The following is a 51,105-nucleotide window of genomic DNA, read 5'->3' as shown; positions in this document are numbered from 1 at the left end:
TTAACCTCTCTGAGCTTCTGATTCCTTGGCCGTAATGTGGGATTCATTCTTATCTTCTGGGGTTGTTGGGGGGATTAAGTGGATAATATACAAGAATGTGCTTTGGGGACCAAAAGGGTCTGTATAAAGGAAAGGGACTCTTGCTTCCTATCAGAAACTCCCCTGCCACCCCCTGCATCCCCCCACCCAGCAGAGAGTGGGCCTGCTCCTTGCCCCGTCCACAGGCTTCACCTCCTCTGCAGATTTATGATTTCATTATCCTTTCAAGGTTGCTTTTAATGTTTTCTTTAACCTGATCTCACTAGTGTACAAATTTGGGGTGGAGTCTGGGGTGGAGAGAGGAGGCTATACTGGGGAGCACGGGGGATGGTTTCCCAGCCCCCACCCCTCCAGTGGGGCCCTGTGGGCCTGGATCCAGGGATGGATTCTTGAGCCTCGGACAGTGAGCTCACTGACTGACGGTGGTGTAGACCTGGATGGTGTGTTGTGGCCAAGAGGGATTCGGACCCTTTGAAAGTGAGGAGGGTGGGGCCTGAGCATGGGAGGTGGAGGAGGCACGGGCCCTCCGCTCTGCCAGCCTGGAAATCCCATAAAACCTCATCCGCTTCTCAACTCCTGTGAGCCTCTGCTCTTCTTCAGCTGATTGAAGAGGATGGAAAACCCATGTCTGCCTCTTGGTAGCAGGAGGGAGCGGAGGCTTAGCCCCAGAGGGAGGTTCTTGTGTCAGCTGTCCCCTCAGGCCCCCAGCACACACACACACACACACACACACACACACACACACACCCCGCAAGCCTCCACCTCAAATTGGGCCTAGGCACTGAGGATGGGGAAGGAGAGCCAGGGGGCTCAGGAGACCGGGAGATACCCCACTGCCTTCAGAAATGAAAGACCCATCCAGGACCAGCAGGACTATTCAGAACCAGGGTGTGAGCCCCTGGGCGGGTCTGCCGGGAGTGAGGGCAGGCCCCACCCAGCACAGGGATGTGCTCGTGGGTGCTGGGTGAAGTTTGCATCACTGCAGGTGGCAGCAGAGCCCAGGGCCAGTGGGGAAGGCTCAGGAAGACCATCCACATGGTGCTTCGGATTGAAGGGGCTGGGCTGGAGCGGGAGGCTGAGTCCTTGTGGGGCTGTTCCCAGTCATCCTGGGCAAGTGAGAAACTCACAGATCAGGCCAATCTGGCACAACGCCCTGGGGGGTTTGTGTAGACCTATGGGACCTGGGTCTTTGCCATCTGGTTCTACCCAAGGGAGGCACAGAGAACCCATAGAGCCATGCCCCTCTCTACCCATCACCCAAGCACACTGCTTAGTGAGACCAGATCCTTGTCTGGGTGCTGGGGTGGGAGCTGGATCTCTCTTCACTGGCCTTCTCCTCATTTACTGCCCACATGTGCCCTGTGGGTTCTCCGGCCCCCTCTCCCTATCCCCAAGGCTTCTCCCTGGTCACACCTTTGCCTGGAATGTCCCGGAAGAGCCGGCCACCTCTTCCAGGAAGTCTTTTTGGACTAGTCAGAGGAAGGCTGTGATTTCTCCTCCTCTGGCTCAGCAGGCAGCTCACTAAATGCCCTTTCCAGGGCTGCCCGGTTAACTCCAATTAGCCTCCTCCACACCCGCTTGTCCTGGGTGCTGGCATTCATCATGCTCTTTGGTCCTGTCCCATTGTGCTCCCCCCACCTTTTAAAAGCCACACCCAGTGTCAGAATGTCCACTCGAAAACCCATGGCCCTCCCATAATTTAAAATACTCCCGAGAGGCCACTTTTTCCAGGAAGTCTTCAAGCACTAATTGGCTGAGAGAGGTTTCCTACTCCACCCTGGCAGCTTCCATGACTCCCTTTGAATCTGCTCCATTCCTGGAGTCCCTCTCCTGCGGCTCCCCAGAGGCCTCACCGCTCATACTCACACCCACGGCTGATGCTCCATCCTCCTCCCGCATGTTGCCTAAGCTGGGATGCCTGCTGGGGGCACACGTGCTCTTCCACCCACCAGGCACTCACTACCTGCCTTCACTTCTGCTCTCTCTACTGTGCTTAAAATCCCCCTGCCCCTAGGAGGGCTTCCTGGATTTGTCCAAAGATGGGAGAGCGCTGATACCTTCTCGCCTTGCCCTACGTGTCCTTAGAGCTGCCTGTTGACCCGGCTGCCTAGTTCTCTGGGACTGACCCTGAGAGCTCCCGTGGGCCTGTCCTGATCAGGGCCTTGGTAGCTGCCCACACAGTTCATTCAAGTTGGGCATCTCCCCTCATCTCTGCCGGTCTTTTCCACAATTTTATTATGCGTCCAGATCTACGCCACCTCCTGATGCTGGGACACAGTTCTTGAAGGGTCTTTTAGCCCCGTGACACTTCCTCTGGCTTTTGCAAGACTTGGGTGTGACTCAGAGACCCTATGTGAGAGGAGTGAGGTCAGAGCCGCAGAGAGGCGTTGGATGAACACCGGACCCTCCCAAGCGCGTCTGGGGCTGCGCCCCTCATCCAGCTGGCAAAGCCGCTCCCTGGGCCACCCCATCTTGCCTCTCATGGGCTTCCCTGCCAGGAACTCTAGACTCTCCTCCCGAACCCTGTCCACATGCCTTCCTGCAGGCAGCTTTCTCTCATGGCTTTGCTGTTTCCTGTGGCTATTCTGGGCCAGAGCAGATGCTCAGTAAATACAGAGCCTCAAATTTCAAAATTGGACCATACTAATGGTTTTGAAATTTTCTTCCTCTCCTCCTCCTCTACCTCCTCCTCCTCCCTTCCCCTCCCTCGTCTTCTTCTCTTCCTTCATCTCCTTCTCTTCTTCTTTAGCAGTAGAACCATTTCCCTAAATCTTAGGAGGAAAACAGCTATATAAACCTGCCTGTCTATCTGTCTATCTGTCTGTCTGTCTGTCTATCTATCCAGCTATACAAACAGATAAGATGGACATGATGGGGCTTCTCTGGTGGCGCAGTGGTTGGGAGCCCATCTGCCGGTGCAGGGGACACGGGTTCGGGCCCTGGTCTGGGAGGATCCCACGTGCTGCGGAGCGGCTGGGCCCGTGCGCCACAACTACTGACCCTGCGCTCTAGAACCCGCGAGCCACAACTACTGAGCCTGAGCTCTGGAGCCCACGAGCCACAGCTGCTGAGCCGGCGTGCCTACAGCCCGTGCTCTGCAGTGGGAGGGGCCCCCACAATGAGAGGCTCGCGCGCAGCAAGGAAAAGTAGTCCCTGCTTGCCACAACTAGAGAGGGCCTGCGCACAGCAATTAAGACCCAACAGCAGCCAAAAATAAATAAATAAATTTATTTTAAAAAAAAAGATGGACATGCTGGTCTCTGCTTGCCCTGCCCACCCCCACTCCAGTGATCCCCTTAAGACACTGAGCTGTGTCACTCCTCTGCTCAAATGCCCCGATAATTCTCCATTTCACTCAAGGTAAAAAAAGAAAGAAAAAAAAAAGTCCTAATGATGCACCGCCTGTCCCTGTTGTTACAGTTCTTACCTTATCCCCTTGCTCTCGTCACCCACACCGGCCTCCCTCTGCTCCTCAGACACACCTGGCCCACTCCTGACTCAGGGCCTTTGCACTGACTGGCCCTTCTGCCCTGAATGCTGTTCCCTCCGCCACATGGCCCGCTCCGTTGCCACCTGTGGCTCTTTGCCCAAACGTCACTACTCAAACAGGCTTCTCTGGCATTTCTTTTAAAAATGGCAACCTGCCTTCTCCCTCCCAGAGCGTTCTCCATCCAGCTTATCCTGCTCTGATCTATTTCTTTGTTCCATAACACTTAACACCTTCTAGCACACCCTATAATTGGCCTGTCTGTTCTATTTCTTGATGATTATCAGTTTTTCCTCTCACCCCAAAATAAACTCCATGGAAGCAGGATTTTTGTCCATCTTGTTCATTGATGGTTCCCAAGCACTTGGAACAGTGTTGGGGATAGAGTAAGTGCCCAGTAAATACTTGCTGACTGAATGACTGTGTAAATGAATGGATGTCTTGGATACTTTAAATGTTTTATGTGTGGCATTAAATGCCACTGATGGGAAACTCTGGCCTTTGAGTCCTGAGAAGCGCACTTAGTTTGAGAACCATGGCGCTCAGAGCCCTCCATGGCTCTTTCCTGATTCAAGCCTGTGGTTTTCTGAGCATCTGTGGGAACCCAGGCTGACAGAGACACAGGATGGTGAAAACAGTGCTGTGCTGGGCTGGTGAGTGAGGGGGTGGATTTCTTTTCCTAAAGTTGCTATTCAGTGTTGCAATGTTTGTGTCCTAAACACAGTTTTGGAGAAAACAATTTGTTTTTAAAAGACTCCCCTCTCATAGCACAGGGAACTGTACTCAATATTTTGTAATAAACTATAAGGGAAAATAATCTGAAAAGGAATATTTATATATATATATTTGTATATAGAAATGAGTCTCTGTGCTGTACACCTGAAACTAACACGATATTGTAAATCAACTATACGTCAATTAAAAAAAAAACTTAGGGAAATTGATTTAAAAAAAAAAAAGGAAAAAAAACGAAACAAAAAACTCCCCTCTCCCTCCGCAAAATCCTATTGCGGGAGTGCTTTGAAAATGCCTTGGTGCGGTGTCTCCAGGGAAGTTGGTGGCCAGCAGAGGGCAGCAAAGCCCCACAGGCAGCCCCGCAGAGGCTCAGTCCTGGTTGCCGGAGCTGGAAAGGCTAGGGAGTCGCCTGCCTGCGGATCAGAGCTGGGACTTCAGTGCAGACGCAGGAAACAGTCCGCTGACACTTCGGTATCCACCCTTGTTTGGTCCTGGAGTGGCTGAGCAGCTGAACACAGCTCTTCTCCATTAGTAGTAAAACTAGAACCACCACCACCATCACCATCAAAACAGTAGCAACCGTTTGTTGTGCATCACTGTGGAGGCAAGCTCCCCCGTCCCCAGTGTGATTGGGAAGGAAAGGCCAGAGTCCTAGTGATGCTAGCTTGGCAAGTTTATTGAAATCCCAGCAACACAAAGAGCAGTACAGACAGGCACCCACCCCAGCCCAGGCCTCCCTGGAGCACGCAGACATAAACCCCCCTGCAGTGAACAGAGCTGGGCCTCCCTCACACCACCAGCAGGGGCGTGGAGTGTTGCAGGGTCCATCTCTCTACCAGCACTCACCCACCTCGTGGACTCGCATGCCAGGGTTACACCAACACCCCAGGAAGAGAAGCAGCTAGGACCTATGCCGCTCAGAGAAGAACCATCTCTGGGATCGCTTGGCCCACCAAAAACGGTGGATCCTTCTGGGTCAGGAAGAGAAGGAAAGGAACTTCTCCTGCCAGGGAAAGGAAGGGGAGGGAAGCAGAGGACGGTGGCTTGAGGACACCTGCTGTGTGGACAGCCAGCTCTCCATTCTCTAAGTTAATCCAAAGCTAGGACCAACATGCTGATTTTTGTAATTGTATTGAATCTGCATTTCTTGAGGTCTTTGGGCTGGGTGGTGAGGAGTGACCCAAAGGAAGGAAATTGGGAGTCAGGGAGAGGCCAGTCCGCTGGGGCTGTGGATGGAGCGTTTAGGTGGTGAAAAAAAATCCCCCCAGAGGACACAGGCCAGGCAGAGCAGCCCTCGGCTTCTTGGCAGGATGGGTACCTAGAGCGCCCTCGGCCCAGAGTCCGGGCACTTTGGGGACAGAAGCAGAAGCCGTGGAGATGGTTCTTCCTGGTTGGTGGCTGGTCGGCGCTCGGCTCGAGGTGGTGGTGGACACGAAGCGGACGCTGCAACCGCGGCTGCTGAAGCCGCCCTCGGTGGGCAGCGGGCAGGGGACGCTGGGGGCGCAGGTCTCGCCCACAAGCACGGAGCTCCCCTCCCTGGAAGCCCGCGCTCAGCGGGTCCCCACCGCCCACGACCTGGGCCCCGCCCACGTTCGAGCTGCAGAAGCCGCTGGACCGGTTGCTGCTGCGGCCCGAGATGGTGACCCCGCCGCCGGAGAGGCTGCAGGTGGTGACCAGAGGCTCGGGCCCGCACACCGGGCCGCCCCGGGAGCTGCTCACCGCTGTGGGAGGATGAAACCCTCAGTGAGGCTGCCTCATCCTCCCCCTCCCACTGGGGGTGGGGGGAGGGACGGGTGGTGGCATCAGGGGAAGTGGCCTGGGTCCGAGTAGTTCCTACTGTCTACATAGTCAGTACCCACTTTTCCCTTCTCTTGTCTGGGTGTCTCAAAGGCTGTGACTCCACTGAAGTCAAACATTCCGACTAAAATGGAAGAATTCAGCCAGTTCCCCAGGTGTTGGCCTATAGCCATAAGTCCACCACCATTTATATACGGCCAAAGTCAGGTTGGGTTGAGTGAGGCGGGTAGCGATCTGGATTACCCAGCAGCTGCGTCAGTAGCTTGCATGAAGCCACAGGGCTTCTCTCTTCCAATGATATCATGCTCCTTGGCGGTCCCCACATTGCCCATCAAAAAGGTAGTCCTGGGCTCCCCTGGTGGCGCAGTGGTTGAGAGTCCCCCTGCCAATGCAGGGGACACGGGTTCGTGCCCCGGTCCGGGAGGATCCCGCATGCCGCGGAGCGGCTGGGCCCGTGAGCCGTGGCCGCTGGGCCTGCGCGTCCGGAGCCTGTGCTCCACAGCGGGAGATGCCACAACAGTGAGAGGCCCGCCTACCGCAAAAAAAAAAAAAAAAAAAAAAGGTAGTCCTTCGTTCCTCCTGACCCACTCCCACCTGCTGCACTGAGAGCACTTAGTGGCTCTCCTCGCCTTCCAGCAGGCGCTTATAGGTGGCGACCTCGATGTCCAGGGCCAGCTTGACATTCGTCTCCTCCTGGTACTCCTTCAGCTGCCGTGCCATGTCCTGCTTGGCCTGCTGCAGGGCAGCCTCCAGCTCCGCCAGCTTGCACTTGACGTCGCTGAGGGCTGCCTCGCCCCACTGCTCTGCCTCGGCCACAGTGGCCTCCAGCTTGCAGTGCTGGGGGGAGGGCAGTTTGCAGGTGGGCTTTGGCAGGGACTAGGGGATCCTCAGGTCAGACTAGAAACTCTGCCCCCTGTGAGTGGGCACATGGCATGGTGCTAAGCCAGGGGTGGAGCCTGTGGAGGATGCTTCCCCAGGGATTGTCATCCTGTAGTTTGACGTCAGCAGGGAGCAGAACATTGCTTATCTTCCATTTCTATCCTCACTGATTTTGCACTTACTGATTTCTGCTGCTCTAAGACCAATGGGGTCCAGAGAGTAAAGCCGTTCTTTCTGCCTCACCTGCCCCTCTAAGTCAGCCCCAGGTCTTTCCTTCTACATGGGAGACTCTTTCCATGGTTCCACATTTTCCTCCCCCAGGAAGTCTTCCTGGACTAATTCTTTTATTCCTCTGTTTCTGGGTCCTGGTGGCCTCCCCCACATCTTCAGACTTGGGCTCCCCAAAGCTTGGGGCCCTGCCTGTCCTCCCTGTGGGGCTTTCTCTCCTTTCTTTCGCCCACCTGAGCCTTGGCGTGCTCGATCTCTGCCTTCAGCCTCTGGATCAGGTGGGTCAGCTCATTGATCTCATCCCGAGTGTTACACAGGTTGTCACAGTGTTGGCCAGCTGTCACCCGCATCTCCTCATACTGGCGGGTGGGGGAGAAAGGGGTATTCCGAGGGCTTGAAGATTGGGTCAAGATCACAGCCCACTTTGTCATCCATGAGTCTGACCCCAGGGCTGCCTACACCCTTTCCCCAGTGCCCTCCTGCCCACCTTGGTCTGGTACCAGGCCTCTGCATCAGCCCGACTGCGCCTGGCAGTCTCTTCATACTGGGCCTTGATATCGGCGATGATCCCATCAAAGTTCAGGTCCCGGCTGTTGTCTATCTTCACGATGACTGAGGTCTCAGAGATGTGTGACTGCAGCAACTGGATTTCCTGTGTTGTAGGATCAGCGAGACAGATGGGTTCAGAGTCCCGTCAGTGGCCGGGGCTCTGCCACAGGGTCCCCAGGATGCGGAGTCGGGGGAGAGAGCATTGCTTGTTTGTTCAGAGCACAGCAATGGGGCAGATCATCCAAACCAAAAGCAAAGAAAAAGAGGTGGCCCAGAACCGTTTCAGTTTGACTTTAAACCCTTGTTATACACTAGGAGACATTCCTTTAACATCTTAACTTCTTAGGTGACTATTAAAACCATGGGAGCCTAAGGACTTGGAGGAGAGGAGACCATGCTAAAGCTTAAACTTTCTTTGGTTTATCCACACAGTGGCTGTGCCAGTCTGGATCACTGAGAGCTGACAATATTTTAGAACATGGTGGTCTAGGAATTCCTATATCCCAAGTCCTTAATAGAACCAGGGGTGGGGCTGGGGGAGGGCTGGGAACTGGCCTGCAAGGTGAGGGCCCCAGGGGGAGCTTTCTTCAGCCTTTCCACTCAGAGCCAGCCGTTTAGCTCTGATTGGGATCGTTCCAGACCAAACAGAAGCAAAAGATCGCTAGTTCATTTGACTAATTAGGTAACACAATTTTTCTTACATCTCCTAGAAAATCAGTTTTCCAGGGTCTTCTCATCAGTAGATAGGAAGTGACATTCCTAGACCCCAGTCTTTAGATTGGTCAACAGAAGTTGGGTCATGGATCCAAGGAGCTGATTCACAGACCTGAGTCAGGCTGCCGAGAAGCCTGCTCCCCTTACCTTCTCCGCTTGTACATGCATCAACTATAGAGGATATAGATTTGATGGGAGGAAAGAGGTATGATACCAAAGGTTAGAAAATACACTAGTCCAGTGAATCCCCCAGGGAGTCCAGACCACACACTGAGCTCCTTGGATAGCTCAGAGGGGATGACCCCTTACCGCCATGTGTAGGGTTTTCAGGAAGTTGATATCCTGAGTTAAGGTATCCACGTTGGCCTCTAGATCAGACTTATTTGAGAAAGCTGTATCCACATCCTGTATCAAAGAGAGAAGGATAAAATGCTCATTACTTGCGCACTGTTTAACCTCCCCGCCTTGGCAGGTTCTGGAGGTGGGTGGGAAGACCAGGCCAGTTCCCACAGGGCCAGGCCAAGTGGGACAGATGGGAAAGTCATTGGGTGGAAATACAGCTTAGTGACTCTTGTTCTTCTCCCTTATATAGCATGAAACCCCCAGGGATGCTGGACATTTTCTGATGCTTATTTAGAGGCAAGAAGAGTCTAGATAATCCAAGACTCTTCAAATGTCATCCCTTCAGACCTCTGCTCTCATGAAGACCCAATCCTAAGTCACTGGAGGCCAAATCAGAACTTCGAAGGGAAGCGGTTGTGACCTTAGGGGGTCCACTGTGTGCGAGTATTCACAGGTCTGTCCGGGCAGTGTCCTGGAGTTGCGAGAACATTTGTCTGTCTGGAGGAGAAGTTTGCCTGGGCCTGTTGCTCTCCTTACCTTCTTCAGAGCCACAGACTCATTCTCAGCGTTGGCCAGGAGTTCCACCTCCTCTTCATATGTGGATGATAAGGATGAAGAGGGTGAGTTCTCACTCTGAACTGAGAGCCGATTACTCCCAGCTCCCCAGTTATCACCTCTTGTGACCTCTCTGCTCCGTCCAGGAGCCTGGCTCCCTGCATGTTTTCATCCACTCTGTCCCATCTTTAAGACCTTTTATGAGTCCACAGCCCTTGGTTTCTCCGAATCCCTTTTACTTTCTCAAATTGGATGTGGGGTCTGAAAATCTGGACCTTTGCTGTGCTCCTCTGCTGGAAAAGCCTTAGGGTCATTGCACTTAGAGGAAGTAGGACCTTATTTGTGGCTGGACTTAGGCACTGTTCTCAAAATCAGAGAGTTTCTTTTCCTGGGGTCAACTCACCCATGCTCACAGGCAGGATTAGGGACAACCATGCCCAATTCCAAGTCTCCTTTCTCCTCAGGACCCATGGAGGGCCTCCTCCTCCCATACATATCACATCCCCACCCCTGTCTTCAGGCTGGGAATTGAAACCAGCATTCAACCCTGATCCTTCCGGCAGCTCTCACCCAAGCTTGGCCGCTGCTCTGGGGACCAGCCCGTGCCCATCCTAGGTCAGTGCAGTCCAGCAGCCACTCACTTCTTCTTGAAACCCTCAGGGACATCCTGCACGTTGTTCCTCTCAGCCTCCAGCCGGGCCCGTTCGCTGTTCACTACGTCCAGCTGTCTCTGCAGGTTGGTGATGTAGTTCTTGAAGAGGGGCTCCAGGTTGCTCCTGGCATATTTCTGATCTTGGAGGAAGTTCCACTTGGTCTCTAGGAGCTTATTCTGCTGTTCCAGGAACCACACCTAAATCCACAGGGGCAAAGACATGGCAATTGAAGTGCTTGATATAGTCACCTGTATGTCAACGTTGCTCAGATGGCCAGAGGTGACTTAAACCTGTGGTGACATCGTTCCCCCCTCTGTTGAATTTAGCTCCTCCTCTAACTCAGTAGAATCTGCAGAGCAGGTCTGCGACCCCTCCTTGTGCTCAACCAGGCTTATCTACAAACAGAAGCTTTGGAACCAAAGCTCTTCAACCATTTCCCTTTCAACCCTCTGAGAAAGGTGAGGGCTGATTCACTGGGAAGTTGGAGATCGATTCAACCTGAGCTGGGGTTTGCCTGTATCTGAAAACTGATTTCAGCCATCCCTAGCAGGGAAGGAGGAACAGAGTAAAGTACATTGGGCTGGGATGTGGTATTAGGAGGTGGGAATTCTCAGGTCATAATTCATACCCATCACCTCAGAAATTCCATCAGCTGAGACTTATAGAGCTGGAGGGGAACATAGAGGCCATTTGCTCCAACCCCTCATTTTGGAGTGAAATGAAGCTCACAGAGGTGAGTTTCCAATCTCAGACACAATAGAGCATCCCCACTTCATGGAGACACGGTCTGGGGTTTGGGGCTGTGTCAGTTCCACCTCTCTGTTCCTCTCATCAGCCTGAAGACCAGTGACCACCAGTGGTCATTCCCTACTGTTTCCCTCAATCTAGGTGACTCAGCTGAATCTGGATAACCCAGGTGGGGGAGGGGTATGAATTCTTTGCTTTGTACAAAAATTACTCAACTCCATTCTCCATTTCTTTAAGCCTGAATAGGTGTGGCCACTCAGCCTCAGAAACCATGGAAACTTCAAAGAGAGCATGAGGATCTCAAAGGATAAAACCTCTTAAACCTGTACCAGCCAACACCTGGTGGAGGTGTTAGTGTTTCTAGCCTGTTTGGGAGATATTTCTAAGCGACTAGGTGGTAGGTCTTAGTTTGTTCAGATGCCTTCAGATTTGGCTGGATGTTCCTCCTTCCCCCAGAAGACACCACCACTGTCTTAATCTATCCCTCTATGCAGTGCTTCCTCGGGCTCGTCCTGGCTCCGCAGCAGAGTGACCCGGAAATCATACCGCCATGCCTTTGGCTGGTGCCTGAAGGATCTGGGGTCAAGGTCGATGCCCTAGGTCTGGACCTGTTCTTCTTAAGGGAAAGAACATCTCAGTGCATTTAGCTCGCATCATCCCAGACCCAGAGGTTGAGCTGTCGTAAGTACCTTGTCGATGAAGGAGGCAAATTTGTTGTTGAGGGTCTCAATTTGCTCCTTCTCATCCCTCTTCACCCTCTGGGCATTAGGGTCAATCTCCAGGCTGAGGTGGGTCAGCAGTCACTGGTTAACAGTCACTGCTGTGATGGACGGGGCTGCTGGCACTCCAGCTCCTCCAACTTGGTAGCCAAAGCCAGGGCCGCCGAGGCCACTGCCAGCTCCAAACCCCAGACCAGCACCACTCCCATCACCAAAGCCAAAGGCCATCCCACTGCCAGAACCAAGGCCAACTCCGTAGCGGATGGGCCGAGGGCACACAGCTACTATCCGGGGTGAGCACGATCCAAACCTGATGACACTGCCGAAGCTGCTAAGACCCTGGAAGCGGGGCCCACTCCTGCAGGAGACAGAGCTGGCCCGGAAGTGGTTCAGGTTCTGGGGGGGCATTGCTGAGCAAGAGCTGAAGCTGCCCACACGGCGACCAGAGCTGACTGTGTCGGAGCGGCAAGGTGTGACGGTGTCCTGGGTGAGAGGCTAGCAGCGACTGCAGAGCAGGGGGAGCCGGAGCTGGGAGGCCCTCTGAGGCCGGTGGAGCCCTCTAAGCACTTTTATGTGTGTGGGGATTTGAGGATTGGCCCCCTAAAAATGGAAAAAGCCCTTTGGAAGCATTTATGAGCTTGGGTAGTTAGCAGAAAATCTTCCAGCCTGTAACCTCCTTCACAATGAGCTAATCTCAGACACACCTATTTTCCTCAGAATCAGGGCCATAACATCGAACCTATAAACATTAAAAACATATAAACACGTAAACATTATGGTCCTACTTTTTCCACAAGTCCACCACTGTTGCCATTATGGGGACCTTAATTTGCTTTGGTCATAAATCCAATAGACTTTCCACAGTAAGTGTGGCTAGCCACCAGAATGTTAGGATGGTAACTGCTCCAGCAAGAGGCTGCAAGGGATGCAGCTATACAGATAACCCCCTCAACAGATGGGGGTGTGCAGAAGATAGGCAGGGTTTTCATAGCTCTAAGTAAGAAATGATATGGTGAGAATACAGTTGGTTGCATTCCTGGAGATGGATTAAACAGTCCAAAAACATTTTGCAGTGTTTTATCTAACCTTTATGATCTGATTTGACTGTTTACATAAAAATTGAATCGTCACTAAAGCTCATTTGGGGTAGTGTAGATACATGTCTGATCTGAGACACTCAAAGGAGATCCATTCATTCATACGTTCATTTATTCATTTGACAATTACCAGTTACTCTCTCTCAGGTAATGTGCTTGGTGCCGAGGGTACAGAGATAAAAAGATGGTCTCTATCCTCCTGGTGTTGGGGGGAGATTAATCTTGAGGACTTCTACCAACCAATACTTTTGTGGCATAGTTTGAGGCCAAAATTTTGTATGATTTGGCCGTGTATCTGTGTGGAAAGTTAACCACATGATTTTGAGCCCCCAGAATACACATTAGGGCTGATCTATAGTCCTGCCTATGCAGGTTCCTTGCATTATTGATGAATCCTTGGTTAGGAGGGAGAGAAACCAAGCAATAAGCATCTGGGTAGGAAATGAAAAGTTCTAAGTCACTGGCTATCATTATCATTGTTAATCAATATCGCAAGTATTTCAGGACCCAGAGACAGATGTTTGCCTTTTCTATTCTAGAGAGTGACATGATTTGTCCTACTCGTCTGTGCCTGGGGGAACTTGTGCTCACTTGGGATTCTACTTGGAAGGGGATATGTGCTTTTCTCTGGAGCTAACCATCTCAGGTCTTCACTATTTTCTTCCTTCCCAATCTCTATATCTTTGATTTCTTTTTCTTGTCTTACTGCATTAGCTAGGACTTCCAGTTTGATGTTGAAAAGCAGTGGTGAGAGGGGGCATCTTTGCCTTATTCCTGATTTTTGGTGGGAAATCTTCAAATTTCTTACCATTAAGTACAATGTTAGCTGTAGTTTTTTTGTAGCTATATATATTTTTTGTCAAGTTGAGGAAGTTTTCCTCTGTTCCTAGTTTACTACTGTTTTATACAGCCCCAGCTATCAGGTGTATGTCTAAAGGGAGAAGCAGAAAAATAATAATAACACAATACTTCTTGTGAAGGTTGCAAGTGACCTCCAGGTTGCTAAAATCACTGGTCCATTCCCAGCTCTCATTTAACTTAGCAGGATTTGACATAGTTGATCATTCCCTTTTCCTTAAAACAATTTCTTCTTTTGGTTTCCAGACACCACATTCTCCTGATTTTCTATACATATTACTGACTGCTTCTTTTCAGTTTTCTCAACCAGTTTACCCTCATATCCCCGACCTCTACACACCACAGCATCATTGGGCTCAGCCCTTGTACCTGTTCATGTCTTTATCTATACTTGTTCACTTCATGACAGCATACAGCCTCATGCCTTAAATACCATCTTTGCACTGATGACTGCCAAGGTGTATCTCTATCCCGGGCATCCCTTCTGTGCCCCACATGTATATATATATATATATATACACACACACATATATATATATACATATATATATGTATATATATATATATATATACACACACACATATATATATATATTTATGGTACGCGGGCCTCTCACTGTTGTGGCCTCTACCTTTGCGGAGCACAGACTCCGGATGCGCAGGCTCAGCGGCCATGGCTCACAGGCCCAGCCGCTCCACGGCATGTGGGATCCTCCCGGACCGGGGCACGAACCCACGTCCCCTGCATCGGCAGGCGGACCCTCAACCACTGCGCCACCAGGGAAGCCCCCACATCTCTACTTGGATATCGATTAGTATCTCAGCCTTCATCTATCCAAAGCTGTTCTCCCTATTGATTGTTCCTATGAAATATATTCCACTTGCCAGGCTCACTATCCCTGTAGTGGCTCAGGCCAAAAATCTGGGAGTCATCCTTTATTCCTCAGCTTGTTCCATATCGCACATTCAATCCATTGGCAAGTCCTACCTGCAAAATATACCTGGACTCCTACTACTTCTCATCACCCCACTGCTACCATATTTGTCCGAGCCCATCACTCCTCACAGGGTCTATTGAAGTCTCCTTCCAGCTAGTCACCCTGCTTCCTCCTTTGCCCATCTGACTTTCCTTAACACCATAGTCAGAAGGGTCCTTTAAAAACATGTCAGATCATGCCATTTCTAAGCTCATATGCCTCTGGTGGTTTCCCATCCCACTCAGAGTAAATGCCATACAGGACTCTACCTAGTCTGCTCTCCTCTTTCACTGACCTCACGTCCCTCTATCCGTCTTACTGCTCACCCTGCTCCAGCCACCCTGGCCTCCTGTGTGTCCATCAGACAGGCAGGAAAACTCCTACTCAGAGGCCTTCCCATTTGCTGTTGTTGTTGTTGTTGTTTTTCTGCTGGGAACTCTTTTCCTGCAAATGGCTACATGGCCGGGTCCCTCAACTCTTCCAGTTCTTTGCTCATGGGTCGCCCCCTCCTTAAAGCCCCCTCCCCTGTGTACTCTCTATTCCCCCTCCCCGCTTCCTCTTCTCCTTAGCAGTGCTTACAGTCTGAGGTCCTTTCCTGCACGGGTTTGCCTGTTTATCACCTGTCTTCCCAGGCTGGAATATAAGCTCCAGGAGGCAGGCACTGTTGTGTGTTTTTTTCCTCCTCTGTGTCTCCTGCTTAGGATAACGGGGACATGGGGGAGGCATGCTATATGGTTTTGTTGAATGAATGAAGACACCGCAAAGATTAAAAGCAGGAGGAAAAAGGGAGAAAGGACAGGGGGTGAAAGAAGAGGAATTTGGGCATTTGGCTTTGTAAGTATTTCAGGAAGAGGAGACTCTAGTCTCCAAAATGGACAGGAATGACCCTGAGGAGGATGGTGCAGAAATCCAAGAGCTCAGTTTGCCTTCCAGCTCCAGCCTCTTGGGGTGTGAGCCTGGCTGCTTGGAGGAAAGGGCATCCCCCTCCACTGAGGCCAGGCAAGGGGATCCAGGTGACTGGGAAGGGGATGGGGGACCCCTGTGGAGGAGAAAAGGGGAGGGGAGCAGGAGGGATGGCATAGAGGACACCAGTGAGTGTGCCAGGCCGGGAACAGAAGACTTGACACAGCCCTTGGAGTCAAATGGAACTGGGTTCAGTCCCAATTTTGCCATCAGTCAGCAGTGTGACCTTGGGCAGTGGCATGGGAAGGGCACGGTAGTGGCACACCCTGGATGCAGGCAGTCAGGGGTGCGTGTCTGTAGAGAACTTAAAAACAACAATACACCCAACTAAAAGTCTGCTTGCCTTTTATTATCACTGTGCAACATTCGCCCTCCATGGTATACAAATGAGCTGGGGAAATTGTTTAACCTCTCTAAGCCTCAGGTTCTTCATCTGTAAAATGGAATTATACCTACTGCACAGTATGTGCGGGTTACATGTGAAAATGTTTGGGGTGTATGCTGTGTGGAGCCTGGTGTGGTTATTGTCATCCATTTCTTTCCCCCCTCCATCCCCTTCTTTTTCTCTCTGCCCCCTTCCCCTCTCTTTTGCACAATCCTCCTTTCACTGGTAAGCCGTCATTTCTGTTCCCGTCCAGCACCCCACCTGCTTCCCACTCCAGTGGCTGTGGCATCATTACCCCACCAGCCATTCCCGGGGCTGTCCTGTGGTTCAGCTTCCTTCAACCTTAACAGCCCAGGCGGGGTGGCGGTAATTGAGACCAGTCACGCATAACCCCTTTTCTGAGATGGGCTGTTGCCATCAGCAGTTTATACTTCTGAGGCATTATTTCATCAGACAATGCAAAACACAGTCCTCAGCAGGTGGGGAGAGGGGAGTTGTCCTGGAAACTCCGGGCTGGGGCTTTTGCTGCTCTGACAGTTTCTGCTTCCTGTTGGGAGCTGGTCTGGATGTAATCCTGAGATCTGCTGGCTGAGCTAGTGTAGGCAGTTTGCTGGCTCATCTCGATGCTAACTGCCTGGGGCGGAGGGGGAACTGCTGATGAGGGCTTGGCAGGGAGGAGGGAATGGGAGGGGAAGGGGCCATCCTGATTGGCTGAGCAGAGCCTGTGAACCCTGGGTGCACAGTGACTGCACTGTGTGTGTGTGTGTGTGTGTGTGTGTGTGTGCGCGCGCGCGCGCGCGCGCATGCCTGTGGGAGGGGAGGAGGGTGACAGGGAAATCCAGATGGTGAGAAGGCTTTGCTAAAGCCACCTTCTTCAGATGTTTCCGTTTTGCCTAGGGACAAGTTTGCACAGGAGAGAGGCACTCACCGGGAGGTGTTCATGCTGAGACCTGCCCTGGTGGGAAGGGAAGCTCAGGGGTCCCCCAGCAGAAGGAGGGGGGCGATGAGGAGAGAGCCCTCTGCCCTGTCAGACTAGTGATGCTAGGATAGAATCCTAACACCTCCGAGGAGAGTCAAAGCACCCCACTTGCTTGAGCCCGTCCCCACCCTTTCAGGCAGAATGACTTTTTTCAGGTTTAGCCCAAATTCTTCACTTGCCCACAGTTATCACCTGTCAGGGTGAAATGTGACAGGTGACCTGCTCGCAGGCGTGCAGGTCGGTTTGCTTCAACAAACCTTTATTGGGTGTGATGTAAGCCGACATCAAGATTAGGTGCTGGGATGCTTGCTGGGTGCAGCCCTCTTCCTTTTACCAGACTCAGTGATCCTAAGTTCCCCTTCTCTGCCCCCAGTTCCATTTCTGCAGCCATTTCCCCCAATCCGAGCCCCAAGGGGAGAGAGGCGGTAGTGGGTCCACCTGGGGCCGCTGATGGGACTTGGATGAGCAAGGGATCCTGGGGGACCCAGGGGAAGGGCAGAGGGCATCTGAGGGAGGGCACAGTGGGGCAAGGAAGGCTCTCCTAGAGAGAAGAGGGACAAGAAATGGGAGACATTCGGGGGGACAGACACAAAAACAAGGGGCTTCATTCAGGGTCCTTCCACCTGCCCCAGGCCTCTTTGGGCTGTTCCCCACCTGTCCTCACGGGGGCGCTCTGGGAAGGGCTGGGATTTGGATTCCCGAGGCCGAGTGGAATGCAGGGAGGCTCTGGCTTCCAGCAGTCAGCTCCCCCTTCCTTCCGAGGGCAGGGCGGGGCCTGATCCTCCCTATAGGTGCAGGGTAGGTCCTGGAGAAACTCAGATGTTTGCCCAGGTAATGGAGGTGAACCGCCCAGGGAACTACCGGGAGGCACTTTTGTCCTGCCTGCCTAGAGTCACCTCCTCCCTGGAGAGAGGGGGAGAATGGGGGCATGGCTGCACAGCACTGAGGGGGATGCGCCGGGGCCTGTAGCTCATGTCCAGGACTGAGCTGGGGTACCCTCACTACTGGGATGAGTCTGCCTAGTGGACGGTTCCAGACAAGTCTCCCTTCCCCTGGGGCCTGGGCCACTCTAGGATGGGAATTCCCAAAGGGATGGTCGCCAGGCTCAAGCCCACCTCATTGTGAGGGTGGGGGAATCTTCTCTCCTCCTCCTCCTTTACTCCACTGGGGTGCATCCTGGGCCTTGGGTAGTCATCTTTGGGACAGAGGTGGGTGGCCTGTTGTCATCTCTGTTTCTGCTGACTGCAGGCCGAGCATTCCTGTAGTTTTCAGAGCTTTGAGTGCTTAATCAGCAAGGAGCTCAGCTGGCTCTAGGGCCAGATCCAGAGTGACAGGGCTTCAAGTGGGAATGGAGGCCATGAGGCCCCCGTTGTCCCATCCCCTCCTTCCCGGGTGTGGATGTGCATCCCTAAAGCCACCGGCCCTCACCCGTCTGACGCTGCACACTCTGGTTCACAGCTGCTGATCCCTCAGCGTGGAGCCCCTGCTGGGCTTCCTTGCTTCCCCTCAGTCCTGCTGGCCTTTGGGATCCAGCTTGCCTGCCCCCTCCTCTGGGGATCTTTCCGAGGCCCGTGACCAGGGTAGGACCCTCAGTTACGTCCTCCTTCACAACAAGCCTGACATCTGTAATTTCCTGTTCCAGGTCTGTACCCTCAGGGAGGCTGTAAGCCCCAGGGGCATGGATTGGGGCCAGGGCCCCATTTTTTAAAAACAGCTTTATTAAGATATAATTCACATATCATATAATTCGCTCATTGAAAATTACAGTTCAGTGGTTTTAGTATATTCCCAGATAAGTGCACCCGTCACCCCAGTCCCTTTTAGAATGTTCTCATCGCCTCAAAAGAAACCTTTGGCTGTCCCCGCCACCCCATCTCCTCTTCCCTCCAGCCCACCAGGCAGCCACAGATCTGCTTTCTGTCTCTGTAGATTGCCCTAATCTGGAATTTCATATGAATGGAATCATAGAATGTGTGGTCTCTGTGTCTGGCTTCTTTTATCTCCCTCATGTTTTCAAGGTTCATCCATGTTGGAGCACGTATTAGTACTTCACTCCTTTTTATGGCCAAATAACATTTCATTGTATGGAGAGACCAAATTTTGATTATCCATTCATCCAACTGATGGACATTTTGGTTGTTTCCACCTCTTGGCTCTTGTGCATAGTGATGCTATGAACATTCACGTACGAGTTTTTGTGTGGACATGTTTTCATTTCTCTTGGGTATCTACCTAGGAGTGGAATTGCTGGGTCACATGGTAACTCTGTGTTTAACATTTTGAAGAACTGCTGGACTGTTTTCCAAAGTGGCTGCACCAGTTTATGGTCCCTACCATGGGCTCTAGGAACTGTGTCTACTGTCCCTACTGGTAGGTCAGCCCTGACTGGGGCTGCCTTGTTCACCACAGAGACACCAGCCCCTGGGTGGTCTGACCCATGACAGGTGCTTGATAAATATTATATTGAGTGAATGAAAAAGCAAGTGGGTGGGTTCTTTTTAATATGCTGCCCATAAGTCAGTAACCCTTGTCCGTTCAGACCCTGTCCTTGTAATCTTCTCTGTGAGCTTCTCTCTGATCTCCTTGCCTGGCATAATCACAAGTTGCTTCTCCTTGTCGTTTCCATTCTCTCTGGCTGTCACTGCTTATGACTCCTCTGTGAGGCTGAGTCACTCTAGGGTTCCGAGCATGTTGTAGTCACCTCTGTATCCCCAGCTTCTAATGCGGGGCTTGGCACAGAAGAGATGCCCTACGCGGGGCTGTGGGGGAAGAGGAGATGCACCCCAGCGCTCAGGAGAGGGGAGCCACATGGGGGCATCTGTAGTGGGGGGATTGTTACAGGGGATCAGTGAGGCAACGGGGAGGGTATCAGGGTCAGGCAGAGGGTGGAACCGCTGCCACCAAGTCTCATTTCCAGGTCTTGGGGCTCCCGAGAGGGAGAGGAGGCTAGGGGGTGCCCCGCCCTAGCCAGTCTGCTGCCTATCTTCCCTGCTTTCCCCAGGTCTGCACCTGCCCTGCGTGGGGACCTGGCTGGGGAGGCAGAGCCCAGGCTTTGAGGCTGCCGAGTACAGACATGACAGACTTTCTCTAGGACATATGCAGGGGACCATGTGGTGAGGAGGTCTGTGGGGAATAGGGCTGTGGTTTTTAACGTGGCAGGTGACTTGCAAACTATTGGGGTGTGATGTGCAGGTTTTAAGGGGAATTTGTATGGCTCCCCACTCACTCCACAGGCCACTTGCCAATCATTCATATGTAGTTTTCCCTTTTGTATAATAACCTCTCTTTCCACTCCCAACCCTGCACTCCGCACCAGCCCCCAGTTCCCCAAAGCTGCCCATCAGTTCCCCTTCAGCCTCATTGCCCTCCACAGAGCAGGGCCAATACTCCTGATTCCCATAGCCTGGGAACAGTCAGTTGATTGGCAATAGACAAGCCCAGAGGCTCATGGCAGAGACGTGGATCCCTGGGTGGGCAGGGCTTCTGCAGATGCAGCACAATGCGGGAGGAGGGGCTGTGCTCTGGGGAGGTGGGGTCAGCTCAGCACCTCCCCTCCCCTCGCAGCCCCTGAGTCAGGGCCTCCAAGTGTGCTGAGGCAGCCCCGTATCGCTGCAGCCAGGAGAGCACATTCATATCTGACCCAAAGCAAGAGGAACTCAAAGGAGAGGGAGCAGGGCAGGGCTGGCTACGTGCAGAGGGTAGGGGTGGGGCTGATTCCATTGTCCCTTTGTTCAGTAAACACTTCATGTCCCCTTGCCTTTGTGCTAGGCATTTCTTAGCCGTCAGCTGCCACTGTGAGCTCAGGAAAAAATGTATTTTTATAGCGCCAGTTCAACACACCTGAGCAGGTAACTTTACTGCCCAAAGACCACCTCTTGATTCTGTGTGCTAACTGAGAGGAGCATGGACAGGTCCCGAGCGAAGCTGAAATCCTGGCACTTGGCTTGGGAATTTGGAATGGGATTTGGGGGTATTTTGATATTTGTAATAGTGCGTGGATTAGGTGGGTGTTAAAAGTTCACTTTTTAGGCGCATGACAGACCGAGGTAAGAGAGGAGGGGAATGTCCCGGGGTCGGGGGAGGCTGGCTTTGCGGGGGAAGTTCCATGGGACGATCCACAAAGCAGAGCTGTGATGTGCCCATTTGGCCTTCTCATGGGGAAGAGAAGTGTTTGGGGGCCATTGCCATTCTCTTGGCCGCACTAGAGCCTGACTGTCAGTGGTCCAGATATACGGTGGATGCATTTTCGTTCTTTGCATCCCACCCCCACCCCAGGACCTAGCGCAGAGTCTGCACGCAGCTAAGTGAAAGGTGACTCTTGAAGATACCTGATGGGCGGCTCACGGAGAAAACCCAAGGGAAAACTTCGATCAGTATAGGAAGGTGGGATTTTGGAACAGCCTTGTCTTCAACCCTGGGGGACAACATCCAGGCTGGGGGCTGGTGCCCCGTCCCCTGGGCTTCTAGCCTCTGGGGCTGTACTAACACTTGTGGCAGGAGGAGCCACCCCCAGCCCCTAGCTTCGTGCCGAAGCTCCACCTGCTTCCACAGCCCAGTAGCCCCCGGGGCTCACAGGGGATGTAGATTTCACCGTACCCATGATGCTGCAGCCCCCGCTGCTCTTGAGGACGCTGGTGTCCCCTGGACAGTACACGGGTGTGCTGACCACACTTGGCTCGTAGAGGATGTGCCTTTGGAGCTGTTCACAGCTGCGGGAACAGGAAAGGATACTCAGGGCCCTGCCCTGAAACATCTCGGTCAGGCCAGGCCCCCACCTGCTGCAGCTCCCTTCTAAGGACATTCCCATCCCAGCTACCAACTTCCATGTCTCTCACTCTGGCCACATAAAGTGCTTAGCAGTTCCCCATGTGTCTCTCCTCTTGCCCCAGAGCCCTATCTTCTGCTTCACCCTCTCTGTTTCTATTTGTCTGAGCCTGCTTCAAATCGTCTTTCTCCAGAAAAACATCCCCTTGTCTATATGGTTCCTTGCAGCTTCTGGGCCCTGAAGCACTGGGACCACGCTGCATGTCTGCCCCTGATTCTCACTCCCATAGACTTGGGTAGCTCTGAGGGAGAGCCTTTCCATCTTCCAGGAGCTCCAGGCAAACAGAACTCTTCCTTTGGGGTGGGGGAAGCACGCGGAGGTTTGGGCAGGGGCCAGCGTGGTCTATTATGGGTTGATCAGCTCCCAAGATCCCAGAACCGCTGGGGAGGGCTCTTCTACTCACAGATATTCACGGGCCCAACGCCTTCATGCAGCCTGGGGGTGGGAGGCAAAGGAGACACAAGGGAACTGCATCAGAGAATGAGGCCAAGAAGCACGTGGCACCCCACCACTTCTGCCTGCTCCATGGACCCTGTCAGCGAGGAGGGCCTGTGGTCTGCGTGCTGTTTTAGATTTTCCACGACTGTGGGATGGGCAATGGCAGCAACAGCAAGCAGAGGGCAGGAGAACAGACATACCTGGTGCCCATCCTTGACTGACCCGTGCTCCTCGCCCTCCAGCAGGCGCCTGTAGGTGGCGATCTCGATGTCCAGGCCCAGCTTGGAGTTCATCACCTGCTGGAACTCCTTGAGCAGGCAGGCCATATCCTGCCTGGTCTTCTGCAGGGCCTCCTCCAGCCCAGCCAGCTTGCACTTGGCGTCGTTGAGGGCCGCCTCCCCCTGCTGCTCCGCCTCGGGCATGGCGCACCCTCCAGTTTGCAGCGCTGGGAGGAGAGGGCACAGAAAGGCATTACGGGGCGCCCTGGAGAACAGAGAACACGGTCGTTGTGAGGCAATTAGAAACAATATATATTGGTCTCTTCCCCCAGTTTCTGGACAGAACGCCCCCAAACCTTGCAATTTCCTAAATGATAAGCACACTAAGATCATCCTTTGTTCTAACGTTTGGTCTTTGACCCTGGTTTCTGACACAGAGTCCCTAAACCCCTTAGAATTTCCTGGGTATTGGCAATGTCTTTTGTTTAATTAAGGTGACTCTAGGTAGGCTCCTGGATGGGGGCTGGTCACCAGAAAGACCAAGCCATGATTAGAAGCTGGGAATTTTCAGCCCACCCTGCAAATCTCCCGAGAGGGGAGAGAGGCTGGGAACGGAGGTAATAATTGATCGTGCCTAGGAGAGGAAGCCTCCATAAAATCCCAACAGTAGAGGATTCAGAGAGCCTCCAGGCTGGTGACCAGGCGGAGGTGTGGAGAGAATGGCACGCCTGGAGAGGGCATGGAAGCTCCACGCCCCTCCCACATACCTTGCCTTATCCATCTCTTCCACCTGGGTGTTCATCCGTATCCCTTATCATATGCTTTTATAATAAAGCAGTAGATATAAAGGAATCTATTTTCCTGAGTTCTGTGAGCAACTCCAGCAAATTAATCAAACCTGAGGAGGGGGGTCATGGAGACCTCCAATATATAGCCGATTGCTCAGAAACACAACCTGGACTTGTGATTAGCATCTGAACTGGAGGCAGCCTTGTGGGACTTGGGGGGCAGTCCCTAACCTGTGGGATCTGATGCTATCTCCAGGTAGGTAGTGTCAGAAGTGCGTTAAGTTGTAGAACACCCAGCTGGTGTTGCAGAACTGGTTAGTATGGAAACACCCTTCCCCCATATCTGGTATCAGAAAGTGCTGTGAATGTGATAGTGGGAGGGTAAAGGAGGGACACAGGAGGAAGAGTGAGTTTTTCCTACAGTCATGGTTATGTGTCAGATTCAAATCTGCTGTGGGTTTCATCCTAGGATTGCGACATCTGGTTCCTCTGGGGGATGGGGACCAGTTCTCTTGTCTATAACACCTCAAGGAGATCTGTGAGTTTCCTCTAGATAAGCCAAACAATTTCTTTGTGACTAATAGATTTTAAGTGTCTGCCTGGTCTTCACTAGCCTAGGAGAAGAGAGTGAGTCTGAGTTTATGAACTCTGCGGGGTCACCTTGAATTTCAGGATCATAGAATTAGAGTCTTTGGTTGGAAGGGGCCTTGGAGAACATCTTTTCTATACTCCCATCTAGTGAAGAATCCTTGCTATTCCATCTTGATGCAGTAGGTTGCCTAGCTTCTGTTGGGGGCCTCACTGTTTCCTGAGCCTGCTCATCCTGCTGTGGGTCAGCTCTTCTGTAGAAAGGGCTCGCTCCCTCTCGTGGGAAACAGCGCAAGTTTATTCCCTCCTCGACTGGGCCCCCAGGGAGGATGGACTCCCCCATCACGACCAAGACCAGATGGCGGGTTACCCTGTGATGGCCTCATCTGGGCTTTGACATTCTCAATGTCTTGCTGCAACCACTGAATCAGCTTGTTTATTTCCAGAATCTCGTTCTTGCCGTTGTGGAGGTTGTCACAGCGGGTCCCGGCTGTCAGCCGCAGCTCCTCATACTACCACACAGGGAGGTCAGAACCTGGGCACCCACACTGTTGTCCCTCCCAGCCCCCTTCCCCACTGTCCCCCGTGTCTCCTCTCCTAACTTCCTGGGTCAGGTGCTTTTGGATTCTTATACTTGTTCTGTTCCCCATCCCCTATCCATTTCTGGTCCTTTTCTGGGCTATTCCTTATTCCTTTCTCATATTCCAGCCCTGAATCTTTAGGCTTATTAAATTCTCCTCTAAGCTCCAAACTCGCCTCCTCTCTGTTCAGTGATTCTGTGTCTTGTCCTTTTCTCTCCGCCCTGGGATTTCCCTCCTTTTTTCTCCATCCCTGCTCTGGACCTTGGAAAGAGATTCTGTGCTCAGCCTGGGGTACCTAACCGACCAAGGCCTGAGGACACAGCACATCTGCCCCCGCCAGGGTGAATATGTTTGTATATTCTCCTTCAAAACAATTGAAAACAAAATGCAATATTATTTCCTATCTTGGTTTAACACTTTTTTATTAAACTTTTGTACATTGAATCTGATTTCTGAATAGTGTGTTATAGATTACATTAATAGATTAAACATTTAGCCAACTTTGTATTTTCTGCATATAATGGATGGGAGCGTTTTGCATAGAAAATGCAAAACAAGATAAGCACAAGTCAGTCTCTTTGGTTATTGTGAAAAAGCTTGTAGTTGCCCAATCAATACCCATTCTCCTCTTCTTCAAACAGAAGCCCAGATAAGAGAATATTTCTCAGCTTTCTCATCAACGAGGTGCACGGCCATTGCTGGGTAGGGCTTCTAGGAAAGCTGTTTAAAGTCAGAGATGATTCAGTTGTCATGTTCCTTTTGCCCTCTCTTCTTCTGCCTGCTTGGAATGAACATGTGAGATTGGTGGTATCGCAGCCATCTTGGGACATGGGGCAACCATGAGGATTAAAGCACTATGCTAAGAATGACAGAAAAGAAAGCTAGAAGGAGCCTGTGTTCCTGATGGTGACACAGAACCCCAGAGTCATCTGTGGGCAGTCTACTTCTTTACTTTCAAATTATTTGAGAAAAAAGTAAAAATCAAATTTGTTTCAACTGTCATTATTATTATTGATTTCTGATCCTCACGGCTAAATACAATTTTTAAATAATAGAGTTATCTTTCTGGTTCTAACTTAGGAGGATGGGAAACTGTGGTTATCTTTCCTGAGCCCACCTGACTGATGAATGGCCCGGGAGAGAAACTGGAGGAGGGGCCGGCCAGAGCAAAACCTGGCCGTGGGTGAGCCACAGACTGAGTCACAGGGAGCTGACGCCAGGCCGGGGTTTGATACCTTGATCACCATGATCTCCAGAAAAAGGGTAGAGCATTGCTTGGGACACTCCCTGGAGATTGGTGCCCATTGCCTTCAGAAAAAAGTCCAAAGGCCTCAGTGCAGCTCTGCAGATCTGCTGTGATCTGGCCCTGTGTCTCCAGCTGCATTTCTTTCATGGTGCTTCCTTTCATGCCTCACCTCAGCCAGACGTCCTTTCCCCCATGCTTATGGAAATCATACTTGGCCTTCGAGATCCAGACCACACCCCAGCGCCTCCGCCTTTCCAGACACAATTTGTTACTTGCATCATCATCCTATTCCCTTGGCCTGCAGCTTGACCTTAGCGGTCACTTCATGCTACCTCGTATCTCAGTTTGGCTGGTTACACGTTTCTCTCCCGTGGACTGTAATTTCCTTGAGGATGGGGATGCTGTGACTCTTAGTATCCTCATGGTTCCACACACCCCAGTAAGGCCCTCCTTCCCTGGCCACCCTGTTGCAAACCGTATTCACACCACACTCCCTACGCTTCACCCTGATTTATTTTCTCCATAACACGTGTCCATCTAACATACATCCACTGTACTTATTCGTCTTGCCTGTCCCGCCCCTGCCCCTGCCTCCGGAATGAAAGTGACACGAAGGCAGGGATTGTTTGTGCTGTTCCCTGCTGGACCTCCAGCACCTAGAACGGTGCTTGGCAAACGACGGATGCTCAATAAATGAATGAATGAATGAGTGAATAATAATGGTGCCTTTCACAGATAGGGTGGGCAAGACTGAGATGATAATATTTGTCAAATCAAATTGCCCTCAGGGACACCAACTGCCCTCCCAGCAAGGCCCTAATTACCTAAGTCTGGGGCCACCTGAATCACGGTTTCTGCTCCACTATTAGTAACCACCCCATGCCATTAGCCTCTTCCCATGCCCGGAAGCCCAGAGTCCTCTTTGTCATCATTGCCAATTAGCATTCCTTGCCAGTTAGCATTCCTTGCCACACCAGGGCCTGGGTGTGGCATGGCCCTCAGTCTCTCCTCACCCGCTTCCTGGGGGATAGTGGGCCTGGGGTCCCCCGGGCCCCGCCTGGGCCTCCCCCGGCTCTGGTACCAGGCCTCTGCTTGTGCTTTGCTGCGGCTGGAGATTTTGTCGTACTGGGCTTCGATCTGGGAAACGATGCCGCCCGCCTGCAGCTCCTGGCTTTTGTCCACCTTCACAATGATGGAGGTCTCTGAGATCTGAGACTGCAGCAGGCTGATCTCCTGGGTGTGGGGACCCTGGGAGATTGGCCCCTGGCTGACCACCTGTGGGCAGCATGGCTGCAGGTATCTCCTCATATAAGCTTTTCAGGAAGTCGATCTCCTGGACCAGACCTCCACATTGGTCTCCAGGTCAGCCTTTATCAGGAAGGCTGTGTCCACATCCTGCAGCCAGAGAAATGACAGTCGTAACCTGGGGCCACCCCTCTGCCAGCTGGGCCACGAGGCAAGGTGGTAGCAGGTGGCGGGTGTGGGACCCACCTTTCCTCACTTAGGCCTATGTGGAAGGGAAGGGGTGACAAAGCCAAGGATGGAGTGAGGGGTCCCCAGCCCCAGGACCCCATGCCTGGGCCTGGCATTCTGATGGGGAAGCATCTGAAGACAATGGGGTTAAAGGAGCCTTGAATGCATTCCTCAGAGCTCCCTATGGACCTCAGGCCAGAAAATACATCGCTATCTATGTGAGGGATCAACAAGATGATTTTCATCTCTGGGAGTTTGAGTCAGAGTCTTTGTTTTGGCTTTGATTTGGCATTTGCAACATCTCCAGCTTCTTGGGCAGGTGTAAATACAACCCTTAACATGAGTTGGGAGGTGGAGGCCAGGTCAGTCCCTGTCCTTCTGCAAGGGGCGGGGGAGGCTGGCCTTCCTCTCTCCCAGGGTCTGCGGGGTGGGCGGGCTGCAGGCACATTCGGACACGGTCCAGGGGCTGAGTGTCCCCAGGCCCAGTGGGCCAGCTCAGGGGGCCTTCTCCTTCCCTGGGCCATCCTCCCTCACCTTCTTCAAGGCAACAAACTCATTCTCAGCAGAGGGCTGCAGGGAGAGCTCCTCTTCATATCTGGCGGAATGGGCAGGGGAAAATGTTTTAGTTGGGCTTGTGGGGTTTGAAAGGGAGTTGGTATCAGGCCTGAGGGTAGGAACCTCTGGGGGCAAATCCGTGTCTCACCGACTGAATGCCCTAGGGAGGCACCAGGTCCAGCCCCATCTCTGGACACGTCTGGCTCCTCCATCCACTCAACACAGATGACTTTTATCATTGCTTCTCATTAGCAAGTTTACCTTCCATGCCACTGCCCAGTAGCCTGTTCCTGTGTCGAATCATTCTCTGGGAAGTCCTTCTTAAAGCTACCTTTATTCTATCTTGCTGCTGAGGAAGCTTACGTCATCTAGGCGTTCCCTCTTGGAGGGCAGTGAAGAGTTGGCTGCCTGCTGCTGGCGCAGCTGTCTTTTCTGAGTTGTTCTGAGAGTTGACTGTAGTCACTGAAATCCCAGCTGACCCCGAGCCCCTCCTCACCAAGAGAGTTCTGAGCCTGGCCTCTGCCTGCAGCTCACTTGCAGAGACAGCAATTACTCACTCTACCAGATCCTCAGAGACAGCCCGCCTATTTCCTCTAGGCCCCCAAGGAGCTCCTCACCCACTCACTGCCCCCGAAGGCAACGGAATCAGGGTCAGGGATTTAGTCTGGCCGAATGACTCACTTTGATGAGTGACATCGATGCATTTAAAGCTTCCCCATGCTTCCTAATGCCTGTCCTTCCGTTTTCCAGCATAACTCTGGCGCTGCGCAGGCTCAGGACACTGAGCCTGCCACCTGGGTTTCAACCCCAGCTCTGTCCTGTGCTAGTCATGTGACTTTGGGTAAGTGACTGGGCCTCTCTGGGCCTCAGTTTCATCATCTGTAGAATGAGGATAACACTGGTCCTGCCTCACAGAGCTGCTGTGTTACAAATATCACACTAGTTAACGTCTGCAAAGCACCACGCCTATGCCTGGCACAGGGTACTGTGTATTTGCTATTATTGTTAAAATACCATCTGGTCTCATCCTTCTCCCATTGCCCCACTTTTAAAATCAAAAGTCCTGGGCTTCCCTGGTGGCGCAGTGGTTGAGAGTCCGCCTGCCGATGCAGGGGACACGGGTTCACGCCCCGATCTGGGAAGATCCCACATGCTGCGGAGCGGCTGGACCCGTGAGCCATGGCCGCTGAGCCTGCGCGTCCGGAGCCTGTGCTCCGCAAAGGGAGAGGCCACAACAGTGAGAGGCCCGTGTACCGCAAAAAAAAAAAAAAACAAAGAGTCATGTACCCCAATGTTCACTGCAGCTCTATTTACAATGGCCAGAACATGGAAGGAAACTAAGTGTCCATCGACAGATGAATGGATAAAGAAGATGTGGCACATATATGTAATGGAACATTACTCAGCCATAAAAAGAAATGAAACTGAGTTATTTATAGTGAGGTGGATAGACTTAGAGTCTGTCATACAGAGTGAAGTAAGTCAGAAAGAGAAAACAAATACCATATGCTAACACATATATATGGAATCTAAAAAAAAAAAGTTTCTGACAAACCTAGGGGCAGGACAGGAATAAAGACGCAGACATAGAGAATGGACTTGAGGACAAGGGGAGGGGGAAGGGTAAGCTGGAACGAAATGAGAGAGTAGCAATGACATATATACGCTACCAAATGTAAAACAGATAGCTAGTGGGAAGCAGCTGCATCTCACAGGGAGATCAGCTCAGTGGTTTGTGACCACTTAGAAGGGTGGGATAGGGAGGCTGGGAGGGAAACGCAAGAGGGATGGGATATGGGGATATATGTGTACATATAGCTGATTCACTTTTTTGTACAGCAGAAACTAACACAACATTGTAAAGCATTTATACTCTAATAAAGATGTTAAAAAAAAAGAAAGGTGTGGAATTCGGGGAGGTGGGAGGTGCAGCCGATGGCTCTTCCAAACCCATGCAGAAGGATTACATCAAACCTCCCATTGCCCCCTCTGTGGCCCCTCTCTCACTTGCAAAGAGGTAAGAATGGTGACTTTAAAGACCCTCCTAATACAGCTCTTTTTAACGAACTCAGAACCTCAAACCTTCTCAAAATGAACCCCCTATAGATGGGATCCCCTCCAATGCCCCCCCTATAGATGGGATCCCCTCCAATGCCCCCTGTATCCCTGCCACCCTCCAGCATGCCCACCAGCTCCCCAGACCCCAGCCACATACACTCCAAACGATACAAGAAGATGTCATACTCACAGATGTTAACTGGAGAAACACCCTCTCCGCTCGGCCTGATTGGGGGGGAGGGGGGAGAAGGAAGGTTACTGTGGTGTCCAGCAGCTTACAGCCATTGGAAGCGACGTTTTTGCAATTGTTTTAAATGTATTTAGAAAAACCTGAATTATTTTTTATTGCAGAAGTAATGGAGGTTGAAATTATTTAAATACTAGTAGTATTAAAAATAATAATCTAATGAATGAAATAATGCAGAGTTTGGGGTTCATAGGAGTCAAACCTGTAATCTCAGAAACACATTTTTTGGTGTAAATGAGGTAGACACCTTAAGAAAATTAAAGCTAATCATATGCTACTGTCAGCTGGAAAGGTAGGGGTATCATAGAACAAGAAGAGCTCTCTTTCAATAATGGACTCTTGTCAGGCACTGAGGCTATTACAGGTGTGGAGAGGAGTCTGAGTCGTAAGTGTAACGATAACAATAGTAAGTCTATCATTGTAGCAAGCAGAGTAGTTTCGCTTTAGCATCTTGAGGGCAGAAGTGGCATTCATTATAAACACAGACAGAACACTAAAAAGGGCTACCTACCTACTGCCTACATTATGCCACTTAATTCTCTCAACACCCCATTAAGTAGGTTTTATTATCTCAGTTTTACAGATGGCGAAATTGAAGATCAGAGAGGTTAACTAACTTGCCCATGATCACAAAGCTGGATTTGAGGTCAGATTCATTTGACTCCAGAGCGCATATCTTTGGCCATTAAACTGAAAGATAGCTAACATTTATTGACCATTTGCTGTGTCCCATGCATTGTTCTAAGAGCTTCATATATAGTCCCTCACTTTGGCCCCCTTAATAACATATAAGATAGAAACTGTGGTTATCCCCATTTTACAGGTGAGGACTGGAGAGATGAAGTAATTGGCCCTTGGTCACACAGCTGGTAACTGGCGAGCACAAAACTCCCATGGGGCTTTGGGGATCATGTGACCTGGCCTCTTTATTCCATCACTAATGAAATTGAAGGCTGGGGTTGGGCAGGGGAGGGGATACTGAGTTTCCTAAGCTTACATAGCTAGTTAGTGGTAGACCTGTCAGCCCAAATCCTAGGACAATTTATTCTCAGTTCATACCACATATCCAGACCCACCGTGTAACCAACTTTCTCCTTTGATAGAAGTTGATTACGGAGATCCAATCAGCTCCTAAATTTCTATCGGGTGCTAAAAGTAGTTACACCTCAAATGTGGGAATCTGCTCATGATTTCCCTGGAAAGAAATTGCACCTGTATTCTTTGTCATAGTCCAATTCCACGTGCGTTTTGCTCCCTTTTCCAGGCAAGGAGGGGCCTGCAGCACCTGGGCCCCTAGGAATGCCCAGGCAGCTGGGATGGAGTTGGTGCATCTGCCCTCACTTGCACTCCTCGCCCTCCAGCAGCTTCCTGTAAGTGGCGACCTCCATGTCCAAGGCCAGCTTGATGTTCATGAGCTCCTGTACTCACGCAGCAGCTGTGCCATGTCCCGCTTGGCCTTCTGCAGGGCCTCCTCCAGGTCCACCAGCTTGGCCCGTGCATCCTTGAGGGCCAGTTCTCCGTGCTGTTCCGCGTCGGCGATGGCTGTGTGCAGGCTGGCACACTGTAAGGAAAGGAGGAAGCCGTGAGCCTTACTGCTAACCTCTGGAGATCTGGTGCTTCTTGGGTAGGAGTCCTGTAAGAGTGGCAGAATGACCCAGAAGAATTGAGTGTGTGGGGAGCTCTGGGCCCTGCCAGAATGTACCTGCATCTTGACGTTGTCGATCCCGGCTCTCAGCCTCTGGATCATCCGGTCCGTCTCAGAGATCTCTCGTTTGGTGTTGTGGAGATCATCGCCGGGCCGGCCTGCCGTGACCTGCAGCTCCTCGTACTGATGCCACCAGAGTAGAGTCAGTCACTCCATCAAACACTGGCAAGGGCACTACCTGTGCACCCAGCCTGACCCTCGGTGCCATGAGCGGGCCCATCCATTCACTGATCGTTCGCACATTCCCTCGCTTGTTTCTTGAGCACATCTACTCGCCAGGTGTGTCCTGGGCTCTGGGAATATCATGAAGAGCATAATCAGAGCCCTGCCTACAGTTTTCTGGCAACAATCAAACCAGCATATTATCGAGTTTATGGTTCCAAACTGAGATGAGTCCCTTAGGAATTGAACAGTGGCTTATGGGGGTGTGATAAAGGAATCTGACCTAGGTATGGGAGTGGCTGGGGGGATGGGCAGGGAAGTCCTTCAAGAGATGGAGATATTTGAGCCGGGCGCTGAAGGCTGGGAAGGATTGACTTAAGTGACCGGCTTGCGGGAGAATATTCCAGACCGGGAAACAGCCTGTGTGCGAACACCCTGGATAGGAAAGCGCACGCAGAGCTCTAGGAGTAACAGGTGACTTGGCATTGTCCTTGGGGGGGTGGTTCTTGGTCACGGGGCATACGTCCAGACCAACTGTGACCATGAATTTTGGTGGCCCTCCTGACACAGGTGTTGGGGAAACAGGGAGGAGATGCAGGGGAACGGTGTTGGACGGTGTCCAGAATGTAGAGTACCCCGTTCTGAAGACTTTGTAACAGAATCCTCCATCTCAGGTGGCTCTCTGTCTAATAGTGCGTATCCAGGACACACTCATTTAGGAGAAATAAATGCACCCTATGTCCTCCAGCAGCCTGAAGAAAACCCACGCCCTTGCCCAACAGAAGAAGAGCCCCTGCCTGAGTGAAGATCTGTCCAGTTTTGAAAGTGCTGAATAGTTCACCTTCTTCGTTTCTAGACACACACAGTTAAAGGGAACAGCAGCCTTGCCAGCAAAGGGAATCGTTCACTATACATTTCAACCATCCCACCTGGAGTTAAGTGCATCCCACCTCCACTTACCACCAAGGGGCTGCCTCGCCCTTGCACCCCTGGCACCTGACACCCTGCTTCCTTTCTACCACATTGCAGTGGTACGGACTAAGTCCATGCCCAGATCAGGGCAAGGGATGGGAGCCAGTTTGTAGGTGAGCAGCTGCCCCAGAAAAGCACCTGCATTTGGCAGAGAACTGATCTCATGGGTTGGACCATCCACGCTACTACACCCCTCCAAAGCCAAACCTTCTGGCCATCTGCGTCTTTGGATAGTAGCTCTCCGTGGTTATTCCAACCTCCCTCTTCCCAGTACAAACTCTTTTGTTCAGCAGTGTTCATTTCTGCCTTGCAGCCCCATGGGACCGCTTGCTCAGCCTTGAACCCCTCCCTGCTCCTTGGCAATCTTTTCCTCTCATTGCTTCCAACACAGACTGAAAACCCACCCTTCTTGGAAGTGTTTTATTAGTGCTTTTTCCTTTCTGTGACTGTTCATTCACTTCATGGCCTCCCAGACCTTGGATTCCTTTTGTAGCTCATTCATTTACAGCTTTGTAACCCTGCTTGTCATATAGTAGGAGCTCCGTAAATAAACAAGCCCTTTAGAAATAGTTTTATGACCGTTTCTTGGTTGGTTGAGTCTCATCCAACCCCCAACCAGTTGTAAGTGGTGTGGGGACTGTGACTGTCCTTTTGAGCACCCAGCATTTCTTGACCACATATCAGTGTGTGTGTATTAGGGTTTCCGCATGCATTTCAGGCTTAGTTTTCATAGTTTTCAACTTGGCTCCTGCCAAGTTGAAAGAAACAGGAATGCTCACATGATTCCTGAGGCTTGTGGCTAGCAGTTAAACAATGATTTGGGGCTTCAGAGAACACTAGCCCTGGAGCCTATCACGGAGGTGCCCACGCTCACCTTGGTCTGGTACCAGGACACAGCATCAGCCCGGCTGCGGTTGGCGATGTCCTCGTACTGGGCTTTGACCTCGGCGATGATGCCATCCAGGTCCAGGCTGCAGTTGTGGTCCATGGACAGGACCACCGATGTGTCGCTGACCCGGGTCTGCATCTGGGACAGCTCCTGCAGAGCCAGTTAACTCAGCATCACTACAGCAAAAAAAGAAGGGGTCTCGAAATCATGCAGTTGACCTCCCATCTAAGTCAGGAATCCTTTGGCAACCCCGGCAGGGATTTCCCAGCTCTTCTTATGCCAGTCATTTGATGGAGGGGGAGGTCCCATGTCAACCTCTGAGGAGTTTCTGGGTCATAGATCAGTGTGATGGGAGTGTGTCCTCAGCATCTCTTCTCAGGGCTTCCTTCTGTGTATTTTCCCTGAGTATGAAGGATGAGTAAGTGTTCTCTGAATCCAAATTATATCAGGTTGAATACGACTTATGTGATTCATATGCCAACATTAAAGGTTTCTTCGGGATTGGGTGATTTTTCGGACCCTGCTCTCCTCCCCCTGCACAGTGTGAATTCATCACTCTCTACCCCTCTCTCCCCTTCCACAGACCCAGGTCTCTGCCATCAGAGTGGCAGTGCCCAGAAAGAGGCATCTTCAGGGGCCAAGAAACACCCTGACCGAAGGGCTGAGGGGCAGCTTGCCTTATGAACTTTCTGGGATGGGGAAGGGAGAGGTGGGTCTTAATTCCTTGGAAATGTTACCCAACGACATGGGATTTTAGGAATCAGCACTCCCTCCTTGCTAGGCCATGGGGTTGGGGGCAGAAGCCTCAGAGGTGGGGTGGGGTTGAACGTGGCAGGATTTCAAGCAGTTCTTCCCAATACCCATGACCTCCTAAGCCCTCCATCCCGGGTAGAGGCACTATATGGATAACACCCTGCCACATCCTATTCTTTTCAGGGTCCAGACATAGGAGGGACAAACACACTTGCAGGCTCTTACTGCCTCAAAGAGCACCCGGAGGAAATTGGTCCCTTTGGTCAGAGAGTTGACCTTGGCCTCCAGGTCCACCTTGTCCATGTAGGGGGCATCCAAGTCCTGGAAAGACAGCACAGAATGCTCCTCTGAAACCCTGGCACCAGGCAGCAAGTCCAAAAGAAGCTGGGCAGACTCTTCCTCCATGGCCCTTACAGTTTGGATTTTAGCAAACTCTGTATCTGGAGTTTGGGGTTGGGGGTGGGTGATTGCTGGGAACTGCAGGCTCGAATCTCCTGGGCTAACCGAAACCCAAGCAGGGTCATTGGGGCCATAAATACAGAGGGAGGATTTTGGCAGGTTTGAGCTATCCAGATATTCTCAAGGTTGAAGTCACTTTTCTTGGGCGGCCTAAGGGTCCATCACCCCACACTCCAGGATTCGGTTTTGAATTTTCTCCTTTGAGAGACATTCCCAACCACTTTCTTCAGAGCCGCAAACTCATTCTCAGCAGCCGTGTGCTTGTTAACTTCATCCTCGTCCCCGTAAGCACAGAGGAGAGAGGGCGTGCTTGTGAGTAAGGGTTATTTTTTGTTTTATTTTTTAACATCTTTATTGGAGTATAATTGCTTTACAATGGTGTGTTAGTTTCTGCTTTATAACAAAGTGAATCAGTTATACATATACATATGTTCCCATATCTCTTCCCTCTTGCATCTCCCTCCCTCCCACCCTCCCTATCCCACCCCTCTAGGTGGTCACAAAGCACCGAGTTGATCTCCCTGTTCTATGTGGCTGCTTCCCACTAGCTATCTATTTTACGTTTGGTACTGTATATATGTCCATGCCACTCTCTCACTCTGTCACAGCTTACCCTTCCCCCTCCCCATATCCTCAAGTCCATTCTCTAGTAGGTCTGTGTCTTTATTCCCGTGTTACCCCTAGGTTCTTCATAACCTTTTTTTTTCTTAGATTCCATATACCTGTGTTAGCATACGGTATTTTTTCCCTCTTTCTGACTTACTTCCCTCTGTATGACAGACTCTAGGTCTACCCACCTCACTACAAATAACTCAATTTCATTTCTTCTTATGACTGAGTAATATTCCATTATATATATGTGCCACATCTTCTTTATCCATTCATCTGTTGATGGACACTTAGGTTGCTTCCATGTCCTGGCTATTGTAAATAGAGCTGCAATGAACATTGTGATACATGACTCCTTTTGAATTATGGTTTTCTCAGGTTTTATGCCCAGTAGTGGGGTTGCTGGGTCATATGGTAATTCTATTTTTAGTTTTTTAAGGACCCTCCATACTGTTCTCCATAGTGGCTGTATCAATTTACATTCCCACCAACAGTGCAAGGGTGTTCCCTTTTCTCCACACCCTCTCCAGCATTTATGAGTGAGTGTTTGATTGAACTCTTCCCAGACCGAGGAGGACTGTACTGGTGCAACAGGAGCTAAGAAACCTTAAGTTCTTCCCAGCTCTTCCGCTGACCTGTGTGTGACTTTGGGTAATTCACTTAACCTCTATTTCTCCCCCTGTAAAAGGGGAATAATTTCTTCTGCCAGAGTTTCTTTTTCCCTTTTTTCTTTTGTAAGACTAGAAGGTGAGCATGCAACTGATAGGAATAGAAATACACATTTATGCAACTCCATCCTCTTAGAGATGCACAATTCCAATCTTTAAAAAATTTTGCTGGGCTTCCCTGGTGGCACAGTGGTTGAGAATCTGCCTGCCAATGCAGGGGATACGGGTTCGAGCCCTGATCTGGGAAGATCCCACATGCCGCGGAGCAACTAGGCCCATGAGCCACAACTACTGAGCCTGCGTGTCTGGAGCCTGTGCTCTGCAACAAGAAAGGCTGCGACAGTGAGAGGCCCGCGCACCGCGATGAAGAGTGGCCCCCGCTCGCCACAACTAGAGAAAGCCCTCACACAGAAACGAAGACCCAACACAGCCAAAAATAAAAATAAAATAATAAAAAAAAAGCAGATGCTTGCTTTACAAAAAAGAAAAAAAATTTTTGCTGCCTCAAGTGCCTGCTGGAACTGTGGGGTAAACTTTGTTCAGGACACTGTTCCGGTCGATTTTGATATATTTTCACTGAACCTCAGGGCAGTCATTTAAGTAGTGTGCTTTTAGTGAGTAGGTGTTGCTCTAACTCAGAAACCAAGGGTGAGCCAGCTAAGGGATTGGCGAGGACCGTCCTTTCTGTTAGATACCTCACCTACTGTAGCCTGGGTGATGGCAAGTCAAAATTGCCTCCCCTGAGGAGGATCAGATGGACTGGTTTATACTCTAGTGTGCATCTGGGAAATGCAGGTGTCTCAATAACAGAGCCCATGTCCAGCAGAGTTAAATAATAAGCCGATTATAAAATAATATATTGCTTTCCAGAGTCGGAATCTTTTGTGAGATGACGCAGATGTCCCTTGGCAGTCACGGAGACAGACAGAGTAGGCTTCTTGTTAATAGTGATGCATGAGATGAGGGTCCCTTGGTTACCCCATACTTTGCTGTCTTCTTCTCATGAGATAATGACTGCAAGTCCAAACCTCCCTGACACGGGCATCTGCTCCTTCGCACCCCTCTGGTCCTCATAAAGCGGAGTTCTGGGATGACTGCATGTGATCTAAGGGTCTCCCACTCTCACCTGACTTTGAGATCTTCCACGACATCCTGCATGGTTCTCAGCTCAGCACCCAGCCTGCCCCTCTTGGTGGTGACGCTGTCCAACTGCCACTGGAGGTTGATGTAGGTGTTGAAGATGGGCTCCAGGCTCTGCCTCACGGTCTTGGTGCCCTGCTCCTGCAGCAGGCTCCATTTGGTCTCCAGGACCTCGTTCTGCTGCTCCAGGAACGGCATCTGGATGGGGGAAGAAGAGAGTGAAGTCTGGAGAAACTGGGGAGACAGAGCCAGACACCTCAATTAATACGGGAGAGAGGAAAAGTATGCCCATCTGCCAGTGATATAACTGACAACTCCACGTCAAAATGGAAAAGCCCATCATGCCACCCCGATGTTCTCTGGGGCTCCACAGAACTAGTGAAGTGGGCCTTGGAGGCCTCCATTCCTGGGGTAAGTGTCTCTACAACACCTGCTCTGGGTTAAGTTAGTTTGCCCAGGGAATTTAACAGCTTCACCCTTCCCTCTGTGTTGACTGAACCAGCTGGCATGGCTCCCAAGGAGGATGAGGGGGAATTCCCACAGGTCCTGCGGGGCCCCACCTGCAAATACCTCTGCCCCCGGGATTGCCGAGTGGATGCGCTTTCCCACAGGGAGGTCGTTGGGTGACTGCTGCGCTCTGGCCGGGGCCTCTCCAAAACTTCCTGCCAACCCAACCGCATGGACGAGATGCAGCCCCCGGCTCACCTTGTCAATGAAAGAGGCAAACTTGTCATTGAGGGTCTGGATCTGCTCCCGCTCTTCTTTCCGTACCCGCTGGATGGTGGGGTCAATTTGCAGGTTGAGGGGAGTCAGGAGACTGGTTGATGGTGACCTCTTGGATGCCTCCAGGGGGACAGACGGAGAAGCCAGGGCCCCCATAGCCCCCTCCAGTTCTGCCCCCATAGCCGAACCCACCACTGACCTCAATCTCTCTGCTCGCCCTGCCATCAAAGCCACTTCGGAAGCTGCTGCACCCACTGATGGAGACCCGCTTGGTCCCCCCCAGGTTGTAGAGGCTGAGGCTTCCACAGCTGGTCCCAGCACCGCTGATCCTTCCCATCCCTCCCCTGCCCACCCCGGGGAGTGGGCCACAGAGACGGAGCTGAAGCGAGAGCGGCTGGTGGCTAGGGTGGTGGCTGAGGCCATGCTGAAGCCCCTGCGGCTGCCTGTCTGGAAGGTGAGAGTGGACTGCCTGGACATGGTGGCTGGGAGAGGCTGGCGAGGAGAGCTCCTGATGTGGGTACGTGTGGAGGGGGATGGAGGAGACAGGGCAGCTGGGGCGCCCTGCCCCCTGGGCTTTTATGGGCCTCTGGGAGGGGCGGGGTGTGCTCAGGCAGGCCTCTGATGGCATCTCCTTGGCATCCACCAACCTTGAGCCCACACTCAGCTCCCCTCTGGAAACAGTGTAAAAGCCACTGGTTGGTTCCCTGACATCCCTCCCACATGTGGAAACTCCTTTCTAGTCGCAACTTGATCAGCAGATGAATGAGAAGCACGTAAATAGCTTTCAGTCACGTCCTAATCATGATCTTATAATGGACTCAGAAAACACTGCCTCATTTCTAAACCGCTCTCTTAGGCCTGGGACCAACTCCCTCTTGTCCAAACATCTTGTGTCAACCCCAGTGACTGCGGTTCACTGTTTCCCGTTCCTTCCTATCCCTTAGGTGTGCATCTTATTCCTGAGCACTTTCTGGGCAATTATCCCCCCTCCCGACCCCGTCCCCAGCTCAAGCAGTCCCTGCAGATCTTGAAAATCCTGCTCTACACTCACCTTTATCAGGAATCCAGCCATTTTGATTGCCTCTTTATTTTACTCCGAAGCTGCCAACTCTATTGCATGGGTCGCACACGACATTCTGGGGCGTCAGTGTGTGCGTCCGTGCACGCATGTATGTCCTGTCCATTCCTGTATAACGTGACCCTCAAGGCCAGGTCTTCTGCCTGCGTGGAGAGCAGTTGAGAGAGTGGGAAGATGGGTTTGAATCCCGGCCCTGCCGCTTCCTAGTGGTGAGACATGGGACCAGTCATGAAACTTCTCTGGGCCTCGGTGTGGGTGTCTGTAAAGTGGGGTTTGTGATGATTATTCACGGCAAAACAGCTTCTGCAACACTGAGGACATGTAAATGCTGAGCCAATGTTTGTTGTGTCTTCTTTCCTGATATAATCACGCATGTGTGAAGGAAGTGCTATCAAGGCGTCTGTCCTGAGCAAGTCTTGTGGGGATTCGAGAGAAGCAGAATGCACGTTCTTTTTCCTTAATAACAGGCTTGTGGTCCTGTTGGGAAGACAAAATGAAAACACACTGAGTAACTTATGAAAAGGTGGTACGCAGTAAAACACCACCTCTTGGCTCTGTTTCAGGTCGCCTTATTCCAGAAGTCTCCCTGACTGGCCGCTTTTCCTATAGATGGCCAAGGATCCTGACCCTTTAATCCTTCATCAAAAAGCCCCAGTGGCTACACTGAGTAGAGGACTTGCTTTTTGTTTTTTTCCCTGTTAGTCTTAAAAAAATTTTTTAAAATATTTTATACAATTTTAAAAGGTTACCTTCCATTTACAGTTATTACAAAATATTGGCTATATTCTTCATGCTGTAAAATACATCCTTGTGGCCTATCTTACACTCAATAATAGTTTGGACCTCCCACTCCCCTACTCCTATATTGACCCTCCTCACTGGTAACCAGTTTTTGTTCTCTATAACTGTGAGTCTGCTTCTTCTTTTGTTATAGTCACTAGTTTGTTGTATTTTTTAGATTCCATGTATAAGTAATATCATACAGTATTTGTCTTTCTCTCTCTGACTTATTTCACTTAGCATAATGCCCTCCAAGTCTATCCGTGTTGCTGCAAATGGCAAAATTTCAGTCTTTTTTATGGCTGAGTAGTATTCCAGTGCATATATGTACCATATCTTCTTTATCCATTCATCTGTTGATGGACACTCAGGTTGCTTCCATATTTTGGCAATTGTAAATAATGCTGCAATGAACATAAACACATGGAGGTTAAACAATATGCTACTAAGCAATCAATGGATCATGGAAAAAATTAAAGAGGAAATCAAAAATTCCTTAGAGACATGGGACTTCCCTGGTGGCGCAGTGGTTAAGAATCTGCCTGCCAATGCAGGGGACATGGGTTTGAGCCCTGGTCCAGGAAGATCCCACATGCCACGGAGCAACTAAGCCCGTGCACCACAACTACTGAGCCTGAGCTCTAGAGCCCAGGAGCCACAACTCCTGAGCCTGTGTGCCACAACTACTGAAGCTGGCACACCTAGAACCCATGCTCCACACCAACAGAAGCCACTGCAATGAGAAGCCTGCACACCGCAAGGAAGAGTAGCTCCCGCTCGCTGCAACTAGAGAAAGCTCACATGCAGCACCGAAGACCCAATGCAGCCAAAAATTAAAAATAAATTTATATTTAAAATATACCTAAAGACAAATGAAAATGAAAACATGATGATCCAAAACCTGTGAGATGCAGTAAAAGCAGTTCTCTTTTCTTTTTTTTTTATTCTTTAAAAATCAAAGTATAGTTGATTTACAATATTTCAGATATAGAGCGAAATGATTCAGTTTTAAGCAAAAGCCGTTCTAAGAGAGAAGTTTATAGTGATCCCTGTAGGTCTTGTTGACTGTGTCCTCCAGCCCCTATCCATCTAAATTGATAAGGAGTCTCCAAGGCTTCTCGTTCCCTTTTGTCTTCATCTCGCATCCCGGGGGCGGGGGTGGGGGCGGAGTCAGACAGAGAAATCCTTAGATCTTCTTTTGTCTTGCTGACTTCTTGCTTCTTGCAGTGGTTTTGGAGGATGGGAGAAGCTGAAATGTATTCCGTCTCTGTTTTGTTGATGAGGAAACTGAGTCCCCACTTGGTAAATGAAGGAGACCAACATTGCCGAGCTAGAGAGAAGCAGAGCCCCATTCCGTGGTCTCTCCACATAGGGGTCCTTTCAGAGGTGCACATGATGGGTTGGCAGACGCTCGCCAGCCTCAAGCAGCAGCTTGGCCCCTGGAGCGGCAGTTCTCTGTTTTCTGGGCTATTTCCTCCCTGGGGCTGAGGCCAGGGAACGGGCCTCTCCTCCATCGAGAAATTGCTTGAGAGTCTCATTTTCCACAGGGAACCCGTGAATCATAGCTTTTGTTGATACAGACCAGGAGGAGCACAGGAGTTCTCTTGCCTGGTTGCCAACGCGTCCAGATCCCAGCTGGCGTGGTGAATGCGTCTGCAGTGGAAAGAATAATCGTCTTTGCTCTCTGTAATCATGGCATGATGATCTTTCTCCCAGAAGGGACACTTGTTTCCTGAGCCATGCTGAGGAAACTCTTCAGAGCTTTCCAGGGAACAAAACCTTGTGAAGGGTCAAGGCTGGGAGGGCCTTTGTTGGCCCGTCCACGGGAATGGGAGTCACCGCAGCTCGTGCCCATTAAGCTTCCTGTGTGGAGGATGCTCCAGGCTGCTTTCCTTCCTGGGTCATGCCTTTCTTTCCCAAACCCTCTCCTGGGAGCCTATTCCAGGCATTGCCATATCATCTTGTTTCCAATCTTGTTTCCCTTGGCCATCACCTCTTGTCTGGGGTTTCCCACTTCCTTCCTTCCCTCCCTCCTCTCTCTAATTTTCCCACCTGGACCGTTGTTTCCAAAGCTAGATTGTCTTACTCGTTGACTTTGGTGAAGTAGATGGAAACAGATATGTATTACCTCTCTTTCTCCTTCACTCCCCCCTCCTGTGACCTTTGACCTTCACTGTGACCTTTACCCTGGTGGACAATGTCTACCTGAATGCCTAGGACACCCTGGCGTCCCACTTTAAAACCTCAGAACTTAGAGACTATGACATCTCTGCTTTCCTTCCTGCCAACGAGGTTTCTTTTTCGATTTTTAACCTCCTTTATAATTCTGCTTTGAACTCTCCCTGCAAGAAGCCTTCTCAGATAAACTGTGCCCAAGACCAGCCCCTTCACACCTGTTCCCTGAGCGGGCCTGTGTGTGGCTTGCACATCGGCGTATTGTTCCTCCTGCCTTGGTTTCCTGGTGGTCTGGAGGGTTGGGGTGTGTCCCCTTTCCCCTGCCCTGCCTCGTAGCACCCTACAGAGAATTGTGACTGCAGCTTACTGGACATAGGTTGTCTAATTTAAAGAAGAGCTTTAGGAACATATTCCTTTCTGTTCTCCAGATCTCCTGAGTTTCTCCAACACTGTACTGTTGGGTCTGTCTGGGAGGAGTTTTCTTGAGGTTTGAGGAGTCGTGGATGCAAAAGCTATAGTATGGGCTCTGGTGCCCAAGGCTGGAAGTTTCAAACTCCTCCACTTCCCCGTTCCTGCACCTTCTGCTCGGGTTGGTATCTCCCATCCTTAGAGGGATACTGAGGCTTTTGGTTGTGGTGGACTTCAAGGAGACTGACCCGAGGTGGCAACCAGGGCTTGAAGTCAGGGAAGAGGGGAGGAAAACATGGAGGCACACCTCCCAAGGCCATGGGGGTTGGGGGCACACCAAGGAGCTTTGGCTTCCAACCAGGCCAGGGCCAGAGTAGGGCAGGCTGGAGGGGGCAGAGGGGATTGGGTCATTCTCTAGAGCATGCTGGCTGATGCTCAGAGCCAGGGTCCCTGGGTACAGTGTCCGAGTCCCCAGGCCTCAGCCACCCACCCCCAATCCCTCAATATGCTAGATGCATCCCAGACAGCCCTCTCCTACTGTCTCAAGGAGTTCTGCTTGTAGTTAAAAACTATTTATTAGCACTTGCTATACGCCAGGTGTTCACTGATGGAGGTACAGGAGATATAGCAGTGAACAAGGCAGACAACTCCTTCCCTCCCGGAGCTCACATTGAAAGAGAAAGGGGGGTGGGGTCATCTGGAGGTTCAGTCACAGCCTGAGTCTCACAGCTTCTGGGGACTGAGCACAGTGATGATAATTCTGTTGCAGTGGTACCTGAGACATCCCACCAGAAACACTTTTCAACCTTGACTGTTCCTGCCGGGGCAGCCGACTTCCTCAACACTTGGCATCTCTAACAGGTACCACCCAGCCTGCCTGTACAGGGGTCAGACCTTCCACCACATGGCCCCTTTGCTCCTGCATTCAGTGGCAACAATTCCTCTCCAAAGGGACTAAACGTGCCAATTGACCACAAGAAACCACTGAGATTCAGGACTTGGGATGTGTACTTTCACACGGCCAGAACTTACCTGATCTGCTTCACTCCATTGCCCACATAACCAGGGCTTTCACTCAGGTCCAGATTCAATGGGCAGGTACAGAGCCTGGTGCAGGTGGGCAGGTGGCCCTCAAGGCCCTTTCCTCAATTTTAGCAGCAAATTGGGGTGCTCTTTCCATTCAAGCTTGTGCTTAAGAGAAGCGAGATGGAGCAGCCCCTTCCCTCCGTGATCAAGAGCTTCAGACACACCCAGCCGACGTGCATGTACAAAGCGTGGATGGACACATGGACACCCACGTCCTAAGGACATTCACGAGACGATAATCTACACATGAGTGTAGTGTTGACTGGGTGCGTCAGGATAGAGAGGCGAAGCAAAGGAGCAGAGTCAATCTTTAGAGCTGAGGGAGGCTCAGAGAGGACGAAACCAAGGATAGGAACCACTGAAGTCCACACAATCATCTGGTAGACAAGCCAGAGCTCCCGATCCCTTCTGATGCCTTTTGCCCCGGACGTCCCTCAGGTCATAGAGCCAGTGAGAAAAGCCGCCTTTGCCTGGGAAGCACAGCTGGGGCTCTTCCTGGAGGGAGGGGGTGGTATGATGCCAGCGTCTCAAGGGCTGTCACAGTGTCCCCCCCCCAGAAAGCATCTGGAAGGATTCAGATGTGTCTTGGCCATCTGCCTCTGACCATCTTAATGTCCTCCCATGTCCCCAGGAGGGGGCGCTTCACCAAGTCTCTCTGGTTGGTGCTGAGGAGGAGCTGCCAAACGGGGATGCTGCTGGGAGAGGAAAGTGGGGGAGCAATGGGATGCCCCTGGGCTCTTCCTGGGCCATCTGTGAACAGAGGAACACACTACCTAGGAATCCCGGCGAGGTAAACGTGCAACGTCGTCATGGTCTGTGGGCACAGACTGGGTGGGCTGGACGATACCCGAGCACCCAGGGAGGCTCTTTACACCATCCCATTGGCTCGTTACTGGGCTTGGGGGTAGCAGTTGAGGGTGGGTGTGTGTGTCACCAGCTGGGAAGAAACAGCCGGATGTGTCAGCCTCACGCCTGTGCTGGGCTGGGCACTGCCCAGTGTCTCGTGGGCTTGGATGTCATGGAAACGCTTTCTTCCTTCCTGCTTTCTAGTCTCATCCTCTCAGCCCCAGTTATTTTGACCTGAGCCTTCAGACAAGATGCAGTTGTTCATGTTTTCGTTCAACAAATATCTGTGGAACTTACATTGTACTCAGCACTGGGATACCAGAGTGAAGGGGGTCCCATTACCAACCCATCCAGGGAACAGACCATGAGGATAGTGCCACCGTATGGATAGGAGTAGGCATAGGGTGTGCACGGGGAGCTCTGACATAGCTGCCACGTGTCTAGGAAGTCAGGCCATGACACTGGGGTGTAGACGCCAGGCCCTTGCTTTCACCTCAGCTCCAGAAAAGTTCATGAAGTCCATGCTACAGAGGTCCCTATTTTATGGATGAGGAGAGTGAGGCCTAGAGTCCCACAGGAAGTTGAGGGTAAATCTGGAGTTAGGACTCTTTTCCCCTGTCCCCTAGCACAGGACTTGTGCCCATGTCACCCTGATCCCTGCTGGATAAAAGGCTCTGCACGATTCCCACCCCAAGGGGCTTGCTGGGCTGTGAGGAAGATAAAATTGACGTACTTATATGAAACAATAAAAGTCATATAAAGTGGCATACAACAGAATTTAAAAAGGTGAAATTCAGACAGTGAGCGGCATGACTGAATGCAGGATAGACGTTGAAGGCTGCAGATGAGCCTTGCTCTCCCTGCTGGCTCCGAGGACCACATTTTGGGTGCACACAAGAGGACGCAACCTCCTGAGCGTGGCAGGAGAGTCTGGGGGAGCTGGGTTGGTTTAACATTTCTCACTGATAAATCAGAGTGATTCCATTCACAGATCCTTGAGATGGGATTGCACTGATCTGCTGAATGCACACGTACCTTGTCTGTAACGTTGCATTACTGTCTAAAACCTTTTGGTGACACATTATTTACCTGGGTATTTCTACGGACAGGAGTTTATGGGTGGGGAGCTGTGTTCTCCACCATCCCCTGGAGGGCCGGGCCTGCGGCCTCGGAGTCCCTGTCTCATTCTGGACTGCCTGACGCCCAGCTGACCTGCGGGCACCCTGTGAGCATACGCTGTTGATGAGGATGGTGACAACGATGATGGTGTTGGGAAACCAAGAGCCATTAAGCTGGGAGCGATTGGCCCCAGGTAACTGGAGAGCAGGTAGCTCTCCATGCTCTGCTTTAAGAGGGTAAATATTCAAACGCCTAGAGACAGAGGGATGAAAAATTAAGATCTGTGAGTTGTTACCGCAAAAGAATTTTTCTCTTTGAAGAAGGACTCAGCAGAGGACACTTCCCACTGGTCAGCTCTTTTTGCGTGCACTCAAAGTGTGATTGACTGATACGCAGCTTCCCTGGAGGGCTTCTAGGAAAAGCCCTCTGCAAAACCACGTGTATTTCTGGGATCTGATGGGATGAAATCGTTTTCACGAAACGACCAGCGCCATGTCTGTGCTGCAGGTCACACTGAGCGGCCAGGGCACTGCTCTCACCTTACTTCCGGGATAAGGGCTAAAATGGTGTATGATCCCACAGCCAGACGCCTCAGTGCCCTCTGATGATTCTCCTCCGGTGGACATTCTGGATATGCTCCCATCAGGCCAATGAGAGACACTAATTCCTTTTAAAGGAATGCTTCAATGTGCTTTCCACTTGCCCCGAGCGCTGGTTTATTAAGCAAGAGCTGGCCAGCCTGGAGTGAGCCCAGAGATGAAAATGATGAAGGTATTGGGAAATAGGAGGTGTGAGGGGAGGGGAAAGGCATGATGCAAGGAGGCCAATCTGTTTCTTTGGCTTTGTTGTAGCCACCAGGGAATAGAATACACTTAAACTCAGCAAGAGGAGTTCAACTCAGTAACAAAGCGCTTCTACTGTCCAATGGTAAACAAGGAAATCCTCTCTCCAGGAAGTCATGAGATTTCTGATTCTTTCTGGAATGATTGAGAGGGTGTGATTCTGCAATAAATGGAGTTCTTTTTGTTTGCTTGTTTTGTTTTGTTTTTCTGGAGCATTTAATGTCTCTGTGAGATTAGTACCTATACGCTGTACCCTGATAAGGTTGTTTAGGTATCATGGTATTTTATGGATTTAGTTCTAAAATGTGGTTTCCCTACATTTAAAAAGCTGCCCTTCACTTGCAGGAATTGACAGTCACTCAGCCTCTCTGATGTTGGACCCGCCACTGTTCACGTACCTTTATGCTTTGCATGCATGCACCACTCTTGCCTCTTAATTTACATGGTGTGTGTGTGTGTGTGTGTGTGTGTGTGTGTGTGTGTGTGTGTGTGTGTGTGTGTGTGTGTGTGTGTGTGTGTGTGTGTGTGTGTGTGTGTGTGTATGATTATGGGTGTAGTTCTGGCTCTGTCAAGTGAGAGGGATTCTTCTTCAAGGGTAGGCACATCATTCAGTTGAATCCAACATGAGCTTAATAATGCACCTACCTGCCTTTCAATTATCTGCAGTGTCTAGACGCTGGCTCTGCCACAGGTAACCTGATACTGTATTGCTGAGTGACTTTGCTGGGTGGCTGAGTGACATAGAGCATATATGAGCAAATAATGAGGTTTGGAAAACATGTTTTTAGATGAGGGTAATACAGGCTAAAGACAGTCATACTCCACTCATCACTCCTACATCAACAAGGAATAGACGAGAGGTCAGAGTGGGGAAAATAAGGCTGCAGAGACTGGTAAGGTTCTCAGGAGGAGGAAAGACAAAATAAAGCTTGGATGGAGTCCAGGGCTGGGGGAGGAGAGAGGGGGATGCTGTACCAGCTTGGGCAAAAGCAGTCATTCCTCATCCTCCCAGTGTGGGCTGGCATTCTCAGGCTCAAGGGCAACACTCCTTGGTGTTTGCCCTCGGTGTGGGGTATGTGACACCAGCTGATGTCATGAGCCAGCAGATGTCCCACTGAGGAGAGGAGCCCACTCCTGTGTTTACTCTTAGCACCCTAGCACAATGGCATCTCCACCGGAGGGCAAGCACAGCCAGGAAGGGCTGGAGTGATGGAGGAGACCAGGTCGGCCCCTCCTGGTCCACACCTGCACCTCTCCCCATGGCCAGAGGGGGAACTGATGGAGCCAGAGTCCAAGGGTGAGATCGCACCGCCCTAGCACTGGGGAAGAGCGAAGATTACGAAAGGAGGCAGGTCGGTCCTTGCATCCTGGCTCTGCCTCTTTCTTGTCACTTCATCACTAGAACTGGGATAAAGTTTAGCAAGGTGGTTGGTACAGGAATCAGTAACTCTCATGCACTACCTTCCAGTGATTAGAAAATATGACAGAAGAGGTTCTAATTCACAACAAAAAACTGTAAGATCCCTAGGGGAACCTAATAGCAACAGCAACCACAAAACAAAATGCACAAGAATAAGAAGAAAACATTGAAAACAAACAAGCAATGAGTGGAAATCACTGTATCAGAAACATCATGGAATAGAAAGCTTTAGTAATGACAATGGTGTGATTGCACAAAGAGATGACTGGATCAGGACAGAGAATGTATGAATTCAATGTAATAAAAGTAGTATTTCAATGGGGGAAAAGGAGGATATACTTTTATGCAGCAAAAAAGTACAAAAGGGAAAAGAACATTGACCCAAATTCCCACTCTTCAGAAGCAATCAATATTAATATTTTGACGCATGTATTTGCTTTCACCCTTTTCTCCGTGTTAACATCGTTTAATAAATCACATACGTAATAAATAAGCACAATGTCCTTTAGAATCCATGGCTTAAGTTCTGTCTAAAATGGCCAGCCAGGTGTACTGCTGTCTCCTTCTCCCAGGATCAAGCCTGAGAAATTATAGAAACATGGAAGTCAGGGATACTAGGAATCACCAGCGATGACACAGCTCTGAGAAACTCCAGGGGATCTCAAGGCTGTTTGAGCTGACTTATGCGGGGGTTTGGTCCTTGCCCATTGTCTGCCGCTTTACAATAGAAATACGGAGCAGCAGCCCAACCACCAGTGCCCTTGTCTGTAGTTCAATGTCTGTCATTCAGTATATCTGTAGTTCATAGGTAGGGTTGTCATATTCAGCAAATAAAAATATAAGATGTGCAGTTCAATTTTAAATTCAGGTATAACAACAAATAATTTTTTAATATAGTTGGGTTCCATACAATATTTGGGGCATGTTTATGTTAAAATGTTTTTGTTGTTTATGTGAAATTCAAGTTCCACTAGGCAGCCTCTATTTTTTCTGCTGGCCCTATTCATAGATGACTGGGATAGTAATGCCTGCCCTGAAGGTCAAGCTGCTGGCATGTAGCTGGCCTCCACAGGACTGGGGACATATCTGGCCTTCATCCCAGGGTGATGAGAGAAGCCTGTAAGTAACCTGCTGTCATGGAGCTTTTCACATGGGGAGGGGGAACCAGAGTCTGTGCCCGGCTCATTGGGATGTTTCCCCACCAGCTTTTGGGATTTTGTACAGCTTGGTAGTTGTTAACCTCTGCTTCCATCATTCCCTTGACTCAAACCCTACAGCTGCGTAATAGTAGGGTAGGGAGGTCACTAATTCTCAGAAGTCTTCCCCAGATCCAAAACTTCTGCCTAGTGACCTGCTCAGCTGCAAGACCCTTGCACACCTGTGGACCACCATGGCATAAGGCTAGATTGCAACTTGATCTATGATCCAGGGCAGAGGGTCTCTGCTGTGGCTCCAAATAAGCAACAATTATTATAATTGAATTGGTAATTGTTGTTCTTATGGAATTTTTCCTTGCTTTTTATTCTTCTGCATACAGGTAGGATCTGGTTGGAAAGCCTGATGAGCCAAATTCTACAAAAAGCTTGTGTAAACTTGGCCTAAAAATCTGTTTCTGTCTAAAAGTCAAAATCATAACCCTGACACTGATATCTGGGAAGATGTGAATAAACCTCTAATGTCTGCTTTGCTTGTCAAAACTTGTATAGAATTTTACACTGAAAATGGTTTTTGGATATCCTATCACAAAAGGAGAATGTTCCCAGCCATAACCGCCTCCATGCTAATCTGAGTGTCATCTATTAACCGGGACCATCTTTCTTTTTTTTTTAAATTAATTTTTATTGGAGTATAGTTGTTTTACACTGTTGTGTTACTGTCTACTGTACAGCAAAGTGAATCAGCTATACTCATACATATGTCCCCTCTTTTTTTGATTTCCTTCCCATATAGGTCACTATAGAGCATTGAGTAGAGTTGTCTGTGCTATATAGTAGGTTCTCATTAGTTATCTATTTTATACATAGTATCAATAGTGTATATATGTCAATCCCAATCTCCCAATTCATCCCACTCCCCCCTTTTCCCCTTGGTATCCATATGCTTGTTCTATATTTGTGTCTCTATTTCTGCTTTGCAAATAAGATCATCTATACAATTTTTCTAGATTCTACATATATGCATTAATATACAATATTTGTTTTTCTATTTCTGACTTATCTCACTCTGTATGACAGGCTCTAGGTCCATCCACATCTCTACAAATGACCTAATATCGTTTCTTTCTATGGCTGAGTAATATTCCATTATATATATGTACCACAGCTTCTTTATCCATTCCTCTGTTGATGGACATTTAGGTTGCTTCCATGTCCTGGCTATTGTAAATAGTGCTGCAGTGAACACTGGGGTGCATGTGTCTTTTTGAATTACGGTTTTCTCTGGGTATATGCTCAGTAGTGGGATTGCTGGGTCATATGGTAGTTCTATTTTAGTTTTTTAAGGAACCTGCATACTGTTCTCCATGGTGGTTGTATCAATTTACATTCCCACCAACAGTGCAGGAGGGTTCCCTTTTCTCCACACCCTCTCCAGCATTTTTTGTTTGTAGATTATTTGTTAATGGCCATTCTGACTGGTGTGAGGTGACACCTCATTGTAGTTTTGATTTGCACTTTTCTAATAATTAGTGATCTTGAGCATCTTTTCATGTGTTTGTTGGCCATCTGTATGTCTTCTTTGGAGAAATGTCTATTTAGGTCTTCCACCCATGTTTTGATTGGGTTGTTTGTTTTTTTGGTATTGAGTTGCATGAACTGTTTGTATATTTTGGAGATTAATCCTTTGTCAGTTTCTTCATTTGTAAACATTTTCTCCCCTTTTAAGTGTTGTCTTTTCGTCTTGTTTATGGTTTCCTTTGCTGTGCAAAAGCTTTTAAGTTTCATTAGGTCCCATTTGTTTATTTTTGTTTTTATTTCCATTACACTAGGAGGTGAGTCATAAAAGATCTTGCTGTGATTTATGTCAAAGAGTGTTTTTCCTATATTTTCCTCTAAGAGTCTTATAGTGTCCAGTCTTACATTTAGATCTTTAATCCATTTTGAGTTCATTTTTGTGTATGGTGTTAGGAATTGTTCTAATTTCATTCTTTTACATGTAGTTGTCCAGTTTTCCCAGCACCATTTATTGAAGAGGCTGTCTTTTCTCCATTGTATATTCTTGCCTCCTTTATCATAGATTAGGTGACCATAGGTGCATAGATTTATCTCTGGGTTTTCTATCCTGTACCATTGATCTATACTTCTGTTTTTGTGCCAGTACTGTCTTGATTACTGTAGCTTTGTAGTATAGTTTGAAGCTGGGGAGCCTGATTCCTCCAGTTCCATTTTTCTTTATCAAGATTGCTTTGGCTATTTGGGGTCTTTTGTGTTTCCATACAAATTGTAAAATTTTTTGTTCTAATTCTGTGAAAAATGCCATTGGTAATTTGATAGGGATTTCATGAAACTGTAGATTGCTTTGGGTAGCATAGTCATTTTCACAATATTGATTCT

The 51,105-nt window shown here is 50.3% G+C and overlaps 2 protein-coding genes across 2 annotated transcripts; both read right to left on the bottom strand.

Moving 5' to 3' along the window:
* Positions 1–5,502: 5,502 nt before the first annotated feature.
* On the bottom strand, positions 5,503–27,783 carry LOC115858779 (keratin, type II cuticular Hb4). Its single transcript, XM_070046540.1, is given in 17 exon segments — positions 5,503–5,790; positions 5,792–5,982; positions 6,643–6,895; positions 7,399–7,524; positions 7,653–7,817; positions 8,738–8,833; positions 9,308–9,368; positions 9,967–10,175; positions 11,415–11,927; positions 21,277–21,412; positions 22,189–22,411; positions 23,931–24,072; positions 25,259–25,314; positions 26,401–26,620; positions 26,732–26,782; positions 27,395–27,455; positions 27,779–27,783. Coding segments are annotated over 17 exon segments (2,796 nt in total).
* A 245-nt stretch (positions 27,784–28,028) lies between these two features.
* Positions 28,029–38,277, bottom strand: KRT75 (keratin 75). Its single transcript, XM_070046539.1, is given in 12 exon segments — positions 28,029–28,039; positions 29,631–29,698; positions 31,062–31,140; positions 31,143–31,281; positions 31,423–31,548; positions 33,434–33,598; positions 34,427–34,522; positions 34,882–34,940; positions 37,062–37,275; positions 37,783–37,894; positions 37,896–38,152; positions 38,155–38,277. Coding segments are annotated over 12 exon segments (1,449 nt in total).
* Between the last annotated feature and the right edge of the window lie 12,828 nt (positions 38,278–51,105).

This window comes from Globicephala melas, chromosome 10 (assembly GCF_963455315.2).
Source record: "Globicephala melas chromosome 10, mGloMel1.2, whole genome shotgun sequence".
In the NCBI taxonomy this organism is placed as follows: domain Eukaryota; kingdom Metazoa; phylum Chordata; class Mammalia; order Artiodactyla; family Delphinidae; genus Globicephala; species Globicephala melas.
This window is presented reverse-complemented; position numbering and strand designations above follow the sequence as displayed.